At 44.6% G+C, this 50,769-nt stretch overlaps 1 long non-coding RNA gene across 2 annotated transcripts; it reads left to right on the top strand.

The window, feature by feature from the left end:
• Nucleotides 1-5,625: 5,625 nt before the first annotated feature.
• Nucleotides 5,626-39,427, top strand: LOC117080858. 2 transcript variants are annotated; one of them, XR_004436001.1, is made up of 7 exons: nucleotides 5,626-5,696; nucleotides 12,908-12,970; nucleotides 17,660-17,722; nucleotides 20,377-20,427; nucleotides 29,319-29,363; nucleotides 31,088-31,123; nucleotides 37,863-39,427. It is a non-coding gene; the product is annotated as an uncharacterized LOC117080858 (long non-coding RNA). The 2 variants fall into 2 exon arrangements; XR_004435998.1 differs by lacking the exon at nucleotides 37,863-39,427 and adding an exon at nucleotides 34,542-34,551.
• Nucleotides 39,428-50,769: the final 11,342 nt, after the last annotated feature.

Here is a 50,769-nt window from a genome sequence, read left to right on the forward strand (position 1 = left end):
ATCCAAATGTGAGATTTTAAAAAGCAGTTCCCCAGAAATACCTCTGTAGATGGAAATGTTATTAAGAAATAAGATGTGGAGCTGGGCGTGGTGGCTCACACCTGTAATCCCAGCACTTTGGGAGGCCGAGACTGGCGGATTTCTTGAGCCCAGGAGTTTGAGACTAGCCTGGGCAACATGGTGAGACCCCATCTTTACAAAAAATTTAAAAAAACATTAGCTGGACATGGTATGCACCTGTGGTCCCAGTTACTCAGGAGGCTGAGGTGGGAGGATCACCTGTGCCCAAGAGAGGTTGAGGCTGCAGTGAGCCATGATCACGCCACTGCACTGCAGCCTGGGTGACAGAGCGAGACCCTGTCTCCAAAGAAAAAAAAAAGAAATGAAAACCGTAGCTCAGAGACTGAGAAACTGAGCAATGCATAGGTTCAGAAGGGTTTGAAACAGACTGACTAAATTGTGTCTTGGCATATGAGACAGGTCGCAGTTATAAAACAATGAGAGAAGAAACCAAATTCCACATAGGCAGGACTGAAGCAATTGGCTGTTCTTGTGGATGATATGTGATCAAATCTCAGCTTCATGCAAATCTTCTTTTTTTTTTTTTTGAGACAGAGTCTCGCTCTGTCACCCAGGCTACAGTGCAGTGGTGTGATCTCACCTCCCTGCAAACTTCTCCTCCAGGGTTCAAGTAATTCTTGTGCCTCAACTGGGACTACAGGCAGGTGCCACCATGCCTGGCTAATTTTTGCATTTTTAGTAGAGATGCGGTTTCACCAAGTTGGCCAGGCTGGTCTCGAACTCCTGACCTCAGGTGATCTGCCCATCTCGGTCTCCCAAAGTGCTGGGATTACAAGTGTGAACCACCATGCCCGGCCTCATGTAATACTTAAAAATGAACTACAGGTGGATTACAAACCTGAATGTAAAAGAAAAAAAAAAAATTTTTTTTTTGAGAAATAGAGGGAAATGTCTTATAACCTCGGGGTTAGGAGGTTTCTCTTAGATAAAATACAAAAAACATAACCATGCCTGTAGTCTCAGCTACTCAGGAGGCTGAGGCATAAGGATCACTTGAGCTCGAGAGGCGGAGGTTGCAGTGAGCCGAGATCCTGCCATTGCTCTCCAGCTGAGGCTACAGAGTGAGACTCCGTCTCAAAAAAAAAAAAAAAAAGCATAACCTTAAAAATGGGTTAGACTGTGCCTACATTTTAATAATAATAATAATAATAATAATAATAATAATATTCTGACTTCAGGCTCTAAAAATGTCAAAAGATGAGCTGTCAACTGGAAGAGGCTCCTTACTGCCCATATCACCAGGGAAAGTTTAATATGCAAAATGCAGTCATCCTTCAGAATTCATGGGGTATTAGTTTTAAGACCCCTTCTTCCCCGCAGACACCAAAATCCACAGCTGCCGAAGTTCCTGAATAAAATGGTGTAGTATTTGCATATAATGCAAGTATATGTTCCTGTATATTTTTATTTATTTATTTATTTGGAGACAGAATCTCACTCTGTTGCCCAGGCTGGAGTGCAGTGGTGTGATCTTGGCTCACTGTAACCTCCACCTTCCGGGTTCAAGAGATTCTCCTGACTCAGCCTCCCAAGTAGCTGGGATTACAGGTATGCGCCACCATTCCCAGCTAATTTTTGTATTTTTAGTAGAGACGGGTTTTAACCACGTTGTCCAGGCTGGTTTCGAACTCCTGCCCTCACGTAATCTGTCCACCTTGGCCTCCCAAAGTGCTGAGATTACAGGGATGAGCCACAGGGTCCAGCCTCTGGTATACTTTAAATTATCTTTTTTTTTTTTTTTTTTTTGAGACTGAGTCTCGCTCTGTCACCCGGGCTGGAGTGCAGTGGCAGGATCGCAGCTCACTGCAAGCTCTGCCTCCCGGGTTCACGCCATTCTCCTGCCTCAGCCTCCCGAGTAGCTGGGACTACAGGCGCCCGCCACCTCGCCTGGCTAGTTTTTTGTATTTTTTAGTAGAGACGGGGTTTCACCATGTTAGCCAGGATGGTCTCGATCTCCTGACCTCGTGATCCGCCCGTCTCGGCCTCCCAAAGTGCTGGGATTACAGGCTTGAGCCACCGCGCCCGGCCACTACTTTAAATTATCTCTAGGTTACTCATAACTCCTGATACGGTGTAAATGCTATGCAAATAGTTGTCATACTATATTATTTTTTATTTGTATTACTTTTTATTGGATTGCTATATTTTATTTTTTGAAATATTTTCTTTCTTTTTTTTTTTTTGAGACGGAGTCTTGCTCTGTCGCCCAGGCTGGAGTGCAGTGGCGCGATTTCGGCTCACTGCAACCTCTGCCTCCTGGGTTCACGCCATTCTCCTGGCTCAGCCTCCCAAGTAATTGGGGCTACAGGCACCCACCACCACGCCCGGCTAATTTTTTTTTGTATTTTTAGTAGAGACAGGGTTTCACCGTGTTAGCCAGGATGGTCTCGATCTCCTGACCTCGTGATCCGCCAGCCTCAGCCTCCCAAAGTGCTGGGATTACAGGCGTGAGCCACCGCGCCCAGCCGAAGTATTTTCAATACAAGACTAGTTGGATCTATAGATGCAGAAATTCTGGTTATAGAGCACAAACTGTGTATAGATAGCTCCTACCAAAACAGACGGATGGCAAAGAAAAAAAAAGAAAAGAAAAAGAAAATGGAGGAGAGAGACTATAAGGCGACTGAAAGAAGAGGGATATGATCATTCCATTTACTGAAAAGAAAAATTCCAACAGGGAATTGCACAATTGACCAGCTGATGTGTGTAAGAAATGCTCAGGGTCACACATATTCATTGAAAGTCAATTTAAGCCACTGTTTAAATTTAAATCAATTTAAACAATTGGGCTTTTCTTTTGTAAAAAAAAAAAAAAAAAAAAAAAAGGGTCAATTAGGCTAGGCAAGGTGGCTCACGCATGTAATCTCAGCACTTTGGGAGGCTGAGGTGGGTGGATCACAAGGTCAGGAGTTTGAGACCAGAGTGGCCAATATAGTGAAACCCTGTCTCTACCAAAAATACGAAAGTTAGCTGGGTGTGGTGGCAGGTGCTTGTAGTCCCAGCTGCTCAGGAGGCTGAGGCAGGAGAATCGCTTGGACCCAGGAGGCGGAGGTTGCAGTGAGCTGAGATCGTGCCATTCATTGCACTCCAGCCTGGGCGACAGAACAAAACTCCATTTCAAAAAAAAAATAGGTCAATTAAAGGTGTGGCAATGGCAATTTGAGGCAGCCCAAGAGCTGACCAATTGCTGGTGGGATTATAACCCCGTCAAAGTCCTGAAGAGACCTTCAGGGACGTCCGAATATGAGCACATCTCCCTTCTGATTCTGCTTGCGGTGCACACACAGCAACAGCACAACCACGTGGGCATGAGGGAAAGCTGGGAAAGCTGGGAAAGCTGGTGGCACCATTGTTCATAAGAGAAGAAAGAACATGAAATGCTCACCAGTGACATCATCGTGGGACATGGGCGATGGTGCCGCTGATATGAATGAAGTGGGTCTCTAGCACCAGTAGGAATACCTCTCAAAAATATCACAAGCAGTTTAAAAAGACAGAGGAAAGGTAACCAAAGGAAGACAACATTGATGTCCATTTTAACATGCACCAAAGAAAACTATAGCTTGATTATGAACGCACACACACACACGCACTTGTCTGATAAAAGTTTTTTTTTTCTTTTAGAGGTGGGGTCTTGCTGTGTTGCCCAGGCTGGAGTGCAGTGACATGATCATGACTCACTGTAGCCTCGAACTCCTTGGCTCAAGTGATCCTCCCACCTCAGCCTCCCAAGCAGCTTGGATGTAAGCATGCATCGTCATACCCAGTTATTGCTTATTTATTTATATTTTTTGTAGAGATAAGTTCTCGCTATGTTGTGCAGTCTGGTCTCAACTCCTGGCCTCAAGTGATCCTCATGCCTCAGCCTCCAAAGTGCTGGGATTATAGGCATGAGACATTATGCCCAGCCTGTAGTTAAAGTGGTTTTTAAAAATCACCTAGAGGCAGGGCGTGGTGGCTCATGCCTGTAATCCCAGCACTTTGGGAGGCCGAGGCGGGAGGATCACGAGGTCGGGAGATCGAGACCATCCTGGCTAACATGGTGAAATCCCGTCACTACTAAAAATACAAAAAAAATTAGCTGGGCATGGTGGCAGGCGCCTGTAGTCCCAGGTACTCAGGAGGCTGAGGCAGGAGAAAGGCATGAACCCGGGAGACAGAGGTTGCAGTGAGCCGAGATAATGCCACTGCACTCCAGCCTGGGTGACAGAGCGAGACTCGTCTCAAAAAAAAGAAGTATATTGGTTCAGTCTGGAAAGATGGAACAAGTTGAAGCAAAGGCAGGAAGACTGGAATCAGGGAGGGGGTTTCCAGGTCATGAACAGGTGAGAGACAAAACAGTTGCCTTCTTTTGAGTTTCTGATTAGCCTTTCCAAAGGAGGCGATCAGATACGCAGTTGCCTCAGTGAGCAGAGGGGTGACTTTGAAAGAATGGGAGGCAGGTCGGCCCTAAGCAGTTCCCCAGCTGGACTTTTCCCTTCAGCTTAGTGACTTGGGGGCCCCAGATTTATGTTCCTTTCACAGTGTGTGAGTGAGAGCACTTGGAAACTGAGAAGCGGAGTGTGGCAGCCAGGTCCACTAACACAGGCCCCACAACACCTGTTTCGGTATTGACTGACTGGTTAAATATTAAAAGCCAGCGCCTTATACAATGGCTGGAATGCAACAAAAGCCACCAAGAGTTTTTCCCAGGCTTCCCTGGGCCTTAAAGATGATAAAATAATGAAGGCATTCTTAACAGGATGCATTTAGGATTACACAAGTTTTACTGCGGGTCTGCGGGAACTCCCCAGACCTCCAGAAACAAGCTTATTGGGGCTTTGAAGGAACTCCCCAAACCTCGGTGACTTAGCAGGAGACAACATAAGGGTAATCACCCCAGCACCTGGACCCACTTCGATTATGTCAATTTACTGAGGCTCCGGAGGAAGGTCCTCAGGACTCACACCTTAGTTAAAGATTAGAAGAAGTTAATCACTTGTATCCTTAGATAAATGCACACACGTATATCCACATAGCTTGGAAGGTATATAAGCTCTGGAAAACTTAATTTGAGTTAGTCTGGTGATAATTTCCAGGGCTTCTCCCTGTAACAGGTTGCAGAAATAAAAACTCTCTTCCTCCCAGTTCACCTGTGTTTCGTTATTGGTCCGTGAGAAATAGCAGCCCAGTTTGGTCCGGCAACAGAAGGGTTGGTGTTAGCTTCATCGCAGGCGCTGTCAGTAAATGTATTCCATGACAATTCTGAGATTTCTTTTTTATGTGGCTTGCTCCGTCATGCAGACAGCTACACTGGCTTCTTGCCAGAAACGAACTTCTAGTAACAAAACGGAAACCTCTTTTTTTTTTTTTTTTTTTTAAGTTTCAGGTTTCAGGCTTTCTATCTGCAAAGTGATTTTTAACCAGACAATGGCAATCTATAAACACACCGTGGGCAGCAATGAGAACAGACTGCAAGGTCGATAGTCGCGCTGATGTGCTTGTTTCTGCAGGCTGCTCCTAAAGGAAGGACAATTTTCTTTTCTGACAGTGCAATGTCGTTTTCTCCACAGATATCTACCCAAAGCCGAAACCACCTTACTACCCACAGCCCGAGAATCCCAACAGCGGTGGAAGTAAGAATCCGCAGGCCTGAAACTCTTTCTCAATCTGGTTGAATGATGTTGCCTTTTTATTGACTAGCAGGTTTAGCCTGGTGCATTTGAAATGCGTGTGTAATAGTTCCCTTACTGGGAATGTACTTTCCTTCCTCACTGGGGGAAGAAAGTCCAATGGACAGAAACTATCTTATTTTCCCTTTGCTCTGACATCTGGAAACCACTAAGATGTACTTGTAAACCCCCAACTGGTTCACTTTGTTGGCTGCCTAGACAGAGCTGATTTATCAAGATAGGGAATTGCAATGGAGAAAGAGTAATTCATGCAGAGCAGGCTCTAAGGAGACCGGAGTTTTATTATGACTCATTTCAGTCTCCGGAACATCTAGGGACAGAGGTACTAAGGATAAGTTGGGGGTAGGGGCTTGGGAAGCGGGGAGGGCTGATTGGTCAGGTTGGAGAGGGAACCATAGGGGGTTGAAGTGAGGTTTTCTTGCTGTTTTCTGTTCCTGGGTGGATGGCAGACCTGGTTGAGCCAGATTACGGGACTGGATGGGGCCAGCTGATCCCTCCAGTGCGGGGGCTGCAAAAATATCTCAAGCACTGACCTTAGTTTGACATAGGATGTAACCCCAGGAGAAACTTGGGGAGGTTCAGACTCTTGCAGCCAGAGGCTGCATGAGCCCTCAACTGTAATTTCTAATCTTGTAGCTAAATTGTTAGTCCTGCAAAGGCAGACTGGTTCCCAGGCAAGAAGGGGGTCTTTTTGGGAAAGGGGTATTATCAATTTTGTTTCCGTTAAACCATGAACTAAATTCCTTCCAAAGGTTAGTTTGGCCTACATCCAGGAAAGAACAAGGACAGCTTAAAGGTTAGAAGCAAGATGGAGCTGGTTAGGTCTGACCTCTTTCACTGTCATCATTTCCTCAGTCATGATTTTTGCAAAGGCGGTTTATTCTCTAAGGACGCTTTGCATTATCATCACAGAAAGGCTGCGAGACAAGTCCTTTTTCTCACTTGTTTTCAGTGCTCCAAATACCTTTGGCTTAACCATTCATGAAACCCCACGTGTGCTGTGCACTTTACATATTTTAGAGTTGGTTTCTCCGTTTTTTCTAACATTTGGCAGACAGTTTTTTCCACAGATTTATTACACTCATTGAAAAATATGCAATTCAAAAAAAGAAAGAGAGTGAACGAGAGACAGAAGAGTGGGTGGTAGGGAGAGAGAAAGAGAAAGAGAAAAGAAAGGGAAACGAAGAAAGGGAAACGAAGAAAGGAAAAGATAGATTCTGGCCATTAAAGTTATCAGCAGTTCAACAACCTTAAAAACTTAAATGTTTGCCAGGCAGAGCAGCGTGAGGCTGGCTAAATCAAGAGGGGTTCTGGAAGCTTCCTGGTAGCTTGTTCTGGCTTTATACTTTCCCAGCTTAACAGCGTGTCCATTCATTGCAGACACAGCACATTCAGATGGACAGAAATTATCTCCTCTTACAAGGAGTCATTAAAAATAGAGACACAAGACCCAAGGGAGATGATACCCACTGAAAAAAAAACACCTCAGGCCGGGCGCGGTGGCTCATGCCTGGATTCCCAGCACTTTGGGAGGCTGAGGAGGGTGGATCACCTGAAGTCAGGAGTTCGAGACCAGCCTTGCCCACATGGCAAAACCCTGTCTCTACCAAAAATACAAAACTTAGCTGGGCATGGTAGCATGCGCCTATAATCCCAGCTACTTGCGAGGCTAAGGCACGAGAATCGCTTGGACCCAGGAGAGGGAGGTTACAGTGAGCCAAGATTGCACCACTGCACTCCAGGCTGGGCAACAGAATGAGACTCTGTCTCAAAAACAAAAAATACCACCTCACCCTTAACTGCATTAGTTAAGTCAGCTAGTCTTTCTTTTTTCCCCCCTTTCATGATGAAAATCCCAAACACCACCCACCTTTTTCTCCCACGATTCCTCCTAGTCTTTGGAAAACCTTGTCCCACAGATATGGCAATGTTGCAAGGTACTCATGGGAATTCCACAGGGAACGTGTTCTTGCTGAAACATACTTGGGAAGCGCCCCCGTTAAACAGACTGCCGCGGGCTTCCCTCCCAGAGAATTCATCAGGACTTAAAATGCGCGGCTGGGCATGATGGACCACGTCTGTAATCCTAGTACTTTGGTAGACTGAGGTTGGTGGATCACCTGAGGTCAGGAGTTCAAAACCAGCCTGGCCAACATGGTGAAACCCCATCTCTACTAAAAATACAAAAATTAGTCGTGGCCTGTAGTCCCAGCAACTCGGGAGGCTGAGGCATGAGAATCACTTGAATCTGGGAGGCAGAGGTTGTAGCAAGCTGAGATGGCGCCACTGCACTCCAGACTGGGCAACTGAGTGAGACTCTGTCTCAAAAAAAAAGAAAGAAAAAGAAAACTTAAAATGCGAGATCCTTTAAGACGGGCCATCTTCAGAGTGTGAACACTCAGCCCCTCCCACAGCAAAGTGACTCATGAACCCCAACAGGAGGGGAAGAGAGGCTCAAGCTGGGGAGGTGACCACCCATGACTCAAGCCTCAATCTCCTGACGCTTGCCCCGACAAAGAGGAGGCTTTCTTTCCGACTTTGGTTTTTCATGTTGTGCTTAAACCCAGCCATGTTGATGCCTTTAACATGGCAGTCCTGAATTATTAATTAATACTGTGTGAATCCAAAATATCTGAGACAGGTCTCAATCAATTTACAAAGTTTATTTTGCCAAGGTTAGGACATGCCCGTGACACAGCCTCAGGAGGTCCTGATGACAAGTGCTCAAAGTCGTCAGGACACAGCTTGGTTTTACACATTTTAGGGAGACATGAGACATCAATATGCGTAAGAAGTACATTGGTTTGATCTGGAAATGCGGGACAACTGGAAGCCGGGGCTTCCAGGTCACAGGAAGATAAGAGACAACTAGTTGTATTCTTCTAAGTCCTTGATGGGCCTTTCACTGAAAACTCAATTTACATGTGAGACGGGGCAAAGGAAGAGTTCACTGGGCCTCAGTCTGGCCCAGTGAATCTGCATTTTTACATCAACAATAGGGCAGAGGAAGCAATCAGACATGCATTTGTCTCGGGGAGCAGAGGGATGAGTTTCTGTCCCACACCCGTGAAGGTGGGCTATTAGTGTACCTTGCCAGGCTGAAATTCCACAGAACTGTTGTAGGGTAAACAAAATAGTTTACTTTCCTCAGATTGTGAGGATAGTATGTAGCTTTTAAAAAACTTTAAAAAAAATTTTGTAGCTATCTTATTTAGAAAGAAAATGGGAGACAGGTCTGACTTTTTTTTTTTCCAGCTTGACTTTTTCCCTTGCTTAATGATTTTGGGGTCCCAAGATTTATTTTCCTTTCACAATTGAACACGAGAACATGGAGTATTTGACACAGGAAATGAGCAAATTTAACGTACGCACCAAAGGAAGAGGAAAAATGAAGCTGGTTGGAACTTAATTATAGATATACTGTGGTTCATGAGCAAAATTCCCGTAAACCAGTGTTCTTGCCCAGGCTAGCCCAAATGAGCCCAGGCTAGCCTGGATTCCCAAATGTGTATCTTGAGAACGAAGAGAGCCCTAGAAAACAATGTGTAACATCCCTCCAAGGTGGAGTGTTCTGGAACAGTCTCTCAGACAACGAAGGCAATTGTTGATGGTCAACCTTGGAAGACCCCAGAGATGGAATGTCCTAGGCCTTTCCAAATTCTCTTCTCATTCTCCCTCCATTGACTTGATAGTGGCTGGAGGATTTATAAGTATTTACCACACATCAGCCAGCTTTCTCAGGATGACTCCAGTCATGCTTGGAGCCCAGTGGTCTCTTTCCCTTAGTATTTGATCTAGAGGAACCCAAGATTCTCTCTGTGCCCTTTGAAATGCAGCACATTTTTCTTGGCTTCCATGGGCTCCTGTGGCATTTCTCAGGCCAGCTGTTGACTCTGCTTCTCATGTCTGTGCTTATCCCTTTGAGAGGTGTCAGCGTTCCTCGCCATTTCTTTTTCTCTGACCCCAGCAGCTCCTATCCATGGTTTTGTTTTTTCTCAGGCAGAGTCTCACTCTATTGCTCAGGCTGGAGTGCAATCGCAGGATGGCACGATCTCGGCTCACTACAACCTCTGCCTCCTTAGGTTCAAGCGATTTTCCTGCCTCAGCCTCCCAAGTAACTGGGATTACAGGCGTGCAACACCACGCCCGGATAATTTTTGTATTTTTAGTAGAGACGGGGTTTTACCATGTTGGCCAGGCTGGTCTCAAACTCCTGACCTCAGATGATCTGCCCGCCTCGGCCTCCCAAAGTGCTGAGATTCCAGGCTTGAGTCACCATGCTCGGCCCCATGTGGTCTTGAAAGTAACAAGACAGGCACGGATTCTGTCTGAGGCAAGCGGTTATGGGATGGATTATGTCTCCCGCTGCAAATTCATAGGATGAAGTCCTAACCCCCAGTTTCCTCAGAATGTGACTGTCTTTGGAGACGGGGCCTTTAAGAAGGAGATTAAGGTAAAATGAGGTCACTCAGGTGGGTCCCTGATCCAATAGCTAGTATCCTAATAAGAGGAGATGAGGACACAGACGCACACAGAGGAAAGATTATGTGAGGACTCAGGGAGAAGACGGCATCTACAAGCCCAGAGAGAGGCCTCAGGAGGAACCAGCCCTGCCCACACCTGGATCTCGGACTTCCAGCCTCCAGGACTGTGGGAGAATCAATGTCTGTTGTTCATAAGCCGCCCAGTCTATGGTGTTCTGTGACAGCAGCTTGAGATGGACTAAGACACCTCATAAGAGGAGGAGATGAGGACACAGACACACAGAGGGACGAGCCTGTGGACACAGGTAGACGACGGCGTCTCCAAGCCCAGGAGAGAGGCCTCAGGAGTCCGCCCAGGAATCCACGCAGCTGGAGGTTGTGTGTGTGAATGGAGGGAGCTCACAGAGGACGGCGTTCTGAGGGAGGACTGACCTCACATGTAGGCACCCAGAGATTTTCTGAACCAAGCCACGGATATGCAGCCTGTGAGATCCGGGCAGTGCCTTCTGGCCTGGAAACCAAAGCTCCCTTGTGTCCAGTCCCCAGTCCTCTGGCCCCCAAGTTTCCATAATCCCCCACAGTTGTATCATTTTAGAGACCTCAAAAGAGAGTCTAGGTCGGGTGTGGTGGCTCACGCCTGTAATCCCAGCCCTTTCAGAGGCCGACGTGGGTGGATCACCTGAAGTCAGGATTTCAAGACAAGCCTGGCCAACATGGTGAAACCCTATCTCTACTAAAAGTACACCAAACTAGCTGGGCATGGGTGTGCATACCTGTAATCCCAGCTATTTGAGAGGCTGAGGCCAGAGAATCGCTTGAACCCAGGAGGCGGAGGTTGCAGGGAGCTGAGGTCGCAGGAAGCCGAGGTCACGCAGTTTCACTCCAGCCTGGGCAACAGAGCAAGACTCTGTCTCAAAAAAAAAAAAAAAAAAAAAGAGAGAGTCTAGGCAGGGCATGGTGGTCCATACCTGTAGTCCTAGCTATACTCAGGAGGCTGAGGCAGGAGGATCACTTGAGCCCAGGAGGTGGAGGCTGCAGTGAGCTATGATTGACCACTGCACTCCAGCCTGAGCAGCAGAGCAACACCTGTCTCGAGAGAGAGAGAAAGGGAACAAGTGAGAGACTATTCTGAGAAGTGAAAAACTAGTCGTTCTCAGCCCAGATTTCCAGGTTTGAGATGCCTGTTCTGAAGAAGGACTTTGAGAACAACATCCTTGTCTTTTTTATGAATTAAAGTAGTTTCACTTGAGCCAATGTGGATAAGCACTTGCCAGGTACTGGCAGTGCCAGGTACCAGGAATATAAAATGGGTACAGAAAATAAAGTTTCCAGCCAAGTGGCAAAAAGGTGTTGGAGATACAGGCTCATGTTGTGCAAAGAGCTTGCACTGATTATTTCATTTCAGCTGCTTGGATAGGATCAAAGGCCACTTAAGCTGAGACAGGAGGGATGAGCTAATGCTTTTCCAGGTGACAAATGGATTCTTCAAATATTTAGGGAGCGTGTAAAGTGATGGACAGGGAACAGGAGGGGTCATGACAGAAGGAATGTCACCTGCAAAAGTCCTGGGGCAAGGCTGGGAGTGGGGGCTTATGCCTGTAATCCCAGTACTTTGGGAGTCCGAGGTGGGCAGATCACCTGAGGTCAGAAGTTCAAGACCAGCCTGGCCAACATAGTGAAATTCCATCTCTACTAAAAATACAAAAATTGGCCAGGTGTGGTGGCACACACCTGTAATCCCAGCTACTCGGGAGGCTGAGGCAGGAGAATCATTTGAACCCAGGAGGCAGAGGTTGCAGTGAGCTGAGATCGCGCCAGTGCACTCCAGTTTGGGCGACAAGAGTGAAACTTCGTCTTAAAAAAAAAAAAAAAAAAAGTCCTAGGGCAGAAAACTCATGGTAAACTTCAGGAACATGCAAAAGTCATTGCAAAAAGTTTTAAGAAATTCAAATGTAGCCAGGCTCAGGGTGGCTCATGCCTGTGATGGTTCCAGCTCTTTGGGAAGGCAAGACAGGACGAGTGCTTGAGGCCAGGAGTTTGAGAGCAACCTGGGCAACATAGCAAGCCCCTGTCTCTACACAAATTTAAAAAATTAGCCAACGATGGTGATGTGTACCTGTAGTCTGAGCTACGCGGGCAGCTGAGATGGGAGGATTGTTTGAGCCCAGGAAGTCGAGGCTGCAGGGCGCTATGATTATACCACTGCACTCCAGCCTGGGCAACAGACCAAGACCCTGTCTCAAAACAACAACAAAACAAATGCAAATGAAAGGGTGTAACTCAAGCAAGATGGAAATATGATACACTATCAAAAGGTGAGATGTTTTATCCTAATATTGGTGACTGACTTCTGTAAATGGTGCTGGCGTTTGTAGTAGCCCTAAACAGGGAAAGGTCAGCAACACGCTTTCTGCCCTGTTCATTTCAGAGAGCCCTGGACTTCTTGCAAAAGCACCAGTGGTGTAAGTTAGGGTACAAAATAAAAGTTTTTTTTTTTTTTAAATTGTAAGCTCTGAGGTGGTATTATGAATATTGTCTACATGATTAATAAGCTCCATAAAAGCAATGGGCAGTTACATCTTTTCTGTATTTTGGCATTCTTATTTATAGATGGTATCTACCTGAAAGATGTCATTATTTTTCTGAAATCATCCTGTTGTTTTTCAACAGATATCTACCCAAGGCCGAAGCCACGTCCTCAACCCCAGCCTGGCAATTCCGGCAACAGTGGAGGTAATGAGTATTTTTAAATTTATTTTATTTATTTATTTTTATTTTACTATTTTAGTTGATTCTATGTTATTTTACTTTATTTTACTCTTTTATTTTATTATTTATTTTGGAGACAGTGTCTCGCCCTGTTGCCCTGGCCAGAGTGAAGTGATGTAATCACAGCCTCAAACTCCTGGGCTCAAGCCATCTTCCTCCCTCAGACTTTCAAGTAGCTAGGACTACAGGTGTGCACCACCATGTGTGGCTATTTTTCAAATTCTTTGCAGAGACAGGATCTTGCTGTGTTGTTCAGGCTATTCTTGAACTCCTGGCCTCAAGCAATCCTCTGCCTCAGCCTCTCAAAATGCTGGGATTACAGCTATTGGGACCCAGCCTGGTAATCAGTATTAAAATCCACTTTAGAAGTGTCTGGGGCCAGGCACAGTGGCTCATGCCTGTAATCCCAGCACTTTGGGAAGCCAAGGTGGGCGGATCATTTGAGGTCAGGAGTTTGACACCAGCCTGAGCAATATGATGAAACCCTGTCTCTACTAAAAATACAAAACTTAGCCAGGCGTGGTGGCACATGCCTGTAATCCCAGCTACTCGGGAGGGTGAAGCAGGAGAATCGCTTGAACCCGCAAGGCAGAGGCTGCTGTGAGCCGAGATCACGCCGCAGCACTCCAGCCTGGGAGACACAGTGAGACTCCGTCTCAAAAGGAAAAAAAAAAAAGAAGTACTTCACACCTGTAATCGCAGCACTTTGGGAGGCCGAGGTCTCCTCAGGCAGATCACCTGAGGTCAGGAGTTCAAGACCAGCGGCCAACATGGTGAACCTGTTTCTACCAGAAATACAAAATTATCTGGGCAGAGTGATGCGTGCCTGTAATCCCAGCTACTGGGGAGGCTGAGGCAGGAGAATCGCTTTAACCCAGGAGGCGGAGGTTGCCGTGAGCCAAGATTGTGCCAATGCACTACAGCTTAGGTGATAGAGTGAGACTCTGTCTCAAAAAAAAAGGGGGGGTGGTGGATACAAGTATTATTTAATGACTTAAAAATTCTCATCTCCATGATGAAAGACCAGTCGCTTTTGAAATGCACAGACATTGTTTTGCGAGGAGTTCAGTTCTGCTATATCCACCAGCACCTGGGGATTACATTTAGTTGATAGTAAATAAATTTAAATTTTTTTGATGACATTGACTGAAAAAAACATGCACACTAAGACGTTTCAAATTATGACGGAGGAAGGCAATTTTTTTCTTGTTTTGTTGTTGTTATTGTTGTTGTTGTTGGTCTGTGTTCTACTCACTTATTCTTCCCTCTGCAAGAGTTATCTGTGGCCACTTCGGCTGTGTTCCTACAGCACTTCCCATCTCCACCTTGGCAATTGTGTCTCATGAACGTGAGATACTCAGGAAAGAGATGCTGGTCTGTAAAGTTGGAAGAGTCTCAGCGATTCCATTGTTGGGGCAAATGTGTGCAGATCAGGGAAGCTAAGATACACTGGGTGTCCTCTTCTCTTTACCTGCTTTAACCATTGGGAGTTCCCCTGATTCTGATTGTTTCAGGACGTTGCTTGGATGTTGTCATATTCCTAGGGTTCAGGCACTCTTCATGAAATCCAAGGAAACAAGCTTTGGGTATGTCCCAGTGCCATTCCCTTGGTCTTGCAACTGAAGAATTGTGTTTCTTCCCTAGAAAAACTAACACACTTTTGCCCACTCACCCACCTCCTGCAAGTCTCCAAAACCACAACATTTTATCCTAGACTGTGTTCCCCCAGGAGGTGGTTCCTTCCTCTGCATTCCTGTACTCCATACTACTTGATATGTTCTTACATGCAGCGCCATGCAATTGTGTTTAGTTGATTCATTTGAATTAGAATGAGAACTCTACATGGGCATGGATTTTTGCCTTTCATTCACTGCTGCATTCCCCAGTCCGGAAAGCTATGCCTGGCACACAGTGAGTCCTGGATGAAGGTCAGTTAAGTCATTAATGCTTGAGTCCCAACAGGCAAACAGCTGGATTCATGAATGCAAGACTTACCTCTACATCCCTTCATCAGGGTGTATAGCTTCAACTCCATTTCCTGGAAAGCTCTACAATAGCTCTTCCTCCTCAAAAGACTCTGGTCTTGTGATTCATAGCATTTGTCCACCAGACATGAATAAAGGATCTTTATGTCAGAGGTTCCCTGTTCAAAGCTGTTTTAGAGACCAGGCGTGGTGGCTCATTCGGGTAATCCCAGCACTTTGGGAAGCTGAAGTGGGAAGACTACTTGAGGTCAGGGGTTCAAGACCAGCCTGGCCAACATGGTGAAACCCCATCTCCATCAAAATACAAAAATGAGCCAGGAGTGGTGGCGGGAACCTGTAACCACAACTCCTTGAGAGGTTGAGGCAGGAGAGTCCCTTGAACCCGGGAGACGGAGTTCAGTTGGAGTTGCAGTGAGCCGAGACCATGCCATTACACTCCAGCCTGGGTGACAGAACGAGACTCCATCTCAAAAACAGTAAAAATAAAAAAGCTGTTTTAGGAAACATCCCTTTTTTATTATTTTTGGAGACAGGGACTTGCTTGGTTGCCCAGGCTGAAATGCAGTGTTGGGATCACAGCTCACTGCAGCCTCCACCTCCTGGGCTCAAGCAATCCTCCGACTTCAGCCTCCTGAATAGCTGGGACTACAGGCGCACAGCACCCCACCTGGCTCATTTTTTCTTTTTCTTTCTTTTCTTTTCTTTTCTTTTTTTGTGTGTGTAGGGACAGGGTTTCCGTCTGTTGCCCAGGCTGATCACAAATTCCTGGCCTTAAGTGACCCTCCTGCCTTGACCTCTCAAAGTGCTGGGATTACAGATGTGAGCCACTGAGCCCAGCCTAGGAAACAGCCTTTTAAGTCAAGTGCAATGGCTCTTGAACTCCCCAGAGCCTCTGTGCATGCTACCTCGGCTTCAGCTTCACAGATCTATGCGACTGCAGGATCAGATTAGGGCACTCACTTACCGGCAGTCCCAAATTTCTGGAGAGCCTGTGCTGAGGAATGGTCCATGCTACAGCAAAGCAGAACAACCACTCTGCCTTTCATATTTTATACTTTTTTTCTTTTTTGAAACAGGGTCTCTGTGTGTCACTCAGGCTGGAATGCAGTGGTGTGATCATAGCTCACTGCAGCCTCCAATTCCTGGACTCAAGTGATACTCCTGGCAGATGGGACTACAGGCGCACACCACCAAGCCCAGATAATTTTTTGTATTTTTTGTAGAGATGGGGGGTCTCACTATGTTGCCCAGGCTGGTCTCCAACTCCTGGCCTCAAGCAATCCTCCCGCCTCACCTCCCAAAGTGCTGGGTTGCACCCAGCTTGCATTTCACATGCTTAATAAACCCAATCAGCATGTTTCCTACCCCCCGGAGTGACAACAGTGCACATTAGCAAGGATTTCTTGTAGACCAAGACCAAAGACCTAATTACTTATCTATTGACCAATCCTGGAGAGGAAAGGCAGAGTCCAAGGCTTAATTCGGGGTCCAGGAACCATAAGAGGAAGGTCTCCTTGGATCTCATTTGAGCCTGAAGTAGTTCAGTCTATGACAGACGCCGTCAGAGGGCAGAAGCACAGGTGAACGCGACAGTCGGAACTTTGTCAGGGCAGCAAAGGACGTCTTAGGCAATGAGGCTTGTAAAGCAGCCTTGGGTTATTGAGAAAGCTCTCTCGGGGTGGATTCTCAGGGCTCTGGGATCTCCTCCGTCTTGCAGGTGCCTCTGTTTTTTGGGAGGAAACAGGTAGATCTCATGTGTCAGGGCAGTAAGGAGCAGGAACGAATGGCTGAAACAAATCTATGGGGTGGGTAGTGGCTGCGCTCTGGGGGCCGAGAGAGAGACGGGCGGATGGTGCTGGTTTCAGACAAGGTAGTTGAGCAGGAACTTGAAAGAGAAAAGGAGAGTGGATTGTGGGGACCTGAGGAGCTGGAATTCTGCCTGGGAATCGGCCACTGCCAACGTGAGGGGTGGGGTTGGGAGCGTGCGCATGGTGATGGAGAAGCCTGGGGGTGGTGCCTGGTTGATGGGACGAGAGGAGCCGTCAGCAGAGAAGGAAGAGCCCAGAGTCTCCTTCCGGGCTTGCTTAAGGACTAGGGAGGGGCAGGATATGAGATGATGTTGGAGGATTCTGAGCAGGGGACGGGCCTAGGTGGGAGGCGGGGCAGAAGGAGAGCTGGACGAGGACATGGTGAGAGGCGATGTTGGCTCATCCAGGAAGGACGGCCAGAGGGAGCAGAGGGAAAGGGGTGTGCAAAGGTCCAGAGGCAGGAGCAACGGAGAACATCCAGGGAAGGAGGGAAGGGCAGGGGATTTGGAGACGGGGCACCCTGAGAGAGAGAGGGATCCAGGCAGCAGGCAGACACCACAGCCTGAGCTTCACCCCAGCTCAAGGTTGGCCCTGGGAGGGCTTTGAGCGGAAGGTGGGCAAACACCTGCAATATGAGACCACACTGCAAACGTTCTGGGCCCTGCACACGCCTCCTTGCAGGCCAGGTGGCCAGCCCACAAGGTAATTTAATTCCTGGTGCCTGTGGGCGTCCTGGAAAGAGCTAGTTGGCATCGGAACGCTCTTCTCCAAAACCTGTCCCAGTGCACCCAACGCGGACCTGGTGTGAAGGGGACTTTTGGAGAGGTCGCGTTAGCAATGCCATGTGCTCTGCCCCACAGGTTACTTCAATGATGTGGACCATGATGACGGACGCTACCCACCCAGGCCCAGGCCGCCTGCAGGTAGGTACCGAGCCTCTTCAGACGCGACACATTATATTTGCGCAGAGAGGGTGGGACAAGAGGCCTGAGATTGGGGATGAGAGGCCTGAGGTTGGGGCAAAGTTGGTCACGGGTGGACGATAGGCTGGTGCAGGGGATGACAGAGAAGGCCCCATGGCCGCATCAGTGGGGTTTGCGGTCTGGGCATCTGTCCACCTCTCCAGGCTGGTGGACTGGATGGAAACAAAATGAACAGGTAGAACTGGAGGGTCCACTGAAACACCTGTGGTCATTTCTGTTTGGACTTGTATAGTGTAAGTGTGGGTGTATAGGTCCAGACGCACCTTTATATATCTGTATGCTTCTCAATCTTCATTTGTGTGTATATGAAGTTTATATATCTTTATATTTGTGTGTATATATACTTTTAAATATATACAATACATTTACATATGTAGGTATACGGGTTTTTTCATGTGTGTATATATACATGCTTTTGTATATATACACTATGTAGATACCTTTCTATGCTTTTTATATATGTATATTCCTGATTTTATATATATCCTTATATATCTTTACATAGGTACATGTTTTATATGTGTATATATATCTTTATATTTATATGCAGATATATGCTTTTTATATATTTATATGTATATCTTTTAATATATCTTTTAAAATGTATCTTCATGTGTATCTTTAAATACATATACCTTTTATATATTTTTATATTTTATGTGTATGTTGTATAAATATGTATCTTTACATATATACTTACATATATGCCTTTATATATATCTTTATATATGTACATATATACCTTTATGTGTATGTGCTTTTATTTATGTATGTATATATTTATATATACACTTTTATATATACATATGTGTATCTCTTTATATGTGTGTATAAATGCCTTTATATATGTACACATATACCTTTATGTGTATATACTTTATATATGTTATATATACATACACTTTTATATATACGTGTATATATGTTTATATAGATATATGTCTTTATATATGTATATACATATCTTTTTTTTTTTTTTTTGACTCGAGTCTCGCTCTGTCACCCAGGCTGGAGTCTGGAGTGTAGTGGTGCAATATCGGCTCACTGCAACCTCTGCCTCCTGGGTTCAAGCGATTCTCTGCCTCATCCTCCCGAATGGCTGGGATTACAGGCGCCTGCTAGCACACCCGGCTAACTTTTGTATTTTTGGTAGAGCCGAGGTTTCACCATTTTGGCTAGGCTGGTCCTGAGCTCCTGACCTCGTGATCCAACCGCCTCGGCCTCCCAAAGTGCTGGGATTACAGGCATGAACCTGCACCTGGTCTGTATATTTATCTTTTAATGTATCTTTATATGTCTTTAATATATCTTTACATACATAAACATTTTATATAAATTTTTATGTTTTATGCCTATGTTATATAAATATATATTTTATACATATATAATTATACACCTTTTATATATATCTTTATATATACATATATACCTTTATGTATATATGTTTTTATATATGTATATGTACATTTATATGTACACTTTTATATATGCATATGTATATGTCTTTATGTGTATAATAGCTTCATAAATATATCTATATATCTATATACAACCTTTATATATGTATAAATATCTTATATAAGTATATATTTTATGTGTATATATGCATTCTTTGCATTATACACGTTTGTAATGTCTTTCCATATATATATGCATACGTAGCTTACATATGTTTCTATACTGTTATATATACATGTATACCTTTACATATATGCATACTGTTTTATATATGTGTATATAGGTCCTTTCATGTATATGTATATATACATTTAGGTGTGTGTGTATATATATACTTTGTATATGTACATATATCTTTATGCACACAGACATATATAAACACTTCTAATATGAAGTTTTCTCTATAATTGGAGGTGAATGTCTACCAAGAATCTTTCATATAGAAATACAAGTAGAGACAATAGGAGACGGAGATGCATACAACACTGGGCTGAAAAGTGTGATCTTTGAGGCTTTATTTTCAAGCATGTGAGGTTTCTGGTCTGTTTAGTTCTGCAATTTTATTTTAGAAGACATAAAGGACTTGTCCCACATATTTTGCAAAGCTGGATCTGCATCCTTCGGACAACCAGATTGCATCCAGTCATCTTTTCTGCCGTATTTACTTGCAATAAATAAAGAGCACTGTCTTAGAATTTATTACAATAACAATCAGGAATAAACTAAAATTACTAGTTACTTTTGAAAGGAGAAACTAAGAATATTTGTGATTGAGACCATCTGCTGCAAGGTCCTCCTAATCCGGAGTAGGGGTGGCTGGTCTCTTATCAGTTTCTCGGCAGGAAGCGGGTGCGCCTGCATGAATTTGGAGTCCCCGGGGTAAATGTTTGTCCTGTGATGGCAAAGTGTTTTTATAGCTACGGCTCAGTGTTGCATGAGTTTTCCCACGGGGAAGAGGAGGCTTTGGTGGGGCCACCCTTGACTCTCCCCTGCTGGTCACTCTTTGGAGCTCTCTTGGCAGTGACACGTTCACACGACTTGTTGCCATTCCAATGAGCTGGACAGACCAACACCTGCAGGAAACGCCACGCTAGGACACCTGAACATCCCTCAACTCTACCTTCTCTGTCTAACAGGAGGTGGCGGCGGTGGCTACTCCAGTTATGACAACTCCGGCAACACAGATGGTACCCCCACATCTGGGCACGCGGTGGTGGGCGGAGGGTGGGAGGGGTCGTCTTTCCAGGGCTCCCGGTTGCATTCTGCCCTGGGCCTTCTGCCTGGAGTCTTTGGTGAGTGGGGTGCTGTGTGCCGGTGCCTGGTCTTCTGAGAACCTGTCTGTGCTGGACTATTCTGCTTCTGTTTCCCAGGAGGGTGGGTGCAGCCACACGTACACACACACACCTTTGTTTAGGTAAAAGTAAACAGAGCAAAGAACTATACAACTAATTAGAGAGAGACAGCATCCAACAAACTGGAAATTCTTTAGGGGCGCAGCTCACTTACTTCAAACAGAATAGAAAACACTTTCAATGGCCGGGCTCGGTGGCTCATGCCTGTAATCCCTGCACTTTGGGAGGCCGAGGTGGGAGGATTGCTTGAGCCCAGGAGTTTGAGACCAGCCTGAGCAACATGGCAAAACCCTGTCTCTACAAAAAATACATATATACAAAAAGTAGCCAGGCGTGGTGGCATGTGCCTGCAGTTCCAGCTACTCAGGAGGCGGAGATAGGAGGATCACTTGAGCCCAGGAGGTCAAGGCTTCAGTGAGCAGAGAGAGATAAGATTGTGCCACTGCACTTCAGCTTGGGTAACAGACTGAGATTCTGTCTCAAAAAAAAAAAAAAGAAAAGAAAAGAAAAGAAAAAAAGCATGAAAACTCTTGTGGTCGGTGACTATGCCCAGAATGAAAGCAGTGTTCTACAGGAGCCATAAACAGGCTCTTGGCTTGGTTGAGTTTTTCTCATGGAGATCAGGGGACCTTGAAACCCTCAGATCCTCTCCGGTTTGGAAAAGGAGGACTGAAGCCAAATGTCATCCCTGAGAAAGAAAACAAGAACAAAACACTCTGGAGGCTGATTTTAAAACATTATCTCCATTTTAACATTTTCCCTTTGTTAAGAGTTTTGCACACCTTCAATCAATTGAGTAACCATCTTTTCTTTTCTTTTTTTTTTTTGAGACAGAGTTTTGCTTGTTGCCCAGACTGGAGTGCAGTGGTATGATCTCTGCTCACTGCAACCTTGGCTTCCTGGGTTCAAGTGATTCTCCTGCCTCAGCCTCCCAAGTAGCTGGGATTACAGGCATGTGCCACTACACTGGGCTAATTTTTGTATTTTTAGTAGAGACAGGGTTTCACCATGTTGGTCAGATTGGTCTCGAACTCCTGACCTCAGGTGGTCCATCTGCCTCAGCCTCCCAAAGTGCTGGGATTACAGGCATAAGCCACTGCGCCTGGCTAATTTTTGTATCTTTAGGAGAGATGGAGTTTCACCATTTTGGTCAGGCTGGTCTTGAACTCCTGACCTCAGGTGATCTGCCCTCTTCAGCCTCCCATAGTGCTGGGATTACAGACGTAAGCCACCGTGCCTGGCCTTGATAACCATCTTTTTGGTTAAACTAATATGTGCCAAGAGCTCTGGCAAGGTGGGAAGTACTTTTTTTCTTTTTTTTTTTTTTTTTCAGATATGGTTTCATTAGGCTTTGTGAGAGCCAAGGCTCTTGGCCCCCTAAGCTTTCTCTGAATCACTGGCATGAGGCAGCTTAATTAATAGGAGAAAAAGCATACAAATTTATTGAGTGGATATACACACAAACCTTCAGAACCAAGACTCAACCACCAATGGGATGCAAAAGCTTATAGAGCACCTTTTTTAACTTGATGTTAGGTTCAGGGGTCCTCGTGTAGGGTTGTTATATAGGTAAATTGTTTGTCACGGGGGTTTGGTGTACACATTATGTCATCACCCAGGTCCTAAGCATAGGTAGTTTTTCCATCCTCACTCTCCTCCCATCCTCTGCCCTCTGCCCTCAATCGAGAAAAACGACGAGACGAGTCTAAAAGATTTATTTGCCAAAGTTAAGGTTAAGGACGCGCACCCAGGAGACTGGTCCGTGCCCTTCTTCGAAGATGATTTTGAAGGCTCCAAATTTAAAGGGGAAAGGGTGGGAAATTGAGAAGGACATAATTTTCATGGAAGTGGGAGGTAGGGAAAATAGTTATTCATGCTTTTGTCTGGCTCAGTGCATCTGTGTTTTTTACATAAGATGACACAGACAAATGGGCAGAGGGAAAATGCAGGGAATCTACATGTTGCATAAGATAATCTGGACAACATGGGGCAGGGGAGCATCACATATGATTTGTGTCTGGTGGGCGGGGGTGACTGCACCTGTAAAGATAAGCTATCAATTTGCATTGTCATGGTGAAATCTTCATAGCTCACTAGGAATTTCCTTGTGGGCAAAATATGGGGGAGACGTGTAGCTTTTCATCTTGTAGCCATTTTATTTAGGAACCAAAATGGGGAGGCAGATTTGTGTGACCCAGTTCCCAGCTTGACTTTTCCCTTTGACTAAGTGAATTCAGGATCACAAAATTTAATTTCCTTTCACAGTGCATACTCCGTGTTTAGCTCCCACTTGTAAATGAGAACACATGGTATTTGGTTTTCTGTTCTTGCATTAGTTTGCTTAGGAGAATGGCCACCAGCTCGATCTGTGTTGCTGCAAAGGACATGATCTTGTTCTTTTTATGGCTGTGTAATATTCCACAATGTACGTGGGCCACATTTTCCTTATCCAATCTACCATTGATGGGAACCTAGGTTGATTCCATGTCTTTGCTATTTGAGTTTGCTATCTGCTGTTCTTTGCAGGAAGAACATGGGCTCAGAGCATGGCCCGAAATAGGTGATGTTGGTAAAGCAGGTTTAACAGGTGGCAAGCCAGGTGATGAGAGGGAGACAGGAAAAGGCCTGGCTGCAAGGGGGTCCTTGTTATGCAGATAAAGGTTCCCAGGTAGCAGCACTCAGAGACAACCACGGTAAATGTTTCTTTTCAGACCTGTAAAGGTGTCAGAGTCTCAGTTTCTCTCTGCTACATCCAGGAAAAGCTTAGAAAGGGAAGTCCTGGCTGCAACAGCAAAGATCCTCTACAGACGCCAGTTTCCCCACCTCAGTCTGCTGGCCCTAGAGCGCCAATTTCAAAATAAGGCAAAGCGATATATTTTGGAGTAGAATATTTTGATGTCTGTCATCTTCGTTACCTCTGAAGCGAGTGTTGTCATCAGATCCATTTAACAAAATGAAAGCAATGCGTGATGCTCAACTGTCCACTTCAAAGGAGCAATAGCTGTGGCCCTATAGGTGGCTCATCCTCAGAACTCACTCCCTATGACACAGACAAGCTTCAGGGTGGGAGGGGGCTCATGACAAGGTGCTCATTACCTGGGGTCAAGAACTGTCCACTTTTAGCCGGGCATGGTGGCCCACGCCTGTAATCCCAGCACTTTAGGAGGCCAAGGTGGGTGGATCACTTGAGTTCAGGAGTTCAAGACCAGCCTGGGCAAAATAGTGAAACCCTGTCTCTCCAAAAAAATACAAAAATTAGCTGGGCATGGAAGTGTGTACCTGTGGTCCCAGCTACTTGGGAGGTTGAAGTTTGAGGCTGCAGTGAGCCATGATAGCACCACTGCCTTCCAGCCTGGACCATGGATTGAGACCTTGTCTCAAAACAACAACAACAACAACAACAAAAGAACTGACCACCTTCAACTCAACGTACTATGAGTTCCTTCCACCATCTTTCTGTAACTACCTAAGGGGTTCCCCTTACCTACTACCTAGATAGACCTGGTTTATTGAGGTGGGAATTGCAATAGAGAAAGAGTTGAATTGCACAGAGCTGACTGAACGGGAGCCTGTGAAACAGTGATGCTGTCTGGGGTACCTACCCTGGGGTTCGCTGTTGCACGCTGAGAAAGAATTCAGGACACAGACACGTGTGGGTGGGTTAAGGAGTTGGAAGTGTAATAGAAGAAAGAGAGAGAGAGAGAGAGAGAGAGAGAGAGAGGAGAGAGAGAGAGAGAGAGAGAAACATCTGAAAAAGTTTGGAGGTTGTAGACCGCAGCAGCTTTTATAGGCAGGCTGGAGGAGGCGGTGTCTGATTTACATAGGGCTCACAGATTGGTTCCATCAGGTATGACTTCTACATAGTGTGTGGGGAAGGCTGGTGGCCCCCCCTAATCTTATTATGCAAATAGGCTTTCCAGTTGGTCAGTGCCATCTTGTCTACTTCTTACTGTACATGGGGCTGACAAAGACGAGGGAAGATGAAGCCGCCATCTTGAACGTGTCTAGGCCCTAGTTCCTACCGACATTCACCCATCCAAGCTCCTAGCTGGCTTGTCTATGTCTACAGCTCAACTTTACAGGCTGCTCTTTGTTAGAAAATTATTTGGGGCTGCTTTTCATTAAAAAGAAAAGCCTTACCGAGGACTCCCATACCCTTGCTATGTGCCTAAGTATTAAGTAATTCCTTCTTAACACCTATACCCACTGGAGTTTTTGCTTTTTTTTCTTTAACAGGGTTTCGTTTTGTTACCCAGGCTGGACTGCAGTGGTGAAATCATAGCTCACTATAGCCTCAACCTCTTGGGCTCAAGCAATCCTCCTGCCTCAGCCTCCTGTGTAGCTAGGACCACAGGTGTGTGCCACCACACCTGGCTAATTTTTAAAAATTTTTTGTAGAGATGGGGTCTTACTATGTTGCCCAGGCTGGTCTTCAACTCCTGGCCTCAAGTGCTTCTCCCACCTCAGCCTCCCAAAGAGCTGGGGTTACGGGCATGAGCCCTGCACCTAGCCAAGTCTGGAGTTTTATGACTCAAATCAGCTTCCCCCAAAATTTGGACACTGGGATTTTTAAAGTATAATTTGGCCGGCAGGAGACCCGGGAGTGGGGAGTGCTGAGTGGTTGGTTGGAGGTGGAGTGACAGAGGATGGACATGGGATCTTCTAGCTGTCTTCTGTTCCTGTGTGGGACAGCAGAGCTGGTTGAGCCGCATTACCAGTCTGGGTGGCGCCAGCTGGTGCATCTCAATGCAGGGTTTAAAAAATATCTCAACTTCAACCTTAGGTTTTACAATAGTGATGCCATCCCTAGGAGCACCTGAAGAGGTTTGCAATCTTGTGGCCTCCGGCTGCATGGCTCCTAACCTATTAATAGAATTTCGAATCTTGTGACTCATTTGTTAGACTTTCAAAGACAGTCTGATCCCGAGGGAAGAAGGGAGTTTGGTTTGGAAAAGGGCTGTTATCTTTGTTTGAATGTTAGCTGTAAATTCCTCCTGTGCGTGTCTGAGTCTGTGTTCAGGAATGAACAGGGCAGTTTGAAGGCTGCAGGCACGATGCAGTCGGTAGGTCAGATCTCTTTCACTGTCGTAATTTGCTCACTGTTATAATTTTTGCAAAGGCGGTTTCAACTGAACTGAAAATGTGAGGCAAAGACCAAATTTAATATTTTTACAGAAAGCCACTGGGGGTAGTTTTTTATTATTTTATTATTTATTTATTTAGAGACAGAGTCTCACTCTGTTGCCCAGGCTGGAGTGCAGGGGTGCAGTCATAGCTCACTGCAGCCTCAAACTCCTGGGCTCAAGAGATCCTCCCACCTCAGCCTCCCGAGGAGCTGGGGCTGCAGGCACACACCATCATACCCAGCTAAATTGAAAGAACTTTTTTGTAGAGATAGGGTCTCACTATTGTAACTGCCCAGTGGGTTTACCTTGCCCCCTGCCTAGACAGAGCTGATTTATCAAGACAGAGGAATTGCAATAGAGAAAGAGTAATTCATGCAGAGCCAGCTGTACCAGAGACCAGAGTTTTATTATTACTCAAATCAGTCTCCCCAGGCATTCAGGGTCGAGTTTTTAAAGATAATTTGGCGGGTAGGGGCTTGGGAAGCGGGGAGGGCTGATTGGTCAGGTTGGAGATGGAACCATAGGGGGTTGAAGTGAGGTTTTCTTGCTGTTTTCTGTTCCTGGGTGGATGGCAGACCACGTTGAGCCAGATCATCAGTCTGGGTGGTGTCAGCTCATCCATCCAGTTCAGGGTCTGCAAAATATCTCAAACACTGGGCTTACGTTTTACAATAGTGATATTGCCCCCAGGAGCAATTTGCAGAGGTTCAGACTCTTGAGCCAGACGCTGCGCGACCCCTAAACCATAATTTTTCTTTTCTTTTCTTTTTTTCAAGACAGAGTGTTGCTCTGTTGCCCAGGCTTGAGTGCAGTGGCGTGATCTCGGTGCACTGCATCCTCCGTCTCCCTGGTTCAAGCAATTCTCCTGCCTCAGCCTCCCCAGTAGCTGGGACTATAGGCACATGCCACCATGCCCGGCTAATTTTTGTATTTTTACTAGCGACGGGGTTTCACCATATTGTTCAGGCTGGTCTCGAACTCCTGATCTCAGGCGATCCACCCTCCTGGGCCTCCTAAAATGCTGGGATTATAGGTGTGAGCCACCGCACCTAGCCCTAAACCATAATTTCTAATCTTGTAGCTAATTTGTTAGTCCTACAAAGGCCGACTGGTCCCCAGGCAAGAAGGAGGTGTTTTCAGGAAAAGGCTATGATCAGTTTTGTTTCAGAGTCAAACCATGAACTGAATTCCTTCCCAAAGTTAGTTTGGCCTGTGCCCAGGAATGAACAAGGACAGCTTAAGGGTTAGAAGCAAGATGGAATCAGTTAGGTCTGGCCTCTTTCACTGTCGTCATTTCCTCAGGTACAATTTTTGCAAAGATGGTTTCACCATGTTGCCCAGGCTGGTCCTGAACTGGGCTCAAGCGATCCTCCTACCTTGGCCTCCCTAAGTGCTGGGATTACAGGCCTGCACCACCATACCCGGCCCACGTTGGAGTGTGTTATATAAAAGTGAGCCGTCCCCACACCCCTACAGCCTATGAATGAGCCTTTTCACCCCATGCACGATTCTCTGAAAATTCTCTGTCTACAGAGAGATTGCTGTTCAGGACATGTTCTTTTGTTCTCTGGCATACTCATCAGTCAGAAAGAAATGATTCAGCAAGTAGCTCTCTGGAGAGCCCTGATCGTTTCCTGTTTTCCTGTGAAGTTATCTCAGTAGGTCTGCACTGTGCCATTTTTTGGGGACCATTATCTGGCTCCCGAATGGATCAAAGCTTACTGGTCAGGGTGCTCCTGTATCCCTGGGGCAAAACTGCCGGAAAATAGCAGATAGCCCTGTGGTCCTTGGCAGGGCCAGCTGGGCCAAGCGCATCAAGCGTGCATGAGGCACAGCCCAGTTTTGGGAGCATGACGCTGGTTTTTGAGGATGCCTCTGCTTCCCTTCCTGCCTGGACCCCTGCTCTCCAGCCCCAGCAGAGCGAGGCTGTGAGTCAGTGCTCGGATTAACATTAGCATGGAGGTGCCAGCTGGGATGCAAGCCGCCGCCATGGGATGAGTTACATGGCTTCTTCCCGAATCCCTGAAGGAGGCAAAGCATGTTAGGCCTGTTCTAACTTCATGCAGAGCACTGAGGGGTGGGGGTTGACCTTGGCTGGCCGCGGAGGGAAGCCCAAAGTCTGGCCTCCCTGTGGGGAGTGGGGAGAAAATGTTGCACTTGTGGTTTTTAAATACTAGTGGGCAAGTTTCTCTAACACCCAGTGTTTTAGTCTGCTAAGGCTGCCGTAGTAAATTACTACAGTCAGGAGGGCTGAAGCAAAAGGGATTTCTTCTCCCACAGTCCTGGAGACTGGAAGTCTGAGATCAAGGTGTGAGCAGGGCTGGTTCCTCCTGAGGCCTCTCTCCTGGGCTTGTCAACATCATCATCTCCCTGTGTCCTCACAGGGTCGTCCCTCTGTGTGTATCTGTGTTCCAATCTCCTCTTATGAGGTGTCTTAGTCCATCTCAGGCTGCTGTCACAGAATACCACAGACTGGGTGGCTTAGAAACAACAGACATTGATTCTCCCACAGTCCTAGAGGCCGGAGGTCCAAGATCAAGGTGTGGGCAGAGCTGGTTCCTCCTGAGGCCTCTCTCCTTGGCTTGTAGACACCGTCTTCTCCTTGTGTCCTCACAGAGTCATCCCTCTGTGTGTGTCTCTGTCCCCATCTCTTCTTATAAGGTCTGTAGTCCTATTGGATTAGAGCCCACCCTAGTGATCTCGTTTTATTTTAATCACCTCTCTAAAGACTTTGTGTTCAAATCCAGCTGCAGTCTGATGCCCTGGGGATTAGGACTGTGACCTGTGAATTTGGACGGGAATATACTTCAGCCCATAGAACCCATTATCCACATAAGTCATTCCACTTCGAAATCAGCACAAAGCATTAGTTTAAAAATCTCAAATCTGTATTTTTAAAAATTGCTCTTAACACATTAGAAAAATGTAGAAAAACTTTTTTGTTGTTGTTTTTCTGAGACAAAGTCTCACTCTGTAGCCCAGCCTGGAGTGCAGGGACGTGATCATAGCTCATTGCAGCCTCCACCTCCTAGGCTCAAGCATTCTTTTGCCTCAGTCTCCCAAGTAGCTGAGACTACAGGTGCACATCACCACACCCAGCTAATTTTTTGTTTTTTTGGTAGAAACGGAGTCTCACTGTGTTTCTCAGGCTGGGCTCCAACTGAGCTCAAGTGGTCTTACCGCCTTGGCCTCCCGAAGTCGTAGGATTACAGGTGTGAGCCACCGCACCCAACCTGGAAGAATTTTTTTTTTTATGGGTTATGATTACTATTTGTGGCCGGCATTTTCTTCCTATTCTCTTTTTTTAACCAACATTTGCTGGCATTTTTTTTTTACGCCCAAGGAAACACATTTGCCCATCTATGTCAGGCCTCCAGACCCTCAGGGATGTACATCTAATGCACCTTCCGCCACCAGTGTAAACAGTAAACAGGGCCAGACGACACCTGTGCACCTTCCCTGGCCTTGGGAGAGCCACTGGAATCTCTGCAGCCTTTAAGAGCATCTTGCTTCAGGTTTGCTGACCTGCTTGCTTCTGTGAGGTCGTGTAGATTTCCTGAGCAATATCTAGCATTTCATGGTCTCTTTTCTATCCTTCAGGAAGACGGGGCTATAGACCCAACTCTCGTTATGGAAATACTTATGGTAAAGGAATTATGTCTTACAGAATATGTGAGGCAAAGCTGTCCATTTGCAAATAACTAACACACTGTCTGTACTGATGGGAAGCTGATGCTTTTATCCAATGCACAACAACTAACTGGCGATTTGGGTTTCTAATTTGCATTTTCCTTGGTCATCCATGCTGGGGGAAGATGTGCATGCCCTGAGGACTTAATTTCTTGAAAGGAACTATGGCCCACTTACAGGTGGTACTGGGTGCATGTGTGTGCATATGTGTGTGTATGCATGTGTTCACACACAGGTATGCTTGTGTGTATTGTGTGCACATGCATGTGCACATGTGCATGTGGATTTTGTAATCATGCTCATAAGTGCATGTGGATTTCATGTGCACATGTGCAAGTGTCGGTGTGCACTGGTGGATTGAGCACATGCATGTTTGTGTATGTGCACAGCTGTGTTGGCATGTGCTTGTGCATTTTGCGTGTGTGCATGTTTGTGCTTGGGTTGCATATGCATTGCATGTTTCCCATGTGTGTCCATTCACATGCATACATTTAGGGTGTGCAAGCGCATGTGTGCACGTGGATAGATGCAGGAGTGTGCATCTGGGTGTGCTCGTGTGGTGCATGTTCGTACTGCACGAATATATCATGTGCATCTGTGCATGTGGATTGTGCATATACATGCGTGTGTACAGGCATGCACATACACACACGAATGTGTTTGTGTGTGCATATTTGTGTGTACATGCATGTGTTTATGCATACATGCGTTAACATGTGCACACGTGTACATGTGTATGTTTAGGCGAATTGTGCTTTATATATGCTTTTGTTGCCTGTGTATGTGGTATGTGCATGTGTGTGTATGTGGGGATGTGTAGGATGTGCACGTGTGCTTCGTGTTGCATTTGTATTTACGTATTGCACATGTGTGTAAATGTGTGTGTGCATGCACATGTGTATGCGTGCTTGTCTGCCTGTGTGTTGCACATTTGTTGCATGCTGCATAGGTGTATGCATGTGCACACACATTTGTGCATGTCAGTGTGTGTTGCACACATGTGTGTATGACTGGCGCGTGTGTATGAATGGCATGTATGTGTGTGCATGTGTCTCTATGGGGTTGTCAGCCTGTATGTGTTTTGCATGCGCACATATGTAGACTCCCCAATGCCGAAATTAAGGCTGCATCCCCCTCTCCCTGGTATTATCCCCATTCCGCTAATGACCATTAGACATGGCATACACATTCACATTCCTCCTCCTTATGCTGCTTGGCTGCCCGCCTCCCCTGTCAAGAATGTAAATTCCCGGCCGGGCGCGGTGGCTCAAGCCTGTAATCCCAGCACTTTGGGAGGCCGAGACGGGCGGATCACGAGGTCAGGAGATCGAGACCATCCTGGCTAATACGGTGAAACCCTGTCTCTACTTAAAAATACAAAAAGCTAGCCGGGCGACGAGGCGGGCGCCTGTAGTCCCAGCTACTCGGGAGGCTGAGGCAGGAGAATGGCTTAAACCCGGGAGGCGGAGCTTGCAGTGAGCTGAGATCCGGCCACTGCACTCCAGCCTGGGTGGCAGAGCAAGACTCCGTCTCAAAAAAAAAAAAAAAAAAGAATGTAAATTCCCTGAAAACAGGGATCTGTGTGCTGTGTTCATAGTCGCATCCTCAACAGTGCCCGGCAATAGAAGGCACTCCGTAAGCTCTGCTGAATAAACACGAGCGTCCTTTTCCGCTTGCAGGTGGAGATCACCATTCAACGTATGGCAATCCAGAAGGTAACTGATTGACTCACCTGGTCCCAACCTTTAATAAGAGCACACTCTCCTAAATCAGTGCTGGGAGGAGCTGTGTGGGCTTCTGTTTCCCAACCTCACGACTTTCATGGAGCACTCACACTTTTTATGTATATAAAGTAGCTTCTGAACAAAAATATCTGACCTTCAGCACACGACCAATCAGAGTTCAGAGAAAGGAGAGGCAAGCATTGGTTTTCGCTGCAGAAGATGCCCCTTAGCTCTCAGAGTAAGGCTGTGAATGAGTGCTGAGGCCATTGCACTTCTCCCGGTACCGCCATGACTCCCCTTTCTTGGACCAGCAGTAACTTGAAACCCAAGAAGGACAGGAGAAAGGAAGTTATGAACACTGTGCCCAAAGAAGCCGTCAGAGTGCGCTGTCAATCCCATCTCAGGTCAAACGAGGGAGAACTTGAAGCCCAGAAGGCTTTGTGTCCTGTGTTGCTGGGAGAACAGGTTCCCCATTCCCTAAGAGTCATACTCTTAGAGATTTGGGCCGGGCGCGGTGGCTCAAGCCTGTAATCCCAGCACTTTGGGAGGCCGAGACGGGCGGATCACGAGGTCAGGAGATCGAGACCATCCTGGCTAACACGGTGAAAACCGTCTCTACTAAAAAAAAAATACAAAAAACTAGCCGGGCGAGGTGGCTGGCGCCTGTAGTCCCAGCTACTCGGGAGGCTGAGGCAGGAGAATGGCGTAAACCCGGGAGGCGGAGCTTGCAGTGAGCTGAGATCCGGCCACTGCACTCCAGCCTGGGTGACAGAGCAAGACTCCGCCTCAAAAAAAAAAAAAATAAAAAAAAATAAAAAAAAGAGATTTGGGCTGACACCTGCTTGAGTTTAAGTTGAGAGTAAACGCACTCAGCCCCAAGGCTCTTGTGAGTTTTCAATGATGGGGGAGGAGAAAGTGATTGAAGCTGACCTCTGCCTTTCAATGAACATGCAGAGTACTAGTATCAATATTTTTGGGGTATGTTGGCATCCTTAGAAAAATTTATTGATTCTCCTTTTTCCCTCTATGGTGTAAAGTGAGGTCCAGAGATGGAAAAGGCAAGGCAAATAAACAAGTAATTGCAGTCAGATCTGATGAATAATTTGCTGGAACATATGGGATCCTGTAGCAAGGCAGAAGGGATACTCCTAGACTGGGTTAGGTGAGGGAGGTAGAGCTTCCTGCAGAGAACAGTATCCAAGCCAGTCCCCCAAAATATGGGTGAGAGGTGCCCAGGAGAAGAGTGAGGTGTCAGGGAAGATAGTGTACTAGGTAGAGCTGGATACACACGTGGGGACACCAGAAATTGTGTAGCCAGTGTGTGGAATGCAACAGGAACCAAGGAAGGATGCAATGGTGACCAGGAAAGACCACCAGGTTAGCAGAGGTGGAGTCTGCACTTCATAGAACCTTCATGGGCAAGAGCCTGCCCCTGTTGGTGTGTAGGTGAAGAATGGACCTGAGGGGGCTCACTAAGGCCCGGGGAGACCCCCTTTCAGACTAGTTCAGTACCCCTTGGAAATGATGGCAGGCGAAATTAAAGCCTCGGCAAGGGAGGCAAAGAGAAGCAGTCAGCTTGGATGACCACTTTTTAATAACAATTGATTGTGCTTGATTGACTTGTAAGAGATGGGAGAGAGGAAAAGGTATGTATCAGTCACCTATGCTGTGTCAGAAAAGACCCCAACACTTAGTGGCTGGAAATAACAAGCATGTGTTCATGATTACGTGAGTCAGCAATGTGGGCTGAAACCATTCTCGTGGTCCTCCTGGTCTCTTCTGAACCCCCTCTCTTGTGTGCAGTCAGCTGTAGGTGTGGCCAGCGCTTTGACCATGGTTCCTGCGTCTTCTTAGGTATCTGGGGCCGTAGGTGGAATGGCTCATCTCAGCTTCATGTGGGCTGTCACGTCCCTCCAGGAAGCCAGGCCAGGCTTCATCACATGGTGACCAGGCAGGGTACCAAGAGCATGAAGAGAAGTGCGCCTGGGCTTACAGCCACCACCTCTTCACTTGTGTGGCATTCTGTTGGCTAAACCTGGATTCTCAGAGTGAAGATGCAGCTCCGCCTCTGGATGGGGAACACTGTGAAATTGTACTGTGGAGTGTGTGCACATAGGGAGGGGAAGAATAGAGAGCTGTCCCTCCCGGGGGCAGGTGCGGCGGGCGGCAGCATCAGCCGTGGAGCAGGTTCTTGCGTTCAGTGACAACACTTTTCCCCTCAACATGGCAGCCTCATTCATGGAGCAGCCTTGTGTCCCTCACCTATGCCATGCCACGTATTGGCTCAGCTGTTCAACCCAGCCTGAAGAAAGGCATGCATGGAAAGCGTGGCTATTTCAAATGGAAATGGTGATGTCTTCCTTTTTTCCCTTTGGAAGTGTTGATTTTTGCCACATCAAGCTCCTTCTTCTTGTTCTTTGTGCAGGAGTACCAAAGCTCTGGAGTGATTTGCCATCGAGGCATTGAAGATGCATATGTCTAGTGTGTGCTTGGGTCTAGAGTTCCAGCATGCCTTTGAAAGCAGGCCTATCTGGCAATTTTTAGTTGAACAATATTTTTGCATGAGTGAGCTTTCTACATCTAAAAAGGCACAAAATAGTTTTGACAGGTACCTGTCATCCCAACTACTCAGGAGGCTGAGGCAGGAGGATCGCTTGAGCCCAGGAGTTCAAGACCAGTTTAGGCAACATAGTGACACCCCATCTCTAAAAAAATAAATCAGGCCAGGCACAGTGGCTCGCCTCTGTAATCCCCACACTTTGGGAGGCCGAGGCAAGTGGATCACCTGAGGTCAGGAGTTCGAGACCAGCCTGGCCAGCATGGTGAAACCCTGTCTCTACTAAAAATACAAAAAGTAGCTGGGCGTGATGGCACGCGCCTGTAGTCCCAGCTACATGGGAGGCTGAGGCAGGAGAATCGCTTGAACCCAGGAGGAGGAGGTTGCAGTGAGCCGAGATCACACCACTGTATTCCAGACTGGGCGACAGAGCAAGACTCCGTCTCAAAAATAATAAATAATAAAATTAATTAAAAGGCATACACGAATTGACTTCAACACACAAACAAAAATGCCAAGGGCCTCGTCTGTGCAAACCCTGGCCTTGGATGTCTTCAGTGGTAAAATGTGGTTGACAAGCTTGGCTCTTTGTGAAAACAGAATTACTTCCTAAGGTGTTTTTTTTTCGTTTTTGTTTTTTAATTAACTTTCTCTTTTTTTTTCTGTGAGTACAAGGATGGGAAGGGATGTGATGGAGAAGTTATTAGATAGGTGCAAAAGTTATTGCAGTTTTTGTCATTACTTTCAATGGCAAAAACCACAATAACTTTTGGACCAACCTAATATTTAAGCAGTTTTCCTGCAGCCGTGTTTTTTTCTCAGATGCGCTTTGCTTTTTCTCCACTCCTGCAGGCAATATGGTAGCAAAAATCGTGTCTCCCATCGTATCTGTGGTGGTGGTGACACTGCTGGGAGCAGCAGCCAGTTATTTTAAACTAAACAACGGGAGAAATTGTTTCAGGACCCGTGGTAAGTTTGGCTCTGAACATTGTTTTCCTTGTTACTAAGCCTGATTTTTTTAAAAAAAATTACTTTCAGATGTCTGTCACTAGCAAGGTTATTTCTGGTTAAGTTCAATATACATAATTTGCCTAATCATGTGATTTTTAAAAATTTATTTTTATTTTTTTTGAGACAGAGTTTCACTCTGTTGCCGCGGCTGGAGTGCAGTGGCACGATCTCGGCTCATTGCAACCTCCGCCTCCCGGGTTCAAGACATTCTCTTGCCTCAACCTCCTGAAGAGCTGGGACTACAGGCGTGCACCACCACGCCTGGCTACTTTTTGTATTTTTAGTAGAGATGGGGTTTCATCATGTTGGCCAGGCTGTTCTTGAACTCCTGACCTCAAGTGATCTGCCCGCCTTGGCCTCCCAAAGTTCTGGGATTACAGGCGTGAGCCACCGCGCCTGGCCAACGATTGGGTTTTCATGGTCAGGTGTAAGCTGTACCTTCCCCTAAACCTGGTTACAATGACACTGGCACATTATCTGCCTGATATAAAAGAGGGGGAGAAAAAAAGGAAAGAAAAAGAAACAACAAAAAAAATTACTAAGCTACATTGCAAGACTATAAGCATGGCGGTTGATTTAACTAGCCAAATACCGTTCTGTTCTGTTTTGTATTCAGTGACATTTTCGTCAGAGGTGAGTCAGGAAAAATATCGGGGTTGAATGTGAATGTTTTCCACAGAACCCGACCTGCAAAGAAAACTACCGGAAAACTAAATTTTAAGCCTCTTTTTTTTTTTTTTTTTTGAGACGGAGTCTGGCTCTGTCGCCCAGGCTGGAGTGCAGTGGCTGGATCTCAGCTCACTGCAAGCTCCACCTCCCGGGCTTACGCCATTCTCCTGCCTCAGCCTCCCGAGTAGCTGGGACTACAGGAGCCTGCCACGTCGCCCGGCTAGTTTTATTTTGTGTGTGTTTTTTTTAGTAGAGATGGGGTTTCAACGTATTAGCCAGGATGGTCTCGATCTCCTGAACTCGTGATCCGCCCATCTCGGCCTCCCAAAGTCCTGGGATTACAGGCTTGAGCCACCGCGCCCGGCCAATTTTAAGCCTCTTGATGGAATTCCAAAGCTGTGCTCAGACCATAGGGGAAAAGAAAGATCTGCTGTGGCTTCCTGGGTTTGAAGAATCACTGGGGATTTGAGAGCAGAGGATGCCCTAAAGAAATCTCTGAAACAACAGTCAGGGATTGTTTTGTAGACAAAAGAGTGGCTCAGATCTTTAACGGGGGTCTCTGGAGGTTTGGTTTAAACCTCAGGCCACCCACATCAGAATCTGTCTGGAGTTTGCCCAGGGCCCTCTAAATCATACCTTCTTTGTGTCCCTAAAGGAAACCAGAAAGGGATGCCCATTCCTACGGTGCTTGCTTTAGGATTTGCATTTGGTCTCAAAAATCCTAAAACCTTCCCATGCGCTCCCTCTGCTGGTAAAAGGGCAGTATCAACCATTAGCTAATGAACCTCTGGGGTCAGCCATGTCCATCTACATTATACCTCGTCCTGAAATTTTGGGAGGAAACTGAGTTTCTGAAAACAGTCTTATTTCCCTGGCAACCTGACAGCAAATTCTTGGGTCCATTGACAATGCTCTTTCACTCAACATGGCAGCCGTCATAATGAGACACCACGTGTTAATTTCAGTAGCATTTGTGGCAGTGATTTGTAAGCCTTTGTTAACCAAGGGCTGAAACTGAGTGAGCAGAGAGAGGCACCCGTCTTCACAAGCACAAAATGTAAAGGCAGGGGACAGGGGACATCCACAAACTCAATAATCAAGACAAATATATTTTAGTGCAATATTTTTAAAGGAAAATCATTGGACTGGGGGCCAGTTGAGTTTCTGAAATAGGTGTAGTTTTAAAAACGTGGATGATGCCTGCCCCATTTATCTGAGGTGGAAGCATGTTTTTGCTAAAGGGGTGTAATGTCTTGAAGCTCTTTCATGCCTTTTGGCTACCTGGTAAGTATTTCGTCTACTTTCTCCATTGTACTTCAGTGATACCCTCACCAAGTATTCCCAAGCGCCAAGTTTATCTTCCCTTCCCTTAAAGTTCCTGAGATCAGAAAGGAGGATGTAGACAGAGTGAGATGATGTTAGGGAGATCTCTTCAAGGTGAGCAGTGACATTTATGTGGATCCTGGGCCCATATCATCTTGCTGGCTGTAAAACCTTTATGCTATCTAGGAAATATGTGTATGACAGCACTATGTAGGGGTTTGGTATCAAATGGGGCTCAGAGCTCTGTGAACTTGACTCTAAGGTTCTAGGCTGCTGCTAATGGTACCCAGCTGTCTACCTATCCTTAGTTGGGTCATTAATTTTCTCTCTCTCCTAAAGGATGATGTGCATGGTATACTAACCATATCCATGGTGATGTGGTGCAGTGCACAACCTGTGGAGCTGTATACATGCTGAGGCCATATACTGAAGCTTGCATACCTTGTAGAGAAAGAGTTGTAGTAACAGAGCTACATAGATAGCAGCAGATGTCTGTCACTTGATGTGGACTTTTAAGAATTGTACTTTGCTTTTATTTTGTAAAGTGGAGCAAATGACAACACCACTTCAGAAGTTATAAAGACCAAGAAGGCCATATTAAAAAAAATAAATTCCTACAAATATTAGTTTTAACCAAAAAGAAAGTTACTCAATTCATTGAAGATCATCAAAATCCTTAACAAATGGCAAAATGTAAAAAACAATGTTTAGAAAACTAATATTTGTTTCCAGATATGATTTTAACAGTTTTAAAATATTTTCTATTTTTAATTTTTCCAGCTTTAAGGTACAGTTGACAAATAAACGTTGTGTATATTTAAGATGTACAACTTCATTTCTGCATCATTTATTTGTTCTAATCTATTTCCTTCTGCTGAATGTAAAGCAAGTGTCATGTAGACAGCACATAGTTGGATCTTGGTTTTCTTTTTTTGAAGTAGACTTTTCATTCTTCTAGCTTTATTAAAGTATAATAGACAAACATTGTATATATTTAAGATGTGCAACTTCGTTTCTGCTTCATTTTTTTTCTGTTCTAATCTTCCTTCTGCTAAATCTAGAGCAAGAGTCTCTGTAACAGCATAGAATTGGATCTTGGTTTTCTTTTACTTTTTTTAATAGACTTTTTTCTTCTCCCACAATGACATTTGTTTCCAATCTTCCTTTCAGAAACAGAAAATGTCTGAAGACATTAAGATCCCCTGATTACTTTGAGAAAAACAACTAAAACGAGAACCCTGTTTATCACTGTTGTGGAAATTTCCTTTTATTCTTGACACAATTTGATGACCTAAAGTGTGTTTTCTTCTGTGTGAAGTACGTGAGCTGCCTCACTAAGCATTCCCAACTCATTGGATGTGATGTGGTTATAGAGATACATTAGGCAGCTAGACCCTGCGTTCTAAAAAAGGATTGCTTGATCTGTTGGTTTGGCCATTCATGTGCACAAAGAGACTGTGGCTCTCTGTTCTGACATCTTCAGCTACCTCACAGTGCAATAACACACACACGCTTAACCATGTTGATGGCACAAAGCAGTGAGCAGTAGGGAGGCAGAGTATCTTGGTGGGGAGGGGATGTTATCAGCTTTTGGGAGATGAAGAATATCATTGAGTTTCCAAAGATGGTGGGCCTGTGCTAAATTCTTCAGTGTTATAAAAAATCGTTGAGCATTCATTATTGCGAATGAAGTGGGGATGCATTATTTCTGACACCCACAAGCAGGGTTTGAGCATCCTTTCAGCTTTGATGTATCTGCACATAAAATTATTCTTACCTGAAGAAAATAAGGCTGCATTTTGAAATGTTAAGTGCAAAGCGACTGATGTTAAAACCACCTGGGGGAAATCTTGGGATACTTTTTCCTAGAAAATCACATGGTTTTGATATGTTTTGGCAGATAGGAGACAGAAATGGTGATTATCAGGCGTTGAGTCCTTTTGTAGTATTTGTAGTCTTTGATACTCTGTAAGTACCGGTTCCTAAGGCAACAACATTGCATTCCTTGGTTTATACTTTTTCTGTTCACCAGAGTAGGAAATCTTAAATCCTTAGGCATCCAAGAAGTATACTAGCTTTTTGCTTCTCTTTTAGAAATACTTGTGGGGAGAGAAAAAATGATGGTTTGGGCATATTGGTATAGTTTGAGGAAACTAAGGTTAATGTTCATGTAACATTTAGACTTTGCCATAAATATCAGAACCAAGATTGAGACATTCATGTAGAGTCTGGAATGTATATACGGGACCCATAAAAATTCCCAGTATGCATGTTTTGTGCTCACCAGTATGAACTGGGGTCTTCAAAGAGAGAAGGTTGAAAGTGGAAAGCCCTTGAAAGAGCTCCCCAATTTGTAAAATATCTTTAATCACTCACGTTAGGGTCTCAGAGCTGTGGGTCTCAGATTGTGGATTCATGCATCCTTTGTGCAATTTGCAGATAGTCTGTATTTCCTATTTCAGTATTAGGTCCTGCAACACTTTTCAATTCTTGTAGAAGGTTTTTTCAGGAGTGGTGATGTCTGATGCTCAATTACTATTTTCTCTATAAGAGTTTCAGCATGAGCTTAATTAAATTCTTGTGAAAAAGCCTCTGTGTTTTTAGTTATATATACACACACATACCTACTTAAATGGAATCTAAACATTTTTAGCCTTTAATCCATTCCATTTTCTAAAACTGTCATAAACCATTTTAAATCATTTTAAATAAATGTAAAAGAAAAAATAACTGGATTTGATTATTGCATAGTTTTTTCTGTATTTCACAAATAAATTTTATGAAATGGCTATAGAAGTGGCCCCAAAATTATGAACCTTCATAGCTGTGAATAATATGCAGCAAATCTCTTTTAAAGCTCAAGATAGATTATGAGCATATGAAATACATAGAGTTACCTAATAATGAGATAAAATTCACCTGGGTGACAAGGATAATGTTCAACCTACTTACAATGAAAATATTTGAATCATGACTGCTTGGGGGAACCTCTCTGAGGGGTCATGAGGAGCACCTGTTGGGTATTCTGTTTTCGTGCTGAGAAGGTGAGAATTGAACAGATAGGAAAAGCCTTGATAAGATGTCATCTCCATGTATTTTAGAGAAGGATAACCTTGATTGTACGGTTGACCCTTGAACAACACAGGGTGAACTGCATAGGTCCACCTATATGGGAATTTGCTTCTGGCTCTGCCATTACTGAGACAGCAGGACCAACCCTCCGTCTACTCAATGTGAAGCTGATAAGGATGAAGACCTTTATGGTGATCCACTTCCACTTCATAAATAGGAAATTCATTAATTGTAACTTCCTTATGATTTTCCTCACAACATTTTCTTTCCTCTAGCTTACTTTATTGTAATAATATGGTATGTAATACATATACAAAATATGTGTTCAACTGTTATCAGTAAGGCTTTCAGTCAACCGGTATGCTATGAGTAGTTAATTTTTTGGAGAGTCATAAGTTATACATGGGTTTTCAGCTGTGCGGAGGGTCAGTTCCTCTCACTACCCCACCTGGTTCAAGGGTCAATTGTATGGTGTTAAAAGCCACACTTGCCTCCTCTTTGTGGGGACTTGAATGCGTTTGGTGGTCAACGGATAAATATCTTTGTGTTGGAATGAAGAGAAGCCACGACTAATTTAGTAGGGTGAAGAGGAAAATCACAAACACGTGAGCTATATTTTTGTTTATTTATTTATTTATTTATTTATTTTTTTGAGACAGAGTCTCGCTCTGTCACCCAGGCTGGAGTGCAGTGGCCGGATCTCAGCTCACTGCAAGCTCCGCCTCCCGGGTTCACGCCATTCTCCTGCCTCAGCCTCCCGAGTAGCTGGGACTACAGGTGCCCGCCACCTCGCCCGGCTAGTTTTTTGTAGTTTCTAGTAGAGACGGGGTTTCACCGTGTTAGCCAGGATGGTCTCGATCTCCTGACCTCGTGATCCGCCCGTCTCGGCCTCCCAAAGTGCTGGGATTACAGGCTTGAGCCACCGCGCCCGGCCTATTTTTTTCTACACAGGCTAAAAAATAACAACATTTTTACCCAAGTATGAAATTGTTCTAGTTGTATGGGAGAGGAAAGTATGATTCTGCTGATTTGCCTTTGACTACTGGAATTGGAATATCCAGTCACACACACACATACAAACACACACACACACACACACCACACAAGCACAGTATTAACACACTGATATGTGTTGAATTATGTCCCCTCAAATTCGTATGTTGAAGTCCTAACCTCTGGCACCTCAGAATGTGGCCTTATTGAAAATAGGCTCTTGCAGTGGTAACTAGTTTATTGAAATGAGGTCATACTGGAGTGAGGTGGGTCCCTAATCCTATATGCCTGGTGTCTTTATAAGAACGCGGGATTTGGACACAGGTAGTTACATAAGGAGAATGCTGTGGAGTGATGTTACCACAAGCCAGAGAACTACCCAAAACAAGGAGAGGACCCTGGAACAGATCCTTCCCTAGAGACTTCAGAGGGAGCGTAGCCCTGCAGACACCCTGGTTTTGGACTTCTGGCCCCTAGAACTGTGCACGAAGAAACAAATGTCCATTGTTTAGGCCAATCCGTTTGCAATACTTTGCTATAGCCGCCCCAGGGAATGAATACATACATTAACACATGCTGTGTACATGCTTTTTTCCCCCTAATTAAAAAAAAAGAGAAGGGGAATTCATTTAGCTTGCCTATAGAGGTAGTACGCAAGATTAGTCAGGATTAAATTCCAGACTCTGACACTCAATTTATAGATTCATATCCTGGTTTCTCCATTTCAAGCTGTGCAAACTTAGGCAAGTTATACAACCTCTCTGGGCCACGGTTATCCCATGTGGGGGGAAAAAGGGAGGTGTCCTAAGAAGATCTTCCTCTCCAAGATGTGTTGAGGATATAAGACTCAATGTGTGAAGGCTGGGCACGGTGGCTCATGCCTGTAATCCCAGCACTTTGGGAGACCAAGGCAGGTGGACCACCTGAGGTCAGGAGTTTGAGACCAGCCTGGCCAGCATGGTGAAACCCCGTCTGTACCAAAAATACAAAGAATTAGCTGGACATGGTGGTGCACGCCTGTAATCCCAGCTACTCGGGAGGCTGGGGCACAAGAATCACTTGAACCCGGGAGGTTGAGTTTTCAGTAAGTGGAGATCACACCACTGCACTCCAGTCTGAGCGACAGAGTGAGACCCTGTCTCAAAGAAAACAAAAACAAAAACAAAAACAAAACAAAACAAAACAAAACAAAACAAAACAAAAGACTTAATGTGTGAAAAGTGTTCTAAGTGGTGCCTGGGAGGCAGTAAGGGCTGCCCAGGGGTTGGGGAAAAAAAAACAAGCTTTTCTTAGTGTAAATAAAATCAATCTCATTGAAATATATATGGCATTTCTTAGAATTGGCTCAGAAGCAACAAACATGAAAAAAAGCTCAACATAATATCACGATCATTAGAGAAATGCAAATCAAAACCACAGTGAGATACCATCTCACACCAGTCAGAATGGTGATTATTAAAAAGTCAAGAAACAACAGATGCTGGCGAGATTGTGGAGAAATAGAAACACTTTTACACTGTTGGTGGGAATGTAAACTAGTTCAACCATTGTGGAAGACGGTGTGGCAATTCCTCAAAGATCTAGAACCAGAAATACTATTTGACCCAGCAACCCCATTGCTGGGTATATACCCAAAGGAATATAAGCCATTCTATTACAAAGATACATGCACGTATATGTTCATTGCAGCACTATTCACAATAGCAAAGATATAAAACCAACCTAACTGCCCATCAATAATATACTGGATAAATAATATGTGGTACACACACACACACACACACACACACACACACAGCTATATACTATGCACCTATAAAAAGGAATGAGATCATGTCCTTTGGAGGGACATGGATGGAGCTGGAAGCCGTTATCCTCAGCAAACTAATACAAGAAGAGAAAACCAAACCATGTTCTCAGTTATAAGTGGGAGCTGAACAATGAGAACACATTGACACAGGGAGGGGAACAACAGGGGCCTGTTGGCAGATGGAGTGTGGGGAGGGAGAGCATCAGGAAAAATAGCTAATGCATGCTGGGCTTAATACCCAGGTGGTAGGTTGATAGATGCAGCAAACCACCATGACACACGTTTACCTATGTAACAACCTGCACTTCCTGCACATGTACCCTGGAACTTAAAATAAAAATAAAAGAATTGGTTCAGAAGTCAAGACCATGAAGTCAAGACTGCTCAACCTAACTAAAAACACAGTCTTAGCGAATGCACACGTTGTCCACCCAAATCCCTTCTTTCTGTCTTAATAGTTTCAATAGTGCTATATTTCTGGTGTATGGAGCTGCACTCATGGTTCCTCAGCTGAACTACATTTCCCAGCATTCCTGTGGGTAGGTGAAGTCACATGACTGCACTCTGGCAAATGGTGAGTCACTTCTATTTCTGAAGATGAAACATACTTTCATTATTTAACCAAAAATAGTCTTCCAGCATGAGGAACACCACGGTGAGTCAGTCTTGCATTTGGAGAGAAATTACTGTCAGGACCCAGTAGGTCTAATGGAAAAATCCTTTCCCTGTGTTTTTTGCATGCAAAAAGTATCTGAGGGAATAATTTAAATTTAAATTTTTCTTGGGGATCCAGTTATCTATCCAGAGAATTCCTGGGAACCCTGTGAGAACCTTTACACATCCCCCCAAACCTTGCTTTACTTGAACACCGAGAACATAAAGATACTTTTTGAAAACTTTAATTTCCTCCTCAATTTTTTTTTTCTGATACATACATTTTCTTAAGTTAACCAAGCCCCCAAGTTTTCTCATTAAGTCTTCAAACATCATGAGCTTTGTCTTCTCAGGATAATTGCTAAGAATCAGTAGTTCTTTCTGATATTTTTTGCTGGAAGAATTTTTGCTTGAATTCCATAGGCATTCAGCTCCCTGAATGCATAGATGATGTTTTGAGCTACTTGGGAAAGATTCTCCTCCTTCTTTCCAGGACAATTCACCTTAAATATTTGCTAATCATTCATTATATTGATGGGGGGAGTACAATTTACTAAGACTTTATGTTTCTGCAGACATTTTGGAATTTGACTTTCAAACTGTGTGTGTGTTTTCTGACATGTTCATTTTGGAGACTTTTCATATAATCTGTATGTGCAACTGTTATTTCATCCACTTTCAGATAATTATATGTGGATTTCATTGCTTTTTCTTCCAGAGATTTTAAAGACTAATTTACCTTAACACATAAATCAGTTTCATCAACATTCCTTCTGATTTCTAGCACGTCTCCACCTTCTAATGCATTTATCTTCAATGACAAGGGCTCACCATCCACCGCATCATCTCCAAGAACAGCAGTCTGATCTGTCTTCAGCAAGTATTTTCTAATATTGTTTGTGTTTGTTCATTAAATTCACTCACTCTTTCTTTGCATCCATTGGCTTCTTGGGAAATCAGGTTTATGCATCTATGAAAATGGAAATTTTCATTCACACCATCTTTTATCGCCATCTTAAGTGAGACTCTTAAATCTCATAGGTCTTTCCATGTCACTCATTGACGTATGTCATGTTGAAGTGTATTGTGATGGGGCCAGTGGATTTCAAATACCATCAAACTTTTTCCTCTCTAGTATTTCGAAACAATGACATTTCTTTTCACGCATGCACGGATAGGATCCTGCTCATTTTAACAGTTCTTCTTTAGGATTCAAATTCTAAAACCACCAGCAGCAAACGATGTAATTCTTTTCACCAAAAGCAAATTCTTGCTCTGAACCCATCAAAGTTTTCAGTACACACTATTTTCATACAGCCCTTGATTTTTTTTTTCAGTTAAGTTCATTTAGATGGTCAGAAATGTCAGTTAAGCGTCATTTGAAGGTAATAACTAACCTTGAAAAACTAGTGGCTTGGGTATAGATTTCCAAAAAATTAGACTGGGCGTAGTGGCTCACACCTGTAATCCCAGCACTTTGGGAGGCCTAGGTGAGAGGATTGCTTGAGTCTAGGAGTTCAAGACCAGCTTGGGCAACATAGTGAGACCCCATCTCTAGTAAAGATTAAAAAATTAGCTGGGCGTCGTAGTGCACACCTGTAGTCCCAGCTATGTGGGAGGATCACTTGAACTCAGAAATTCAAGACCATAGTGAGCTGTGATAGCACCACTGCACTCCCGCTTGGGCAACAGAGTGAGACTGTCAAACGAAAGAAGGAAGGAAGGAAGGGAGGGAGGGAGGGACAGAGAGGGAGGGAGGGAGGAAGGAAGGAAGGAAGGGAGGAAGGAAGGGAGGAGGGAGGGAGGGAGGAAGGAAGGAAGGAAGGAAGAAAGGAAAGAAGGAAATAAATTTGATTACTTTCGCCCATAAACTTGTGATGAAGCAACAGTTTTGGAAAGCTGCCCTGCTTTGGTGGAAAGAGCAGATGGCAAGATTCTGATATCTTCTACTATGAAGTTCAAAACAGTCAGAAGTGGGCAACTTGGTTTTTCTGAAATGTATCATTCTGATATCGGACTCAGGCCTAGAGGAAATTTTTTAATGCCTCTGACAGATCTAAAGCACATCTTCTGAGAGCACCATGCGAAAGCGGCCGCTGTCCTGTTCGCTTGGCTTCATTGATCCAAATCACAGGGTTGATGATTTTCCTTCAAATGGATATAGTGAGGGATTCTGCAGCTACACGAGGCATTTGAGTGAAGGTGATACTTGCTTCTTGACTGCACAGGTGCCACTTTTTGCCTTTGAGGACTTGCTAAAGAGTTCTGACTTTTCCTTCTGTATGTTTTCTGTGCACAAGTCATGTTTTGTGGTGAGGACCATGGATTTTATTTCATTTTTTTCATAACCTTTCTATGCAAATGAGACCTTGAGGCTGCAGAGAAAAAAATTATTGGGATGCACAAATCGAAATGGAAATAGGCTCATTAGTTTAGCTAAGGAGAACACTTCTGTTATTCTAATGACGTTCAAGCTTTAATCACAGAATTTTCGTGCAAAAGGAAAAATACACATATTATATACGTGTGTGTGTGTGTGTATATCTCCTGTAAAAATAGAAACAATATATTGTATTAAGGAGGCCTTATAGCTTCAGAAATTTTATTTTTTCAAATATTATTCTTAGGTCTGTAGTATGAAAGTTCTTTTAAAATAAACTGTACAACAGTTTCACAAAATATTCAAAATAAAAAAGAGGGAGTGTAGGATATTAATTGTCACTAAATGTAATAATTAAAATACTAAAAATTTTACGAAGGGGTGACCACACTAAAATTCATATATACCGAAAGATCTCTTAAAAATTAGATTTTTCAGGCTGGGTGCAGTGGCTCATGTCTGTAATCCCAGCACTTTGGGAGGACAAGATGGGAGGATCACTTGAGGCCAGAGGTTGGAGACCAGCGTGGGCAACAGAGCAAGACCCCATCTCTACAAAACTTTTGTAAAAATTAGCTGGATGCAGTGGTGTGTGCCTATAGTCCTAACTACTTAGGAGGTTGAGGCAGGAAGATCACTTGAGCCCAGGAGTTCAAGACTGCAGTGAGCTAGGATTGTGCCACTGCATTCCAGCCTGAGGAACAGAGTGAGACTTTGTCTCTAAAAAAGAAAAAAAATAGACATTTTGAACATTACAAAAGCCTACAATCTTTTTGAAATTGATTACTTTAGTTAAATTCTTCTCCATTCAGTGTGATTTTAGAAGTAATCCTTTTACATCTGGAAAATGAAGAATAATTTATTATTTCACCCAGAGAATGATAAATCAATCTATCAAAATACAGCAATCTAGAAAGCTAATAAATAATGTTCTAATTAGGAAGACGTACTGCCAGTAGGAGTAATAGATAATAACAATACTATTTGCTTATTCCTTTTATTTTAGTAGAAAAATAAGAGAAAAATAAGCTTTTAAAATAATTTATTTACTTATTTATTTATTTTTGAGATGGAGGCTTACTCTGTCACCCAGGCTGGAGTGCAGTGGCATGACCTCGGCTCACTGCAACCTCTGCCTCTGGGTTCAAGCGATTCTCCCTGCCCCAGCCTCCTGAGTAGCTGGGATTACAGGCACCCACCATCATGCCCAGGTAATATTTGTATTTTTAGTAAAGATGGGGTTTTGCCATATTGGCCAGGCTGGTCTTGAACTCCTGACTTCAGGTGATCTGCTCGCCTCAGTCTCCCAAAGTGCTGGGATTACAGGCGTGAGCCACTGTGCCCGGACTTTTAAAATACTGTAAATACTTTACACATGTATACATAAAAATGGATGTTGGTTGGGTGTGGTGGTTCATACCTATAATCCCAGCACTTTGGGAGGTCAAGGTGGGTGGATCACTTGAGTCCTTGAGCCTTGGAGTTTGAGACCAAGCTTGGCGACATATGGAGACTCTGTCTCTACAAAAAATTTAAACATTAACTGGGCATGGTAGTACATGCCTGTGGTCCTAGCTACTTGGGAGGCTGAGACTGGAGAATCGCTTGAGCCTGGGATGTTGAAGCAGTAGTGAGCTCTGATTGCACCATTGTACTGAAGCCCAGGTGACAGAGCAAGACCCTGCCAAAAAAAAGGATGTCAGTGATAATGAGTTGTTTATAAAGATAGAATTAGAGTTCCAGGGATGACTGGGGAGGTCTAGTGTATTATAACCTCTACCATGTGCCCGTCAGGGACTGGTACTTAAAAATCAAAACAGTAACTACAGAATTTGGGAGGTGTATAAAGAGAGTCTCTCAAATAGTGCTTAGTTATTAGTTCAGCGATGGTCAGTTTGAGCATAGCTATAAAATTAGCTTATCACGGTGAAAAGTGTGTAAGCATCACTATTTTGTAGCATGTAGTTTCCCAGCAGGGCCATGCGACACCCAGTGGACATTTCTGAATTATACATTCAAAAAATGTTACCACTGGCTAAACGTTTTTTTCATTTAACATAAAAGTTAGTCTTGGGGGTGTCATTCAATGCCTTTTCTGCTTCCTTCGGAATTATAAAGGCTTCCGCCACAACTTTGATCTGAGCCCAGTTATGAACTTCATACAAAGCTGCGGAGAGGAGACTGTGTCTGTTGAAGAAAGGCTCCCAAGATCCCATGGTAAGGGGAGAGGAGACAGGGTAATGAGGAAGAAAGGCAGCTTTCCAGAGGCTGAGTCCAGAAGACCAGGCTTGTCAGAGAACGGAACTAGCTTGCCCATCTCAGCCCACGAGAGAGTTTCACACCACGTGCTATTCTGGTTCCACACATTGAAGCACTTGGGTGACTTGGAATGGCCTCCATCTAAGCTGCATCTTCCCTCACAGTTCCAAATATAAATGCAATGCATGCCCTGGGTTCCTGCCAGCCATTGTCACATTTTTGCTTTACAGCTGTCTCCTCCCCGCCCCCCCGTCCTATTCATCTGCCCCTTGCTAAACAGGTATTCATGAAACGTGACTGCTTGTTTATGAATAGCTGGGATGTAGACATGACATATGGAAAGAGAAGCTGCCAATTTTTCCCCAACCAAAAGTGAAAACAGTGCTTGGACCTAACAAGCATAGAACGTTTGATCCCACAGCAGAGCTGGTGGGAAGGCTGGGGGCAAAATCTCACACTGTCCACCATTGGCTGTAGACCAAAGGGAGGCTGCAGGGAGGTGGGGCCATTTCAATAGCAGGTCCCCACCCACTACGAGCACTTCCTCACCGACATCCTCTGTTTTAATCTTTTCTTTCTATCTCTTATCAACTTCCAACATATGATAAAGTATCACCTTTTATTGTTTCTCTCCCGGCTCCATCACCCACTAGAATGCAACTGCTACAAAGGCATGGATTTGTCCCCAGCTTCCAGAAACATGACTGGCATGTAGTAGATGCTCATTAAAGACTTTATTTATTTACTCATTGAGACAATGTCTTGCTCTGTCGTCCAGGCTGGAGTGCTGCAGTGTGATCATGGTTCACTGCAGCCTCAAACTCCTGGCCTCCAACGATCTTGTCACTTTAGCTTCCTCAGTAGCTGGGATGACAGGCAAGTCCTACCATCCCTGGCTAATTTATTTATTGTTTTTGTAGAGATGGGGTCTCACTGTGCTTCCCAGGCTGGTTTCGAACTCCTGGGCTCTAGTGATTTTCCCACCTTGGCCTCCCAAATTGCTAGGATTACAGACTTGAGCCACCACGCGTGGCCCTAAAGACTTATTAAACACATGGGAAAATGAATGAGTGAAGCCCTCGTTCAGGCCACAACTTTAATAATATTAAAGAGGAGATATTTTCTTTTGGTATTCTAGCTAAAGACTTTTGGGATGAGATGGATAAGGACATTAACAAATGTGTTTTTTTAAAAATATATACACATATTACGAAATAAAACATCTGGAAGACCTTCCATAACTCAAGGAACCAATATTCTACAAATGACCCATGTGTGAAGTGGCAGAATCATGAATGGGTAAAAGGTTTGTCTGAAGCTTAAGATAAACCTGTGGGTTTTCAATTTATAGACTTTAAACATTCAGTGATAGGATTTCAGATTCCACACTACCTTATCTTTGAGAAGCTAATGATGATCAAGTTTTGTCATCAAAGGAGAACATTCACAGTTATTTGAAAAGATGACTAAAATACTTTTTCTAACTATATATCTTCATGAGGTTAGATTTTCTTCATCTACTTTAACCTACTTTAACCTGAACAACGTAAGGAATGTTGATCTGAGAAACTAGTCGTCTCCTCATAAGTCAGATATTAACAAGATTTGTAAACATGTAAAACAGTACTCTTCCCCTATGAAAATTTTTTCCGCCGGGCGCGGTGGCTCAAGCCTGTAATCCCAGCACTTTGGGAGGCCGAGACGGGCGGATCACGAGGTCAGGAGATCGAGACCATCCTGGCTAACACGGTGAAACCCCGTCTCTACTAAAAATACAAAAAACTAGCCGGGCGAGGTGGCGGGCGCCTGTAGTCCCAGCTACTCCGGAGGCTGAGGCAGGAGAATGGCGTAAACCCGGAGGCGGAGCTTGCAGTGAGCTGAGATCCGGCCACTGCACTCCAGCCCGGGCGACAGAGCAAGACTCCGTCTCAAAAAAAAAAAAAAAAAGAAAATTTTTTCCGTTTGAAAAAATACATCCCATTTTTCATAAAATTACATTATTTATGTAAAATGTAGTGGATTTATCTTTAAAATTATTAATTAGTCAAAAACCTTTTAATTTCAGATAATATAGAAATGTTAATTTTAATTTATTACAGCATTAAATTTAATGCAATGTAATTTAATTACAGAACATATAGACATTTACAATGCACAAAAACAAAAGTTCCTCTAGGCCCTTAATCATTGTTAAGAGGGCAAAAGAGGCAGGGCGCGATGGCTCATGCCTGTAATCCCAGCACTTTGGGAGGCTGAGGCAGGTGGATCACCTAAGGTCAGGAGTTTGAGACCAGCCTGGCCAACATGGTGAAACCCTGTCTCTACTAAAAATACAAAAATTAGCCATGTATGGTGGCACATGCCTGTAGTCCCAGCTACTTGGGAGGCTAAGATAGGAGAATTGCTTGAACCTGGGAGGTGGAGGCTGCAGTGAGCTGAGATCGTGCCACTGCACTCTAGTCTGGGCAAGACAGAGCAAGACTCTGTCTCAAAACAAAACAAAAAAAGAGGGCAAAGGAATCCTGTGACCAACACGTTTCACAATTTCTGCTTGATTTTATAAGTGATGGCACTTTTCCCCTGAAATCTCTGCAGTTTTATAAATCTCCCTCCCTGTCTGACTGCCTCAATCCTTTTCTATCTCTGCCAACTCAAAATGGTTGAAGCAATAAAGACAGCATCCATAACAAGATGTACTTAGATTCAGGACCTCTGGGCTGGGTCAATTTGAGGGCTTAACAATGTCCTCCAGTAGCCAGGTTCTCTGTGTCTTGCAGTCCTGTGTTTCATGAGTCATCAGCCCATTTCACTCATGGCAGAAGATGGCTGCTGTACCTCCAGCCATCACAGCTTCATCCACTAATATATGTAAGCCCAATTAAGATCATTTCCTCCCAGATTTTCTCTTT

Source organism: Trachypithecus francoisi, unplaced genomic scaffold (genome assembly GCF_009764315.1).
Source record: "Trachypithecus francoisi isolate TF-2019V2 unplaced genomic scaffold, Tfra_2.0 Contig00236, whole genome shotgun sequence".
Classification (NCBI taxonomy): Eukaryota; Metazoa; Chordata; class Mammalia; order Primates; family Cercopithecidae; genus Trachypithecus; species Trachypithecus francoisi.